Source organism: Bufo bufo, chromosome 3, assembly GCF_905171765.1.
Source record: "Bufo bufo chromosome 3, aBufBuf1.1, whole genome shotgun sequence".
NCBI classification, from domain to species: Eukaryota; Metazoa; Chordata; class Amphibia; order Anura; family Bufonidae; genus Bufo; species Bufo bufo.
This window is the reverse complement of record NC_053391.1, coordinates 310673503-310737621: the sequence shown is the minus strand read 5'-3', so window position 1 is coordinate 310737621 and position 64119 is coordinate 310673503. Positions and strand designations below refer to the sequence as shown.

At 45.4% G+C, this 64119-nt stretch overlaps 1 protein-coding gene across 1 annotated transcript; it reads left to right on the top strand.

Annotated features, from left to right (window-relative positions):
• The first annotated feature begins 45456 nt into the window (after positions 1-45456).
• Positions 45457-63545, top strand: GPN2 (GPN-loop GTPase 2). Its single transcript, XM_040424256.1, has 5 exons — positions 45457-45924; positions 53760-53916; positions 54074-54234; positions 55977-56104; positions 62879-63545. Exons 1-5 carry the CDS (start codon positions 45502-45504, stop codon positions 62949-62951), a joined length of 942 nt encoding a protein of 313 aa, XP_040280190.1. The 5' UTR covers positions 45457-45501; the 3' UTR covers positions 62952-63545.
• The last annotated feature ends 574 nt before the right edge of the window (positions 63546-64119 follow it).

Below are 64119 nucleotides of genomic sequence, written 5' to 3'. Positions count from 1 at the left end.
ACTAACACACAATCCAGAGAGCACCGGGAATTCTCTATACACCTGTATATGCGGAGTATGTGTTCATTCCACTACACACTACACACTATCCAGAGAGGACCGGGAATTCTCTATACACCTGTATATGTGGAGTATGTGTTCATTCCACTATACACTACACACTATCCAGAGAGAACCGGGAATTCTCTATACACCTGTATATGCCGAGTATGTGTTCATTCCACTACACCCTATCCAGAGAGCACCGGGAATTCTCTATACACCTGTATATGCGGAGTATGTGTTCATTCCACTATACACTACACACTATCCAGAGAGCACCGGGAATTCACTATACACCTGTATATGCGGAGTATGTGTTCATTCTACTATACACTACACCCTATCCAGAGAGGACCGGGAATTCTCTATACACCTGTATATGCGGAGTATGTGTTCATTCCACTATACACTACACACTATCCAGAGAGCACCGGGAATTCACTATACACCTGTATATGCCGAGTATGTGTTCATTCCACTATAAACTACACCCTATCCAGAGAGCACGGGAATTCTCTATAGACCTGTATATGCAGAGTATGTGTTCATTCCACTATACACTACACACTATCCAGAGAGCAACGGGAATTCTCTATACACCTGTATATATGGAGTATGTGTTCATTCCACTACACACTATCCAGAGAGCAACGGGAATTCTCTATACACCTGTATATATGGAGTATGTGTTCATTCCACTATACACTATCCAGAGAGCACAGGGAATTCTCTATACACCTGTATATGCGGAGTATGTGTTCATTCCACTATACACTACACACTATCCAGAGAGCACCGGGAATTCTCTATACACCTGTATATGCGGAGTATGTGTTCATTCCACTATACACTACACACTATCCAGAGAGAACAGGGAATTCTCTATACACCTGTATATGTGGAGTATGTGTTCATTCTACTATATACTACACACTATCCAGAGAGGACCAGGAATTCTCTATACACCTGTATATGCGGAGTATGTGTTCATTCCACTACACACTATCCAGAGAGCACCGGGAATTCTCTATACACCTGTATATGCCGAGTATGTGTTCATTCCACTATACACTACACACTATCCAGAGAGCACCGGGAATTCACTATACACCTGTATATGCGGAGTATGTGTTCATTCCACTATACACTACACACTATCCAGAGAGCACCGGGAATTCTCTATACACCTGTATATGTCGAGTATGTGTTCATTCCACTATACACTACACACTATCCAGAGAGGACCGGTAATTCACTATACATCTGTATATGCGGAGTATGTGTTCATTCCACTATACACTACACACTATCCAGAGAGGACCGGGAATTCTCTATACACCTGTATATGCGGAGTATGTGTTCATTCCACTATACACTACACACTACCCAGAGAGTACAGGGAATTCTCTATACACCTGTATATGCGGAGTATGTGTTCATTCCACTATACACTACCCAGAGAGCATCGGGAATTCTCTATAGACCTGTATATGCAGAGTATGTGTTCATTCTACTATACACTACACCCTATCCAGAGAGGACCGGGAATTCTCTATACACCTGTATATGAGGAGTATGTGTTCATTCCACTATACACTACACACTATCCAGAGAGCACGGGGAATTCACTATACAACTGTATATGCGGAGTATGTGTTTATTCTACTATACACTACACCCTATCCAGAGAGCACGGGAATTCTCTATAGACCTGTATATGCGGAGTATGTGTTCATTCCACTATACACTACACACTATCCAGAGAGCACCGGGAATTCTCTATAAACCTGTATATGCGGAGTATGTGTTCATTCCACTACACACTATCCAGAGAGCACCGGGAATTCACTATACACCTGTATATGCGGAGTATGTGTTCATTCCACTATACACTACACACTATCCAGAGAGCACCGGGAATTCTCTATACACCTGTATATGCGGAGTATGTGTTCTTTCCACTATAAACTACACACTATCCAGAGAGCACCAGGAATTCTCTATACACCTGTATATGCGTAGTATGTGTTCTTTCCACTATAAACTACACACTATCCAGAGAGCACCGGGAATTCACTATACACCTGTATATGCAGAGTATGTGTTCATTCCACTATACACTACACACTATCCAGAGAGCACCGGGAATTCTCTAAACACCTGTATATGCGGAGTATGTGTTCATTCCACTATAAATTATCCAGAGAGCACCGGGAATTCTCTATACACCTGTATATGCGGAATATGTCTTCATTCCACTATACACTACACACTATTCAGAGAGCACCGGGAATTCTTTATACACCTGTATATGCGGAGTATGTGTTCATTCCACTATACACTACACACTATCCAGAGAGAACAGGGAATTCTCTATACACCTGTATATGTGGAGTATGTGTTCATTCTACTATACACTACACACTATCCAGAGAGGACCGGGAATTCTCTATACACCTGTATATGAGGAGTATGTGTTCATTCCCCTATACACTACACACTATCCAGAGAGCACCGGGAATTCTCTATACACCTGTATATGCCGAGTATGTGTTCATTCCACTATACACTACACACTATCCAGAGAGCACCGGGAATTCACTATACACCTGTATATGCGGAGTATGTGTTCATTCCACTATACACTACACACTATCCAGAGAGAACAGGGAATTCTCTATACACCTGTATATGCAGAGTATGTGTTCATTCCACTATACACTACACACTATCCAGAGAGCACCGGGAATTCACTATACACCTGTATATGCGGAGTATGTGTTCATTCTACTATACACTACACCCTATCCAGAGAGGACCGGGAATTCTCTATACACCTGTATATGCGGAGTATGTGTTCATTCCACTATACACTACCCACTATCCAGAGAGCACCGGGAATTCACTATACACCTGTATATGCCGAGTATGTGTTCATTCCACTATAAACTACACCCTATCCAGAGAGCACGGGAATTCTCTATAGACCTGTATATGCAGAGTATGTGTTCATTCCACTATACACTACACACTATCCAGAGAGCAACGGGAATTCTCTATACACCTGTATATGCAGAGTATGTGTTCATTCCACTACACACTATCCAGAGAGCAACGGGAATTCTCTATACACCTGTATATATGGAGTATGTGTTCATTCCACTATACACTATCCAGAGAGCAACGGGAATTCTCTATACACCTGTATATGCGGAGTATGTGTTCATTCCACTATACACTACACACTATCCAGAGAGCACCGGGAATTCTCTATACACCTGTATATGCGGAGTATGTGTTCATTCCACTATACACTACACACTATCCAGAGAGAACAGGGAATTCTCTATACACCTGTATATGTGGAGTATGTGTTCATTCTACTATATACTACACACTATCCAGAGAGGACCAGGAATTCTCTATACACCTGTATATGAGGAGTATGTGTTCATTCCACTATACACTACACACTATCCAGAGAGCACCGGGAATTCTCTATACACCTGTATATGCCGAGTATGTGTTCATTCCACTATACACTACACACTATCCAGAGAGCACCGGGAATTCACTATACACCTGTATATGCGGAGTATGTGTTCATTCCACTATACACTACACACTATCCAGAGAGGACCGGGAATTCTCTATACACCTGTATATGTCGAGTATGTGTTCATTCCACTATACACTACACACTATCCAGAGAGGACCGGGAATTCACTATACATCTGTATATGCGGAGTATGTGTTCATTCCACTATACACTACACACTATCCAGAGAGGACCGGGAATTCTCTATACACCTGTATATGCGGAGTATGTGTTCATTCCACTATACACTACACACTACCCAGAGAGTACAGGGAATTCTCTATACACCTGTATATGCGGAGTATGTGTTCATTCCACTATACACTACCCAGAGAGCATCGGGAATTCTCTATAGACCTGTATATGCAGAGTATGTGTTCATTCTACTATACACTACACCCTATCCAGAGAGGACCGGGAATTCTCTATACACCTGTATATGAGGAGTATGTGTTCATTCCACTATACACTACACACTATCCAGAGAGCACGGGGAATTCACTATACAACTGTATATGCGGAGTATGTGTTTATTCTACTATACACTACACCCTATCCAGAGAGCACGGGAATTCTCTATAGACCTGTATATGCGGAGTATGTGTTCATTCCACTATACACTACACACTATCCAGAGAGCAACGGGAATTCTCTATACACCTGTATATGTGGAGTATGTGTTCATTCCACTACACACTATCCAGAGAGCACCGGGAATTCTCTATACACCTGTATATGAGGAGTATGTGTTCATTCCACTATACACTACACACTATCCAGATAGCACCGGGAATTCACTATACACCTGTATATGCCGAGTATGTGTTCATTCCACTATAAACTACACCCTATCCAGAGAGCACGGGAATTCTCTATAGACCTGTATATGCGGAGTATGTGTTCATTCCACTATACACTACACACTATCCAGAGAGCACCGGGAATTCTCTATAAACCTGTATATGCGGAGTATGTGTTCATTCCACTACACACTATCCAGAGAGCACCGGGAATTCACTATACACCTGTATATGCGGAGTATGTGTTCATTCCACTATACACTACACACTATCCAGAGAGCACCGGGAATTCTCTATACACCTGTATATGCGGAGTATGTGTTCTTTCCACTATAAACTACACACTATCCAGAGAGCACCAGGAATTCTCTATACACCTGTATATGCGTAGTATGTGTTCTTTCCACTATAAACTACACACTATCCAGAGAGCACCGGGAATTCACTATACACCTGTATATGCGGAGTATGTGTTCATTCCACTATACACTACACACTATCCAGAGAGCACCGGGAATTCTCTAAACACCTGTATATGCGGAGTATGTGTTCATTCCACTATAAATTATCCAGAGAGCACCGGGAATTCTCTATACACCTGTATATGCGGAATATGTCTTCATTCCACTATACACTACACACTATTCAGAGAGCACCGGGAATTCTTTATACACCTGTATATGCGGAGTATGTGTTCATTCCACTATACACTACACACTATCCAGAGAGAACAGGGAATTCTCTATACACCTGTATATGTGGAGTATGTGTTCATTCTACTATACACTACACACTATCCAGAGAGGACCGGGAATTCTCTATACACCTGTATATGAGGAGTATGTGTTCATTCCCCTATACACTACACACTATCCAGAGAGCACCGGGAATTCTCTATACACCTGTATATGCGGAGTATGTGTTCATTCCACTATACACTACACACTATCCAGAGAGCACCGGGAATTCACTATACACCTGTATATGCGGAGTATGTGTTCATTCCACTATACACTACACACTATCCAGAGAGCACCAGGAATTCTCTATACACCTGTATATGTCGAGTATGTGTTCATTCCACTATACACTACACACTATCCAGAGAGCACTGGGAATTCTCTATACACCTGTATATGCGGAGTATGTGTTCATTCCACTACACACTATCCAGAGAGCACCGGGAATTCTCTATACACCTGTATATGCGGAGTATGTGTTCTTTCCACTATAAACTACACACTATCTAGAGAGCACCGTGAATTCACTATACACCTGTATATGCGGAGTATGTGTTCATTCCACTATACACTACACACTATCCAGAGAGCACCGGGAATTCTCTATACACCTGTATATGCGGAGTATGTGTTCATTCCACTATAAACTATCCAGAGAGCATCGGGAATTCTCTATACACCTGTATATGCGGAGTATGTGTTCATTCCACTACACACTACACACTATCCAGAGAGGACCGGGAATTCACTATACACCTGTATATGCAGAGTATGTGTTCATTCCACTATACACTACACACTATCCAGAGAGAACAGGGAATTCACTATACACCTGTATATGCCGAGTATGTGTTCCTTCCACTACACCCTATCCAGAGAGCACCGGGAATTCTCTATACACCTGCATATGCGGAGTATGTGTTCATTCCACTATACACTACACACTATCCAGAGAGCACCGGGAATTCTCTATACACCTGTATATGCAGAGTATGTGTTCATTCCACTATACACTACACACTATCCAGAGAGGACCGGGAATTCTCTATACACCTGTATATGCGGAGTATGTGTTCATTCTACTATACACTACACCCTATCCAGAGAGGACCGGGAATTCTCTATACACCTGTATATGAGGAGTATGTGTTCATTCCACTATACACTACACACTATCCAGAGAGCACCGGGAATTCACTATACACCTGTATATGCCGAGTATGTGTTCATTTCACTATACACTACCCAGAGAGCATCGGGAATTCTCTATAGACCTGTATATGCCGAGTATGTGTTCATTCTATTATACAATACACACTATCCAGAGAGCACCGGGAATTCACTATACACCTGTATATGCGGAGTATGTGTTCATTCCACTATACACTATCCAGAGAGCACCGGGAATTCTCTATACACCTGTATATGCGGAGTATGTGTTCATTCCACTATACACTACACACTACCCAGAGAGTACAGGGAATTCTCTATACACCTGTTTCCCTTACGTCCTAACCAGCAGCACATGTGGGGTTTATCCGCCCCAGTGAAACTGGTAGGACAGACGGAATATTTAATGAAGTAAAGTAATCAAATGAATCCACGCCCCCACTACCTCACTATAAGAGGCCAAACCCCCCATACATCAGTGTGTTTTTTTCTGTCCTTGGGACTGCAGGACAGGCGGGGGCAGCCATTTGGCTGCCGTACTCTTAGATTACAGGCTAACCTTGTGTTTTTCTTTCAGGGTTGCAGCTTATCTGATGGAAGCTGGTTCTGCCGTGCGGCGTGGTGGAGGCAGGCAAGCTCCTGTCCTAGGCACGGAGCTCCTGTATTCAGCTTCCTGTTTGGCTTCCTCTCATCACCTGCGGTAGCTTGTGTGCCAGCGCCCTCTGGTGGTCTGTCGGTGAACAGCAATGATTAAAGTTTGTTCAAACCTGGCGTCTGACGTCACTTTGGGCGCCAAATTTGAATATATAAAGCCTCCAGTCCTTCCAGGCTGTGCTGTTTGCAGCCTTGGGTTGGTTACTGAGGCAAACTACTTTAGTTACCAGCTTTCCTGTTCCTGGTAGGTTTGCTGCTTCTTTGTTTATCTAATGAATAGACCTTGTTCATTCATTATAACTTTTTCTCTGCAGATAATGTCCTCTGCCGGTGATGGGGATCGGTCTGGGCGCAAGACGTCATCCAAGCGCAAGCATTTGGCATGTAGGGATTGTGACACCCCTCTAGCAGACTCCTATGAGTTTAATAGGTGTCCCTCTTGCCGTCCTCCTCCTCTGCCTCCTGATACGGAGCCTACCATACGGGACGTAGTAGTCTGGGTAAAGGACTTTGTGGAGTCCTCAATGAACACCCTAAGGGATTCCGTGTCATCCAGAAGACCCAGTGTCCGATCTCCTCTGAGACCCACTCCTATTCAGGAGGAAGCCTACCATACCGTGGACGAAGTCCATTCCTCTGAGTCTAGCGGGGAGGAAGAAGAGGCTGTAAGGTACTTCTTTCCTGTAGAGAAGACCCAGAGGTTACTTAGATCCATCCGGTCGGGGGACCAGGATGTTGATCCCGGGGAAGCTTCAGAGTCCACCTCTAGGGGGCCAAGGGCCTTCAAAGTGGACGAGACTCTGTCTCGGTTAATGAAGCTAGAATGGAAGCATCCTGAGAAAGCGCCGGTCATCTCAAAGCGCTTCAAATCCATGTACCCGATTGTGACATCCCAATTAGACCAGTGGGGCACTGTGCCCAAAGTTGATTTGGCAATTGCAAAATTGTCTAAGAGGACTCTGGTCCCGGCTGATGACGGCTCCAACTTACAGGACCCGATGGACAGGCGGGTAGAATGCACCTTGAGAAGGTCTTACTCCACCGCTGCTGCTGCTGCATCTGTGGCTATATCCTCTACGGAGGTAGCCGTCTTCCTCCAAAGACGCCTCCGACAGGTGCAGTCGGATATCGACTCTGGCATATCCCGTGATGACATCCTGGCGCGGTTTAAGTCCATTCTACTGGCCGTGGAATTTCTGTGTGACTCCGGCCCACAGCAGTTAAAATTAGCCTCTAAGGCTATGGCCCTCTCTTCAGCGGGTAGGAGACCACTATGGCTAAAACCTTGGGTGGCAGATAATGCCTCCAAGTATAATTTATGCAGCCTCCCTTACGAGCCAGGAAGGCTTTTTGGGGCTGAACTGGACCGCATTATGGAGGGTCTTGCAGATAAAAAAGGTAAATGCCTCCCTCAAACCCCTAGGGGTAGGGGTAGGCAGGGTAGAGGGTCCAGACCCTTTCAGGGCCAATCCAGGCCTCAGCGAGGCCGTGGGTCCAGAAGGGGAGGATCATATCGTTCCGGTGGGAACAAAAACAATAAAGCCGACCAGTGACGGCCCTCCCCTTCCGTCAGATCCAGTCATAAATTTGACTCCTATTCTTTCAGACCTCCCAGTCGGAGGCCGTCTAACTTTTTTTCTAAATACCTGGACAGAGTTTGTTCCAGATCCCTGGGTCCTGAATATAATAAGGACAGGGTACAGGATAGAATTTTTATCTGTTCCCCCAGAAAAATTTGTTTTGACAAGATTACTTCCGCGCGAGAAGCAAGCGGTGTTGGAGGAGTCTATACTGGAATACAGGCGGAAAGGGGCCTTGGAGGAGGTTCCTCCAGAAGAGATTGGATCCGGCGTTTATTCGCCAGTTTTCCTTGTTCCCAAAGCCACAGGAGGTTGGCGCATGATCATAGATCTCCGCTACCTCAACCGATTCATAAAGGAAAGGCGGTTCCGGATGGAAACCATCAAATCGGTAATCAGCATCCTGAACCCAGGGGACCTGATGGTTACACTGGATCTAAGGGATGCCTATCTCCATATCCCTGTGTGCCAGGCCCACAGGAAGTATCTACGAGTGGCAGTGAGTCTCAGGGGGACGGTGAAACATTTTCAGTTTGCCGCGCTTCCCTTCGGCATCACAACCGCGCCCTACATCTTCACCAAAGTGGTAATAGCTGTAGTAGCTCCCCTCAGATTGAGAGGCCTGGAGATCATTCCATATCTGGACGATTGGCTTCTAAAAGCCCACTCGGTAGAGACGCTTCATCTTCATCTGCTGCAGGCTCAGTCCTTCCTCCAGCGCTTGGGCTGGATTATCAATTGGCAGAAGTCAGAGATTTCTCCCTCCACCACCAGGAGGTTTCTAGGGTTCATAATAGATTCTGCCAACATGACGCTCTACCTTTCTCCGGAAAGGAAGTTACGCATTTCCAAGACTGCAGATCAACTCATGGTTCCCCGCCGGGTAACTATCAGAGTATTGATGAGGATGTTAGGCCTAATGTCAGCAGCCGTGGATGCGGTTCCTTGGGCCTTGTGGCATATTCGCCCTCTTCAAGCGGAAGTTCTGAGTCTATGGGATCGAACTCCCAGAGGGCTAGAGACAAAGTGCTCCCTGTCATCTCAAGCTCGCCGCTCACTGAAGTGGTGGAAACAGGTCAAAGATGGGAGGTCCTTGATCCAACCTTGTTGGATCCTGTTGACGACAGATGCATCCCTTCTAGGCTGGGGTGCCCATCTAGAGGAACTTCAAGTTCAAGGATCCTGGAGCCCTCAAGAGCGTTTGATGTCATCCAATCTGAGAGAACTCAGAGCAATCCGGATGGCTCTCTTTCATTTTTCCCCCCTTATCAGAAACAAAGCTGTAAGGGTTCGCTCGGACAATTCTACTGCGGTATCCTACATCAACAAACAGGGAGGCACGAGGTCTCAGAGTCTACTCTCAGAAGTAGGTCTAATTCTGTCTTGGGCAGAGCAGAATCTTTCCCACCTTTCAGCAGTCCACATTCGGGGGTCCCTGAATGTGGTTGCGGACCAGCTCAGCAGAGGAGTCCCAGCTCTGGGAGAAATGTCTCTGAACCAGGAGATCTTTTATCAGATCACTCTCCGGTGGGGTCGCCCAGACATAGATCTCATGGCGACAAGATTAAATGCCAAAGTGGAAACGTTCTGTTCCCTGTATCGGGAGGACAATCCCTTGGCAGTAGATGCTCTGTCAATTCCATGGGAGTTCAGGCTGGCCTACATCTTTCCTCCCATCGCCATGATACCCAGGGTATTGATGAAGATTCGGCAGGACCAAGCCTCAGTAATAGCCGTGATTCCATTCTGGCCTAGGAGGTCTTGGTTTACCCTGCTCATGCAGATGAGCCGAGGGCAATATTGGAAGCTTCCCCCAATGCAGAACCTGGTGTCCCGGGGCACTCAGCTCTGCCTGGATCCATCCAGACTCAATCTGACAGCCTGGAGATTGATGAGTCCCTTCTAGAGCCTGAAGGGCTATCAGCAGCGGTCTTAAGAACGATGTCTCATTCCAGAGCTCCTGCGACTATCAAGGCCTACGCCAGGGTAAAGCGCATTTTTCTTCTATGGTGTGCATCTCATCAAGTACCATCTCAGGATCCTCCAGTATCTGCTATTCTCCAGTTCATGCAGGATGGACTAGATAAGGGCCTCAGCCCTTCTACACTTAAGGTACAGATCTCTGCTCTGTCAGCCGCCTTTGGCAGATCTTTACATCAAGACCCTCTGATTAAGAGGTTCCTTAAAGGAGCCGTACGTCTTAAGCCTAGCATTTCAAGACCTATACCGCAGTGGGATCTCTCAGTGGTGCTTAAAGGGTTGAGTGGTCCCCCCTTTGAACCCTTGGAGGAAGTGGACTTTAAGTTTTTATCCTGGAAGGTAACCTTTTTGTTGGCCGTAACTTCAGCCAAACGCATTTCAGAGCTTCAGGCTTTTTCGGCGTATGAGCCATACACTTTATTTTTACCGGACAAAGTCCTCTTACGTTTTTTACCCACCTTTTTGCCTAAGGTGCCCTCTGTGCACAACATTAATCAAGTTGTGTCTTTGCCTGTGTTATGTTCCTCTTCTTCCTCTGCAGAAGAAAGTTCCCTCCATACTCTGGATGTGGCCAGATGTTTGAGAATCTACATTGAGAGATCCCAGGAGTTCAGAAGGTCAGAGAATCTTCTTATCCTGTTCTTTGGCAGGAATAAAGGGAAGAAGGCCTCTAAGCCTACTCTAAGTAGATGGATCAGAGAGGCCATCAGAGAATCTTTCGCTTCCCAGAATAGACCTCCTCCTGCCTTTGTCACTGCTCACTCCACCCGAGCAGTCTCTACTAATTGGGCCGAAAGGTCTCTTATTCCACTGGAACAGATTTGTTCCGCGGCCTCCTGGAGCTCACATTCTACCTTTGTGAGCCATTATAGACTCAACCTCAGGGGTTCAGAAGACACTGCCTTTGGGCGGTCTGTTTTGAGTTCCATTCAGCATTGAAGTCCCTACCCTTTAGGCTAACTTCTTGCTAAGTCCCCACATGTGCTGCTGGTTAGGACGTAAGGGAAGCGTTAATTTCTTAACGTTAATTTGTTTTCCCTTAGTCCTAACAGCAGCACACAAATATCCCTCCCTTTGTTTTTTGAGAGTTTCTTGTTATGACACACTGATGTATGGGGGGTTTGGCCTCTTATAGTGAGGTAGTGGGGGCGTGGATTCATTTGATTACTTTACTTCATTAAATATTCCGTCTGTCCTACCAGTTTCACTGGGGCGGATAAACCCCACATGTGCTGCTGTTAGGACTAAGGGAAAACAAATTAACGTTAAGAAATTAACGCATATGCAGAGTATGTGTTCATTCCACTATACACTACCCAGAGAGCATCGGGAATTCTCTATAGACCTGTATATGCCGAGTATGTGTTCATTCTATTATACACTACACACTATCCAGAGAGCACCGGGAATTCACTATACACCTGTATATGCGGAGTATGTGTTCATTCCACTATACACTACACACTATCCAGAGAGAACAGGGAATTCTCTATACACCTGTATATGCAGAGTATGTGTTCATTCTATTATACACTACACACTATCCAGAGAGCACCGGGAATTCTCTATACACCTGTATATGCGGAGTATGTGTTCATTCCACTATACACTACACACTATCCAGAGAGCACCGGGAATTCTCTATACACCTGTATATGCGGAGTATGTGTTCATTCCACTATACACTACAAACTATCCAGAGAGCACCGGGAATTCTCTATACACCTGTATATGCGGAGTATGTGTTCATTCCACTATATAGTACACACTATCCAGAGAGCACCGGGAATTCTCTATACACCTGTATATGCGGAGTATGTGTTCATTCCACTACACACTATCCAGAGAGCACCGGGAATTCTCTATACACCTGTATATGCGGAGTATGTGTTTATTCCACTATACACTACACACTATCCAGAGAGCACCGGGAATTCTCTATACACCTGTATATGCAGAGTATGTGTTCATTCCACTACACACTATCCAGAGAGCACCGGGAATTCTCTATACAACTGTATATGCGGAGTACGTGTTCATTCCACTATAAACTACACTCTATCCAGAGAGCACTGGGAATTCTCTATACACCTGTATATGCGGAGTATGTGTTCATTCCACTACACACTATCCAGAGAGCACCGGGAATTCTCTATACACCTGTATATGCGGAGTATGTGTTCATTCCACTATACACTACACACTATCCAGAGAGCACCGGGAATTCTCTATACACCTGTATATGCGGAGTATGTGTTCATTCCACTACACACTACACACTATCCAGAGAGGACCGGGAATTCTCTATACACCTGTATATGTGGAGTATGTGTTCATTCCACTATACACTACACACTATCCAGAGAGAACCGGGAATTCTCTATACACCTGTATATGCCGAGTATGTGTTCATTCCACTACACCCTATCCAGAGAGCACCGGGAATTCTCTATACACCTGTATATGCAGAGTATGTGTTCATTCCACTATACACTACACACTATCCAGAGAGCACCGGGAATTCACTATACACCTGTATATGCGGAGTATGTGTTCATTCTACTATACACTACACCCTATCCAGAGAGCACCGGGAATTCTCTATACACCTGTATATGCGGAGTATGTGTTCTTTCCACTTTAAACTACACACTATCCAGAGAGCACCAGGAATTCTCTATACACCTGTATATGCAGAGTATGTGTTCTTTCCACTATAAACTACACACTATCCAGAGAGCACCGGGAATTCTCTATACACCTGTATATGCGGAGTATGTGTTCATTCCACTATACACTACACACTATCCAGAGAGCACCGGGAATTCTCTATACACCTGTATATGCGGAGTATGTGTTCATTCCACTACACACTACACACTATCCAGAGAGGACCGGGAATTCTCTATACACCTGTATATGTGGAGTATGTGTTCATTCCACTATACACTACACACTATCCAGAGAGAACCGGGAATTCTCTATACACCTGTATATGCCGAGTATGTGTTCATTCCACTACACCCTATCCAGAGAGCACCAGGAATTCTCTATACACCTGTATATGCAGAGTATGTGTTCATTCCACTATACACTACACACTATCCAGAGAGCACCGGGAATTCACTATACACCTGTATATGCGGAGTATGTGTTCATTCTACTATACACTACACCCTATCCAGAGAGGACCGGGAATTCTCTATACACCTGTATATGCGGAGTATGTGTTCATTCCACTATACACTACCCACTATCCAGAGAGCACCGGGAATTCACTATACACCTGTATATGCCGAGTATGTGTTCATTCCACTATAAACTACACCCTATCCAGAGAGCACGGGAATTCTCTATAGACCTGTATATGCAGAGTATGTGTTCATTCCACTATACACTACACACTATCCAGAGAGCAACGGAAATTCTCTATACACCTGTATATGCCGAGTATGTGTTCATTCCACTACACACTATCCAGAGAGCAACGGGAATTCTCTATACACCTGTATATGTGGAGTATGTGTTCATTCCACTATACACTATCCAGAGAGCAACGGGAATTCTCTATACACCTGTATATGCGGAGTATGTGTTCATTCCACTATACACTACACACTATCCAGAGAGCACCGGGAATTCTCTATACACCTGTATATGCGGAGTATGTGTTCATTCCACTATACACTACACACTATCCAGAGAGAACAGGGAATTCTCTATACACCTGTATATGTGGAGTATGTGTTCATTCTACTATATACTACACACTATCCAGAGAGGACCAGGAATTCTCTATACACCTGTATATGAGGAGTATGTGTTCATTCCACTATACACTACACACTATCCAGAGAGCACCGGGAATTCTCTATACACCTGTATATGCCGAGTATGTGTTCATTCCACAATACACTACACACTATCCAGAGAGCACCGGGAATTCACTATACACCTGTATATGCGGAGTATGTGTTCATTCCACTATACACTACACACTATCCAGAGAGGACCGGGAATTCTCTATACACCTGTATATGTCGAGTATGTGTTCATTCCACTATACACTACACACTATCCAGAGAGGACCGGTAATTCACTATACATCTGTATATGCGGAGTATGTGTTCATTCCACTATACACTACACACTATCCAGAGAGGACCGGGAATTCTCTATACACCTGTATATGCGGAGTATGTGTTCATTCCACTATACACTACACACTACCCAGAGAGTACAGGGAATTCTCTATACACCTGTATATGCGGAGTATGTGTTCATTCCACTATACACTACCCAGAGAGCATCGGGAATTCTCTATAGACCTGTATATGCAGAGTATGTGTTCATTCTACTATACACTACACCCTATCCAGAGAGGACCGGGAATTCTCTATACACCTGTATATGAGGAGTATGTGTTCATTCCACTATACACTACACACTATCCAGAGAGCACGGGGAATTCACTATACAACTGTATATGCGGAGTATGTGTTTATTCTACTATACACTACACCCTATCCAGAGAGCACGGGAATTCTCTATAGACCTGTATATGCGGAGTATGTGATCATTCCACTATACACTACACACAATCCAGAGAGCAACGGGAATTCTCTATACACCTGTATATGTGGAGTATGTGTTCATTCCACTACACACTATCCAGAGAGCACCGGGAATTCTCTATACACCTGTATATGAGGAGTATGTGTTCATTCCACTATACACTACACACTATCCAGATAGCACCGGGAATTCACTATACACCTGTATATGCCGAGTATGTGTTCATTCCACTATAAACTACACCCTATCCAGAGAGCACGGGAATTCTCTATAGACCTGTATATGCGGAGTATGTGTTCATTCCACTATACACTACACACTATCCAGAGAGCACCGGGAATTCTCTATAAACCTGTATATGCGGAGTATGTGTTCATTCCACTACACACTATCCAGAGAGCATCGGGAATTCACTATACACCTGTATATGCGGAGTATGTGTTCATTCCACTATACACTACACACTATCCAGAGAGCACCGGGAATTCTCTATACATCTGTATATGCGGAGTATGTGTTCATTCAACTATACACTACACACTATCCAGAGAGAACAGGGAATTCTCTATACACCTGTATATGTGGAGTATGTGTTCATTCTACTATACACTACACACTATCCAGAGAGGACCGGGAATTCTCTATACACCTGTATATGAGAAGTATGTGTTCATTCCACTATACACTACACACTATCCAGAGAGCACCGGGAATTCTCTATACACCTGTATATGCCGAGTATGTGTTCATTCCACTATACACTACACACTATCCAGAGAGCACCGGGAATTCACTATACACCTGTATATGCGGAGTATGTGTTCATTCCACTATACACTACACACTATCCAGAGAGGACCGGGAATTCTCTATACACCTGTATATGTCGAGTATGTGTTCATTCCACTATACACTACACACTATCCAGAGAGGACTGGGAATTCTCTATACACCTGTATATGCGGAGTATGTGTTCATTCCACTACACACTTTCCAGAGAGCACCGGGAATTCTCTATACACCTGTATATGCGGAGTATGTGTTCTTTCCACTATAAACTACACACTATCCAGAGAGCACCAGGAATTCTCTATACACCTGTATATGCGTAGTATGTGTTCTTTCCACTATAAACTACACACTATCCAGAGAGCACCGGGAATTCACTATACACCTGTATATGCGGAGTATGTGTTCATTCCACTATACACTACACACTATCCAGAGAGCACCGGGAATTCTCTAAACACCTGTATATGCGGAGTATGTGTTCATTCCACTATAAATTATCCAGAGAGCACCGGGAATTCTCTATACACCTGTATATGCGGAATATGTCTTCATTCCACTATACACTACACACTATTCAGAGAGCACCGGGAATTCTTTATACACCTGTATATGCGGAGTATGTGTTCATTCCACTATACACTACACACTATCCAGAGAGAACAGGGAATTCTCTATACACCTGTATATGTGGAGTATGTGTTCATTCTACTATACACTACACACTATCCAGAGAGGACCGGGAATTCTCTATGCACCTGTATATGAGGAGTATGTGTTCATTCCCCTATACACTACACACTATCCAGAGAGCACCGGGAATTCTCTATACACCTGTATATGCCGAGTATGTGTTCATTCCACTATACACTACACACTATCCAGAGAGCACCGGGAATTCACTATACACCTGTATATGCGGAGTATGTGTTCATTCCACTATACACTACACACTATCCAGAGAGGACCGGGAATTCTCTATACACCTGTATATGTCGAGTATGTGTTCATTCCACTATACACTACACACTATCCAGAGAGCACTGGGAATTCTCTATACACCTGTATATGCGGAGTATGTGTTCATTCCACTACACACTATCCAGAGAGCACCGGGAATTCTCTATACACCTGTATATGCGGAGTATGTGTTCTTTCCACTATAAACTACACACTATCTAGAGAGCACCGTGAATTCACTATACACCTGTATATGCGGAGTATGTGTTCATTCCACTATACACTACACACTATCCAGAGAGCACGGGAATTCTCTATACACCTGTATATGCGGAGTATGTGTTCATTCCACTATAAACTATCCAGAGAGCATCGGGAATTCTCTATACACCTGTATATGCGGAGTATGTGTTCATTCCACTACACACTACACACTATCCAGAGAGGACCGGGAATTCACTATACACCTGTATATGCAGAGTATGTGTTCATTCCACTATACACTACACACTATCCAGAGAGAACAGGGAATTCACTATACACCTGTATATGCCGAGTATGTGTTCCTTCCACTACACCCTATCCAGAGAGCACCGGGAATTCTCTATACACCTGCATATGCGGAGTATGTGTTCATTCCACTATACACTACACACTATCCAGAGAGCACCGGGAATTCTCTATACACCTGTATATGCAGAGTATGTGTTCATTCCACTATACACTACACACTATCCAGAGAGGACCGGGAATTCTCTATACACCTGTATATGCGGAGTATGTGTTCATTCTACTATACACTACACCCTATCCAGAGAGGACCGGGAATTCTCTATACACCTGTATATGAGGAGTATGTGTTCATTCCACTATACACTACACACTATCCAGAGAGCACCGGGAATTCACTATACACCTGTATATGCCGAGTATGTGTTCATTTCACTATACACTACCCAGAGAGCATCGGGAATTCTCTATAGACCTGTATATGCCGAGTATGTGTTCATTCTATTATACAATACACACTATCCAGAGAGCACCGGGAATTCACTATACACCTGTATATGCGGAGTATGTGTTCATTCCACTATACACTATCCAGAGAGCACCGGGAATTCTCTATACACCTGTATATGCGGAGTATGTGTTCATTCCACTATACACTACACACTACCCAGAGAGTACAGGGAATTCTCTATACACCTGTATATGCAGAGTATGTGTTCATTCCACTATACACTACCCAGAGAGCATCGGGAATTCTCTATAGACCTGTATATGCCGAGTATGTGTTCATTCTATTATACACTACACACTATCCAGAGAGCACCGGGAATTCACTATACACCTGTATATGCGGAGTATGTGTTCATTCCACTATACACTACACACTATCCAGAGAGAACATGGAATTCTCTATACACCTGTATATGCAGAGTATGTGTTCATTCTATTATACACTACACACTATCCAGAGAGCACCGGGAATTCTCTATACACCTGTATATGCGGAGTATGTGTTCATTCCACTATACACTACACACTATCCAGAGAGCACCGGGAATTCTCTATACACCTGTATATGCGGAGTATGTGTTCATTCCACTATACACTACAAACTATCCAGAGAGCACCGGGAATTCTCTATACACCTGTATATGCGGAGTATGTGTTCATTCCACTATATAGTACACACTATCCAGAGAGCACCGGGAATTCTCTATACACCTGTATATGCGGAGTATGTGTTCATTCCACTACACACTATCCAGAGAGCACCGGGAATTCTCTATACACCTGTATATGCGGAGTATGTGTTCATTCCACTATACACTACACACTATCCAGAGAGCACCGGGAATTCTCTATAAACCTGTATATGCGGAGTATGTGTTCATTCCACTACACACTATCCAGAGAGCATCGGGAATTCACTATACACCTGTATATGCGGAGTATGTGTTCATTCCACTATACACTACACACTATCCAGAGAGCACCGGGAATTCTCTATACATCTGTATATGCGGAGTATGTGTTCATTCAACTATACACTACACACTATCCAGAGAGAACAGGGAATTCTCTATACACCTGTATATGTGGAGTATGTGTTCATTCTACTATACACTACACACTATCCAGAGAGGACCGGGAATTCTCTATACACCTGTATATGAGAAGTATGTGTTCATTCCACTATACACTACACACTATCCAGAGAGCACCGGGAATTCTCTATACACCTGTATATGCCGAGTATGTGTTCATTCCACTATACACTACACACTATCCAGAGAGCACCGGGAATTCACTATACACCTGTATATGCGGAGTATGTGTTCATTCCACTATACACTACACACTATCCAGAGAGGACCGGGAATTCTCTATACACCTGTATATGTCGAGTATGTGTTCATTCCACTATACACTACACACTATCCAGAGAGGACTGGGAATTCTCTATACACCTGTATATGCGGAGTATGTGTTCTTTCCACTATAAACTACACACTATCCAGAGAGCACCAGGAATTCTCTATACACCTGTATATGCGTAGTATGTGTTCTTTCCACTATAAACTACACACTATCCAGAGAGCACCGGGAATTCTCTAAACACCTGTATATGCGGAGTATGTGTTCATTCCACTATAAATTATCCAGAGAGCACCGGGAATTCTCTATACACCTGTATATGCGGAATATGTCTTCATTCCACTATACACTACACACTATTCAGAGAGCACCGGGAATTCATTATACACCTGTATATGCGGAGTATGTGTTCATTCCACTATACACTACACACTATCCAGAGAGAACAGGGAATTCTCTATACACCTGTATATGTGGAGTATGTGTTCATTCTACTATACACTACACACTATCCAGAGAGGACCGGGAATTCTCTATACACCTGTATATGAGGAGTATGTGTTCATTCCCCTATACACTACACACTATCCAGAGAGCACCGGGAATTCTCTATACACCTGTATATGCCGAGTATGTGTTCATTCCACTATACACTACACACTATCCAGAGAGCACCGGGAATTCACTATACACCTGTATATGCGGAGTATGTGTTCATTCCACTATACACTACACACTATCCAGAGAGGACCGGGAATTCTCTATACACCTGTATATGTCGAGTATGTGTTCATTCCACTATACACTACACACTATCCAGAGAGCACTGGGAATTCTCTATACACCTGTATATGCGGAGTATGTGTTCATTCCACTACACACTATCCAGAGAGCACCGGGAATTCTCTATACACCTGTATATGCGGAGTATGTGTTCTTTCCACTATAAACTACACACTATCTAGAGAGCACCGTGAATTCACTATACACCTGTATATGCGGAGTATGTGTTCATTCCACTATACACTACACACTATCCAGAGAGCACCGGGAATTCTCTATACACCTGTATATGCGGAGTATGTGTTCATTCCACTATAAACTATCCAGAGAGCATCGGGAATTCTCTATACACCTGTATATGCGGAGTATGTGTTCATTCCACTACACACTACACACTATCCAGAGAGGACCGGGAATTCACTATACACCTGTATATGCAGAGTATGTGTTCATTCCACTATACACTACACACTATCCAGAGAGAACAGGGAATTCTCTATACACCTGTATATGCCGAGTATGTGTTCCTTCCACTACACCCTATCCAGAGAGCACCGGGAATTCTCTATACACCTGCATATGCGGAGTATGTGTTCATTCCACTATACACTACACACTATCCAGAGAGCACCGGGAATTCTCTATACACCTGTATATGCAGAGTATGTGTTCATTCCACTATACACTACACACTATCCAGAGAGGACCGGGAATTCTCTATACACCTGTATATGCGGAGTATGTGTTCATTCTACTATACACTACACCCTATCCAGAGAGGACCGGGAATTCTCTATACACCTGTATATGAGGAGTATGTGTTCATTCCACTATACACTACACACTATCCAGAGAGCACCGGGAATTCACTATACACCTGTATATGCCGAGTATGTGTTCATTTCACTATACCCTACCCAGAGAGCATCGGGAATTCTCTATAGACCTGTATATGCCGAGTATGTGTTCATTCTATTATACAATACACACTATCCAGAGAGCACCGGGAATTCACTATACACCTGTATATGCGGAGTATGTGTTCATTCCACTATACACTATCCAGAGAGCACCGGGAATTCTCTATACACCTGTATATGCGGAGTATGTGTTCATTCCACTATACACTACACACTACCCAGAGAGTACAGGGAATTCTCTATACACCTGTATATGCAGAGTATGTGTTCATTCCACTATACACTACCCAGAGAGCATCGGGAATTCTCTATAGACCTGTATATGCCGAGTATGTGTTCATTCTATTATACACTACACACTATCCAGAGAGCACCGGGAATTCACTATACACCTGTATATGCGGAGTATGTGTTCATTCCACTATACACTACACACTATCCAGAGAGAACAGGGAATTCTCTATACACCTGTATATGCAGAGTATGTGTTCATTCTATTATACACTACACACTATCCAGAGAGCACCGGGAATTCTCTATACACCTGTATATGCGGAGTATGTGTTCATTCCACTATACACTACACACTATCCAGAGAGCACCGGGAATTCTCTATACACCTGTATATGCGGAGTATGTGTTCATTCCACTATACACTACAAACTATCCAGAGAGCACCGGGAATTCTCTATACACCTGTATATGCGGAGTATGTGTTCATTCCACTATATAGTACACACTATCCAGAGAGCACCGGGAATTCTCTATACACCTGTATATGCGGAGTATGTGTTCATTCCACTACACACTATCCAGAGAGCACCGGGAATTCTCTATACACCTGTATATGCGGAGTATGTGTTTATTCCACTATACACTACACACTATCCAGAGAGCACCGGGAATTCTCTATACACCTGTATATGCGGAGTATGTGTTCATTCCACTACACACTATCCAGAGAGCACCGGGAATTCTCTATACACCTGTATATGCGGAGTATGTGTTCATTCCACTACACACTATCCAGAGAGCACCGGGAATTCTCTATACACCTGTATATGCGGAGTATGTGTTCATTCCACTACACACTATCCAGAGAGCACCGGGAATTCTCTATACACCTGTATATGCGGAGTATGTGTTCTTTCCACTTTAAACTACACACTATCCAGAGAGCACCAGGAATTCTCTATACACCTGTATATGCAGAGTATGTGTTCTTTCCACTATAAACTACACACTATCCAGAGAGCACCGGGAATTCTCTATACACCTGTATATGCGGAGTATGTGTTCATTCCACTATACACTACACACTATCCAGAGAGCACCGGGAATTCTCTATACACCTGTATATGCTGAGTATGTGTTCATTCCACTACACACTACACACTATCCAGAGAGGACCGGGAATTCTCTATACACCTGTATATGTGGAGTATGTGTTCATTCCACTATACACTACACACTATCCAGAGAGAACCGGGAATTCTCTATACACCTGTATATGCCGAGTATGTGTTCATTCCACTACACCCTATCCAGAGAGCACCGGGAATTCTCTATACACCTGTATATGCAGAGTATGTGTTCATTCCACTATACACTACACACTATCCAGAGAGCACCGGGAATTCACTATACACCTGTATATGCGGAGTATGTGTTCATTCTACTATACACTACACCCTATCCAGAGAGCACCGGGAATTCTCTATACACCTGTATATGCGGAGTATGTGTTCTTTCCACTTTAAACTACACACTATCCAGAGAGCACCAGGAATTCTCTATACACCTGTATATGCAGAGTATGTGTTCTTTCCACTATAAACTACACACTATCCAGAGAGCACCGGGAATTCTCTATACACCTGTATATGCGGAGTATGTGTTCATTCCACTATACACTACACACTATCCAGAGAGCACCGGGAATTCTCTATACACCTGTATATGCGGAGTATGTGTTCATTCCACTACACACTACACACTATCCAGAGAGGACCGGGAATTCTCTATACACCTGTATATGTGGAGTATGTGTTCATTCCACTATACACTACACACTATCCAGAGAGAACCGGGAATTCTCTATACACCTGTATATGCCGAGTATGTGTTCATTCCACTACACCCTATCCAGAGAGCACCGGGAATTCTCTATACACCTGTATATGCGGAGTATGTGTTCATTCCACTATACACTACACACTATCCAGAGAGCACCGGGAATTCACTATACACCTGTATATGCGGAGTATGTGTTCATTCTACTATACACTACACCCTATCCAGAGAGGACCGGGAATTCTCTATACACCTGTATATGCGGAGTATGTGTTCATTCCACTATACACTACACACTATCCAGAGAGCACCGGGAATTCACTATACACCTGTATATGCCGAGTATGTGTTCATTCCACTATAAACTACACCCTATCCAGAGAGCACGGGAATTCTCTATAGACCTGTATATGCAGAGTATGTGTTCATTCCACTATACACTACACACTATCCAGAGAGCAACGGAAATTCTCTATACACCTGTATATGCCGAGTATGTGTTCATTCCACTACACACTATCCAGAGAGCAACGGGAATTCTCTATACACCTGTATATGTGGAGTATGTGTTCATTCCACTATACACTATCCAGAGAGCAACGGGAATTCTCTATACACCTGTATATGCGGAGTATGTGTTCATTCCACTATACACTACACACTATCCAGAGAGCACCGGGAATTCTCTATACACCTGTATATGCGGAGTATGTGTTCATTCCACTATACACTACACACTATCCAGAGAGAACAGGGAATTCTCTATACACCTGTATATGTGGAGTATGTGTTCATTCTACTATATACTACACACTATCCAGAGAGGACCAGGAATTCTCTATACACCTGTATATGAGGAGTATGTGTTCATTCCACTACACACTATCCAGAGAGCAACGGGAATTCTCTATACACCTGTATATGTGGAGTATGTGTTCATTCCACTATACACTATCCAGAGAGCAACGGGAATTCTCTATACACCTGTATATGCGGAGTATGTGTTCATTCCACTATACACTACACACTATCCAGAGAGCACCGGGAATTCTCTATACACCTGTATATGCGGAGTATGTGTTCATTCCACTATACACTACACACTATCCAGAGAGAACAGGGAATTCTCTATACACCTGTATATGTGGAGTATGTGTTCATTCTACTATATACTACACACTATCCAGAGAGGACCAGGAATTCTCTATACACCTGTATATGAGGAGTATGTGTTCATTCCACTATACACTACACACTATCCAGAGAGCACCGGGAATTCTCTATACACCTGTATATGCCGAGTATGTGTTCATTCCACTATACACTACACACTATCCAGAGAGCACCGGGAATTCACTATACACCTGTATATGCGGAGTATGTGTTCATTCCACTATACACTACACACTATCCAGAGAGGACCGGGAATTCTCTATACACCTGTATTTGTCGAGTATGTGTTCATTCCACTATACACTACACACTATCCAGAGAGGACCGGTAATTCACTATACATCTGTATATGCGGAGTATGTGTTCATTCCACTATACACTACACACTATCCAGAGAGCACCGGGAATTCTCTATACACCTGTATATGCGGAGTATGTGTTCATTCCACTATACACTACACACTACCCAGAGAGTACAGGGAATTCTCTATACACCTGTATATGCGGAGTATGTGTTCATTCCACTATACACTACCCAGAGAGCATCGGGAATTCTCTATAGACCTGTATATGCCGAGTATGTGTTCATTCTATTATACACTACACACTATCCAGAGAGCACCGGGAATTCACTATACACCTGTATATGCGGAATATGTGTTCATTCCACTATACACTATCCAGAGAGCACCGGGAATTCTCTATACACCTGTATATGCGGAGTATGTGTTCATTCCACTATACCAGCGGTTCTCAACCTGGGGGTCGCGACCCCTTTGGGGGTCGATCGTCCCTTCCCTGGGGGTCGCCTGAGGCTTCCTATTATGCCCCCGTTCCCGCCCCCTAAGTGAGCCGCCGCCGCCGCAGTCAAGCACAGGGAGATGAGCGCTTCCATTGCGCTCATCTCCCTTGTAATCTGACTGTGCTGCGGCGGTGCAGGGGAGGGAGGGGTGTGTCCCCTTCCCTTCCTCTGATAGGCTGCCGGCGCACTAGGCCGGCAGCCTATCAGAGGCCGGCGCAGGCGGCGCGTGACGTCATCACGCCGCCTGACCCTTACAGCGCTGGACACAGGCCAGAAGAGGCCTGCATCGCATCACTGACACTGAGGTAAGTATGTGTTTTTTTTATTTTATTACAATACTGGCACATGATGATGATGATGGGGGGGACTTAATACTGGCTGGCACATGATGATAATGGGGGGGGGGGCACTTAATACTGGCTGGCACATGATGATGATGATGGGGGGGACTTAATACTGGCTGGCACATGATGATAATGGGGGGGGGGCACTTAATACTGGCTGGCACATGATGATAATGGGGGGGGGGCACTTAATACTGGCTGGCACATGATGATAATGGGGGGGGACTTAATACTGGCTGGCACATGATGATAATGGGGGGGGAACTTAATACTGGCTGGCACATGATGATAATGGGGGGCACTTAATACTGGCTGGCACATGATGGTAATGGGGGGGGACTTAATACTGGCTGGCACATGATGATAATGGGGGGGGACACTTAATACTGGCTGGCACATGATGATGATGGGGGGGGACTTAATACTGGCTGGCACATGATGATAATGGGGGGGGACTTAATACTGGCTGGCACATGATGATAATGGGGGGGGACTTAATACTGGCTGGCACATGATGATAATGGGGGGGGGACTTAATACTGGCTGGCACATGATGATAATGGGGGGCACTTAATACTGGCTGGCACATGATGGTAATGGGGGGGGGGGGCTTAATACTGGCTGGCACATGATGATAATGGGGGGGACACTTAATACTGGCTGGCACATGATGATGATGGGGGGGGACTTAATACTGGCTGGCACATGATGATAATGGGGGGGGGGGGGACTTAATACTGGCTGGCACATGATGATAATGGGGGGGCACTTAATACTGGCTGGCACATGATGAAAATGGGGGGGGGCACTAATTACTGGCTGGCACATGATGATGATGATGGGGGGGGACTTAATACTGGCTGGCACATGATGATGATGGGGGGGGCACTTAATACTGGCTGGCACATGATGATGATGTGGGGGGACTTAATACTGGCTGGCACATGATGATTATGGGGGGGGACTTAATACTGGCTGGCACATGATGATAATGGGGGGGGACACTTAATACTGGCTGGCACATGATGATAATGGGGGGGCACTTAATACTGGCTGGCACATGATGATGGGGGGGGGGACTTAATACTGGCTGGCACATGATGATAATGGGGGGGGACGTAATACTGGCTGGCACATGATGATAATGGGGGGGCACTTAATACTGGCTGGCACATGATGATGGGGGGGGACTTAATACTGGCTGGCACATGATGATGATGGGGGGGACTTAATACTGGCACATGATGATGATTGGGGGGGCGACTTTATACTGGCACATGATTGGGGGGGCGACTTAATACTGGCACATGATGATGATGGGGGGGGACTTAATACTGGCACATGATGGGGGGCTTATTACTGGCACGTGATGGGGGGCTCTTGTTACTGGCAGTGGCACGTTATTGAGGGCACTTATTACTGGCACATTATTGGTGGGCACTATAGGGGCATCTACTGAGGCCACAAAGAAGGGGTGTTTTATATGGGGGGCTCTGTACAGTAGCATTTTATACTGGGACACATTATGGTGGGTACTATGGGGAAGGGGGGAGAGGAGTACTATGGAGTCATCTACGGGGGCAATAAGAAGGGGTATTTTATACTTGCAAATTATGGGGGACACTGAGGGCATCTACTGGGGCACGATATATGGGGCATTTTATACTGGTACATTATGGGGGGGGCACTAGCAGGAAGGGGGGAGAGGAGCACTATGGAGGCATTCACTAGGGGCACTATATAGGGGTATTTTATACTGGCACATTATGGGGGACATTAGCTCAACTGGGGGCATAAGGGGGTATTTTTTGCACTGTCACATTATAAGGAGAATTATTTCTACTGGGGGGCATTATGGTGGGCTCTATTACTCCCCCATGGTATGACCCCCTAGTAGCAGCACCAGCCTCTCCCTGCTCTGCTATCCCTCTGCCCCTTCTCCAAATCCTTATTATGAAATCTTTCTCATTAGGATAAAACACAACATCAGCTCCGCCGAGCCCCCGGCCAAGTGTTGAAGTGGCGTCCGAGATCCCCAAGGGCCAAGCCAAGTAACTGTAAGTGTTCATGTGAAATATGTTTGTTATATATGTACACTCCTGTCAGAGGCGGGGAGGGAGATCTGTGGATGACACTGTTATAGGGAGGGAGATCTGTGGATGACACTGTTATAGGGAGGGAGATCTGTGGATGACACTGTTATGGAGGGAGAAATGGGGATGACACTGTCATGGGGTGGATCTGTGGATGACACATATAGCATAAGATGCTATATACGGTATGTGGCATCCACAGATCCCCCCATAGCAGTGTCATCCACAGATCCCCCTCTCTATAAAAGTGTCATCCACAGACAGCTGGACTTTTCTTCCCTGTTGCGGTTTTAGGTATTGGGTAAAGTATCGCAGCATTTCTAAGCGTACTTGTGTAAATGTATCGTTGTTATAGCTGCCCCCCTACTTTTGTCCTGGCCCCCAGTGTGCCCCCCCAAAATTTGAAAGCTAGAGACGCCACTGCTCGTGAGATTTCCCTACCTCCTGACTTCCTGTCGCACTGCTAATGACGTGAGGAGGCGTTCCTGAGTTTTGACGATCTGCGCATGCGCAGACCGACAGTTTATGGAAAATTTCAGCGGAGTTCAGCTTCACGCCGGTCGGAGTTAGCCGCGCTTGCGCACTGGGCCGTAATATTTCCCTACTGAGGCTCTCCTGCGCATGCGCAGTGTCCCGGTGTAAAGCTGAACTCCGCTGATTTTCCATAAACTGTCGGTCTGCGCATGCGTAGATCGTCAAAACTCAAGACCGCCTCCTCACGTCATTAGCAGTGCGACAGGAAGTCAGGAGGTAGCGAAATCTCACAAGGTAGGGTAGTATAACGCTACACCCGCACAACGGCAGCGGCCCCTTATCCTCGCGCACAGGAAGTGATGTCCTATCACTGCCTGTGCTTGAAGGAGCCTGACGTCTGGACGGGTAAGTCGGGCCGCCTGTCTGCTGAGGTCCGAGTTTTTTTCGTTAATGACACCACCGCTGGGCACCACTGCCACCAATGATTTAATTGAGCCCGGCTAATTTTATTTTAATTATTTGGCTGAGCAAGGCTTAATTTATTTGGGAGGACATGAATCACCGCTGATTTATATATTTGGGGGACCCTGAGCACCGCTGATTTATTTTTTAGGGGGTATTTGTTGTTTATTATTTATTTTAAAGTTATTTATTTGGTTTACAAATATTTTGTATTTATGCTAAAGTTCTGTGGTTATGAATGAATACTTGTGTATTTGAATTAACATTTGGTGTATTGGTGTCTGTGCGTGTTTTTGGTGGGTCATCAGACCCAATTCTCCACGTGGGCCACGGGAGTTCCAGCCGGACACTGGGGTTGGCGCCACTGTATTTATGCAAACTGGTCACACATCTGCAGAGAGCAGGTATTGTACAAAGAAGCTGCTGTGTTAAAGGCATTTGAGGTAAGACAGGGCAACACTTGAATTATTGTTCATCAGCTATTGTCATATATTATTTTCATTTAGATAACAAACCATCCCATGACAATGGATCGTGTAGAGAAGAACCCTAAAATAAGAAAATATAGTGAGGATTTTTTACAGTATGGTTTTACCTCAATAATTACAGTAGGGATTGAGAAACCACAATGTGTTATTTGTTGTGAAGTTCTATCAGCTGAATCTATGAAGCCAAACAAACTAAAACGCCATTTTGATAGCAAGCATCCGAGCTTTGCCGGCAGGGATACCAACTATTTTAGAAGCAAAGCTGATGCACTCAAAAAAGCCAGACTTGACACTGGTGGCAGGTATTACAAACAAAACGTAGCAGCCGTTGAAGCTTCATATTTGGTGGCACGTAGAATTGCCAGAGCTATGAAACCTCACACCATTGGTGAGGATTTACTGTTGCCAGCGGCCAAAGACATTGTTCGAGTTATGATCGGAGACGAATATGTTACGAAATTGAATGCAATTTCCTTATCTAACGATACTGTTCGCAGACGATTAGATGACATGTCGGCTGATATTCTTAGTCAGGTAGTACAGGAAATTAAATCTGCTCCACTTCCAATATTTAGTATCCAGCTTGATGAATCTACAGACGTGGCAAACTGTTCCCAGTTACTGGTTTTTGTGAGGTATATTAATGATGGCGACTTTAAAGATGAGTTTCTTTTTTGCAAACCTCTGGAAACGACAACTACTGCACGTGATGTATTTGAGAAAGTTGGATCATTTCTGAAAGAGCATCAGATCTCTTGGGAAAAGGTTTGTGGTGTTTGTACTGATGGTGCTCCAGCTATGCTAGGATGTGGATCTGGATTTCAACGTTTGGTACTGAATGAGTCCCCAAAAGTCATTGGAACTCACTGTATGATTCATAGGCAAATATTAGCAACGAAGACGCTGCCACAAAATTTACAGGAAGTTATGAAAAGCGTCATAAGTTGTGTCAATTTTGTAAAGGCGAGCAGTTTAAACAGTCGACTGTTTTCGCAACTGTGCAACGAGTTGGATGCGACACACAATGCTTTGTTATTTCATACTGAAGTGAGATGGTTATCAAGAGGAAAAGTTTTAAAACGTGTTTTTGATCTTCGTGATGAACTCAGAATGTTTTTTAATCAGAAGGCAAAACCACAGTTTGAGGCACTTTTCAGCGATAAAAGTGAACTGCAGAAAATAGCTTACTTGGTTGACATCTTTGTCATCTTGAATGAGTTAAATTTATCACTGCAAGGACCAAATGCAACGTGCCTTGATTTGTCTGAAAAGGTTCGATCATTCCAAATGAAACTTCAGCTTTGGCAAAAAAAATTGGATAACAATAATATTTACATGTTGCCTACCTTAGCTGCTTTCTTTGAGGAACATGGCATTGAACCAGACAAAAGAATTACAATGATAATTTCTGTGAAAGAACACTTGCATATGCTTGAAGATGAAATTTCATTGTACTTTCCAAATCTACCGGACACCCCATTTGCTCTGGCCAGAAGCCCATTCACAGTCAAAGTTGAAGATGTTCCTGAGACAGCACAAGAGGAGTTCATTGAACTTATTAACAACGATGCAGCGAGAACTGATTTCTCTACAATGCCAGTTACAAAATTCTGGATCAAGCATTTGCAGTCATATCCTGTTCTGTCTGAGACTGTGTTGCGCCTTCTTCTTCCATTTCCAACAACTTATCTATGTGAAACAGGGTTTTCCAGCTTGTTGGTTATCAAGTCTAAATGCAGAAGTAGACTTGTTGTGGAAGATGATCTTCGGTGTGCTCTTGCAAAGACTGCCCCAAGAATTTCTGATCTGGTGAGAAGGAAGCAATCTCAACCTTCCCACTAATGTTGGATGTTTTATGCATACTGTTGCAAAATGTAGCGATGTTGTTTACTGTTGTTATATTAAGTATGTTACCCATGCTACACCATGCTTCAATACAAAATTTCATTTATTTGTAATTAGAAATAAATATTTGACAATATATAACATTTTGTCTTTGTGATTAATTACTCTGCTTTAATTATGTTCAATTTGTAGCAATAAAAATACATCCTGCATATCAGATATTTACATTACAATTCATAACAGTAGCAAAATTAGTTATGACGTAGCAAGGAAAAAAATGTAATGGTTGGGGGTCACCACAACATGAGGAACTGCTTTAGAAAGGTTGAGAACCACTGCACTATACACTACACACTACCCAGAGAGTACAGGGAATTCTCTATACACCTGTATATGCAGAGTATGTGTTCATTCCACTATACACTACCCAGAGAGCATCGGGAATTCTCTATAGACCTGTATATGCCGAGTATGTGTTCATTCTATTATACACTACACGCTATCCAGAGAGCACCGGGAATTCTCTATACACCTGTATATGCCGAGTATGTGTTCATTCTATTATACACTACACACTATCCAGAGAGCACCGGGAATTCACTATACACCTGTATATGTGGAGTATGTGTTCATTCCACTATACACTACACACTATCCAGAGAGAACAGGGAATTCACTATACCCCTGTATATGCGGAGTATGTGTTCATTCTACTATACACTACACACTATCCAGAGAGCACCGGGAATTCTCTATACACCTGTATATGCGGAGTATGTGTTCATTCCACTATACACTACACACTATCCAGAGAGCACCGGGAATTCTCTATACACCTGTATATGCGGAGTATGTGTTCATTCCACTATACACTACACACTATCCAGAGAGCACTGGGAATTCTCTATACACCTGTATATGCGGAGTATGTGTTCATTCCACTACACACTATCCAGAGAGCACCGGGAATTCTCTATACACCTGTATATGCGGAGTATGTGTTCATTCCACTATACACTATCCAGAGAGCAACGGGAATTCTCTATACACCTGTATATGCGGAGTATGTGTTCATTCCACTACACACTATCCAGAGAGCACCGGGAATTCTCTATACAGCTGTATATGCGGAGTATGTGTTCTTTCCACTATAAACTACACACTATCCAGAGAGCACCAGGAATTCTCTATACACCTGTATATGCGGAGTATGTGTTCTTTCGACTTTAAACTACACACTATCCAGAGAGCACCGGGAATTTACTATACACCTGTATATGCGGAGTATGTGTTCATTCCACTATACACTACACACTATCCAGAGAGCACCGGGAATTCTCTATACACCTGTATATGCGGAGTATGTGTTCATTCCACTACACACTACACACTACCCAGAGAGGACCGGGAATTCTCTATACACCTGTATATGTGGAGTATGTGTTCATTCCACTATACACTACACACTATCCAGAGAGAACAGGGAATTCTCTATACACCTGTATATGCCGAGTATGTGTTCATTCCACTACACCCTATCCAGAGAGCACCGGGAATTCTCTAAACACCTGTATATGCAGAGTTTGTGTTCATTCCACTACACACTATCCAGAGAGCACCGGGAATTCACTATACACCTGTATATGCAGAGTATGTGTTCATTCCACTATACACTACACACTATCCAGAGAGCACCGGGAATTCTCTATACACCTGTATATGCGGAGTATGTGTTCATTCCACTATAAACTACACCCTATCCAGAGAGCACCGGGAATTCTCTATACACCTGTATATGCAGAGTTTGTGTTCATTCCACTACACACTATCCAGAGAGCACCGGGAATTCACTATACACCTGTATATGCAGAGTATGTGTTCATTCCACTATACACTACACACTATCCAGAGAGCACCGGGAATTCACTATACACCTGTATATGCGGAGTATGTGTTCATTCTACTATACACTACACCCTATCCAGAGAGGACCGGGAATTCTCTATACACCTGTATATGAGGAGTATGTGTTCATTCCACTATACACTATCCAGAGAGCACCAGGAATTCTCTATACACCTGTATATGCGGAGTATGTTTTCATTCCACTATACACTACACACTATCCAGAGAGCACCGGGAATTCTCTATACACCTGTATATGAGGAGTATGTGTTCATTCCACTATACACTACACACTATCCAGAGAGCACCGGGAATTCACTATACATCTGTATATGCGGAGTATGTGTTCATTCCACTATACACTACACACTATCCAGAGAGCACCGGGAATTCACTATACACCTGTATATGCCGAGTATGTGTTCATTCCACTATACACTACACACTATCCAGAGAGCACGGGAATTCTCTATAGACCTGTATATGCCGAGTATGTGTTCATTCCACTATACACTACACACTATCCAGAGAGCACCGGGAATTCTCTATACACCTGTATATGCGGAGTATGTGTTCATTCCACTACACACTATCCAGAGAGCACCGGGAATTCTCTATACACCTGTATATGCCGAGTATGTGTTCATTCCACTATACACTACACACTATCCAGAGAGCACGGGAATTCTCTATAGACCTGTATATGCCGAGTATGTGTTCATTCCACTATACACTACACACTATCCAGAGAGCACCGGGAATTCTCTATACACCTGTATATGCGGAGTATGTGTTCATTCCACTACACACTATCCAGAGAGCACCGGGAATTCTCTATACACCTGTATATGTGGAGTATGTGTTCATTCCACTACACACTATCCAGAGAGCACCGGGAATTCTCTATACACCTGTATATGCGGAGTATGTGTTCATTCCACTATACACTACACACTATCCAGAGAGAACAGGGAATTCTCTATACACCTGTATATGTGGAGTATGTGTTCATTCTACTATATACTACACACTATCCAGAGAGCACCGGGAATTCTCTATACACCTGTATATGCGGAGTATGTGTTCTTTCCACTATACACTACACACTATCCAGAGAGCACCAGGAATTCTCTATACACCTGTATATGCAGAGTATGTGTTCATTCCACTATACACTATCCAGAGAGCACCGGGAATTCTCTATACACCTGTATATGCGGAGTATGTGTTCATTCCACTATACACTACACACTATCCAGAGAGAACAGGGAATTCTCTATACACCTGTATATGTGGAGTATGTGTTCATTCTACTATATACTACACACTATCCAGAGAGGACCGGGAATTCTCTATACACCTGTATATGAGGAGTATGTGTTCATTCCACTATACACTACACACTATCCAGAGAGCACCGGGAATTCTCTATACACCTGTATATGCCGAGTATGTGTTCATTCCACTATACACTACACACTATCCAGAGAGCACCGGGAATTCACTATACACCTGTATATGCGGAGTATGTGTTAATTCCACTATACACTACACACTATCCAGAGAGGACCGGGAATTCACTATACACCTGTATATGTGGAGTATGTGTTCATTCCACTATACACTACACACTATCCAGAGAGCACCGGGAATTCTCTATACACCTGTATATGCGGAGTATGTGTTCATTCCACTATACACTACACACTACCCAGAGAGTACAGGGAATTCTCTATACACCTGTATATGCGGAGTATGTGTTCATTCCACTATACACTACCCAGAGAGCATCGGGAATTCACTATACACCTGTATATGCGGAGTATGTGTTCATTCCACTATACACTATCCAGAGAGCACCGGGAATTCTCTATAGACCTGTATATGCGGAGTATGTGTTCATTCCACTATACACTACACACTATCCAGAGAGCACCGGGAATTCTCTATACAACTGTATATGCGGAGTATGTGTTCATTCCACTATACACTATCCAGAGAGCACCGGGAATTCACTATACACCTGTATATGCAGAGTATGTGTTCAATCCACTATACACTATACACTATCCAGAGAGCACCGGGAATTCACTATACACCTGTATATGCGGAGTATGTGTTCATTCCACTATACACTATCCAGAGAGCACCGGGAATTCTCTATAGACCTGTATATGCGGAGTATGTGTTCATTCCACTATACACTACACACTATCCAGAGAGCACCGGGAATTCTCTATACAACTGTATATGCGGAGTATGTGTTCATTCCACTATACACTACCCAGAGAGCACCGGGAATTCACTATACACCTGTATATGCGGAGTATGTGTTCATTCCACTATACACTACACACTATCCAGAGAGAACAGGGAATTCTCTATACACCTGTATATGCGGAGTATGTGTTCATTCTTTTTTTTTTTAATAGCCTTTATTTATTTAAATTTTTTTAAAAACAGTTAATACAACAATCCCAAAGGGAAAAACAATCAGCATGACAATCATACACATAAGCAGGTGCAGATAAATCCGTCATTATCATATTGCGCAACAATAAAAAACAGCAATGTATCTTTATTACAGAATATTACTGTCATCACAAAAAGAATTCTGCACTCGCTCACACCTCATCCACACACACAATCACATGCTTGGGTAGTGCAGACCCAATCAGCAATGAATCTCAAACTGTGCCCTCCGCTTGTACCCATATTCCCCAGATTTTGTCAAATCGATCAGGCACCCCTCTAGCTTCGTATGTCAATTTGTACATCTGGAGGTCTTTATTAATGAGTTGCACCCACTGATCCACTGTGGGGCATTTAGGCGGTTTCCAGTTCAACAATATGTTCTTCCTACCATAAAACATTAGTAACCGTAGCAAGATTCTACTATACTTGGATGGGGTCACATCAGAAACCAGCCCCATAACGCATATTATTGGATCACAGATCCCAGGAAGCCCCAACTTAACACTAATAAAATTGCACACTCCCTTCCAGTATATCTGCATTGTAGGACACCTCCAAACCATGTGAAAGAAGGAACCTCTGTCCCCTCCACATCTGTCACATCCAGGGCTCAATAACTGCCGCATCTGGCACAAACGCACCGGGGTCAGATATACCCTATGTATCCACTTGACCTGAATGAGTTGGTCCCGAGCGCTTATAACAGACTTCCTCCACCCTAGACGCCATTCCTCCAAGTGAGAGTCTTTAAGTTCTGGGATATCCGCCGACCATCTAACGAATGATCGCTGGATTGGGGATTCTTGCATTTTAATAATTTCAACATAAAAGGAAGAAATTGGCTTGTGTGGTTGTACTCTCCTGGCTATAGATTCAAGAGGACCACACTTTAAGCTTAAAGTCAAAGATTGGAACTGCTTCTCACAGGCGTGTCTCAATTGGAGGAACCGGTGAAAACTCGTCCGAGGTAATAGGAACTCTGACTGTAGACTTCCAAAGGAGCGAAAGGCCCCATCTTGGAACAACTGCGTCAAATATTTAAGCCCTTTCTTAGGCCAAAATTCAAAATCTGATAGGTGTAAAAGCTCAGGGAGGTGCCTATTACGCCATAGTGGGATATACGGAGACCAGGTTTCTCCTACTTGGGTATCCATGTGTGTGTTCACAAATCTCGTCCAGGCCTCTATAACCGTCACCATGGCCTCCGTATATCTCCCACAAAGCAGAGTTCCGCCTCCCCTATAAACCAGGTTCGTTAGAGCCTCATATGACCCAACTAGCGCCGCCTCCAACACTACCGCTGGATTATTGGCATCCGCTCTAATCCACCAGGATGCATACATTAGGCGCGTCGCTATATAGTAAATATACATGTCTGGAAGTTGCAAACCCCCTTGTAAGTAGGAGGCTTTCAACGTCTTTCTTGCTATTTTTGGGGACTGATGACCCCATAGGAATCGAGACATGACTTTGTCTAAAACATCAAAATGGGACTTAGGAATCTTTACTGGAGCTGCTCTATACACGTATAATAACTTCGGCAACAACACCATTTTAATAATGTTAATTCTGCCTATTAAGGTCAATGGTAAATTTTCCCAGGCTTCCAGTTTACGTGTAACGTATTCCATAGTGGGCCTCAGATTCAAAAGACAGAATTGCCGAGGGTCTCTATGAATATGAATCCCTAAATAAATAAAGCTGTCCACCACTCTCAGGGGAGACACCGGAGAAATATCTACCCCTTCATCTACATCCACTATGCAAAGACTGGATTTAGCCCAGTTCACTCGCAGGCCAGAATATCTCCCATATCCATTTACCACGTCTAGCAGGGTTTCTAAGGAAGGGCCAGGGTCAGCTAAGTACACCAACAGGTCATCCGCATATAGCGACACCTTCTCTTGTATCCCGGCTATCGACCACCCCTCTATCAAGGAGCTATTATTGATTAATTGTGTAAGGGGTTCCATTATCAGGGCAAACAACAGCGGTGACATGGGACAGCCCTGCCTTGTGCCCCTATACAGTCTAAAAGATCGGGAAGTAAATCCATTTACTTTAATGCGCGCTGTGGGCGCCTGATACAGTAGTTGGACCCATTTAATAAAGGAGAGAGGGAAATGAAGACGGGACATTGTCTCCCAAATAAAATGCCATTCTACCGAGTCAAAGGCTTTCTCATTATCGAGGGACGCCAGGACCCTTGAGCCCGCATTATCATGCCTGACCTGCAAGTTTGTAAATAGCCTTCTAAGGTTAATATCCGTTGTCTTCCCAGGCATAAAACCAGATTGATCAGGATCAATGATAGATAAGATTACTCCACTAAGCCGCTTGGCCAAAACTTTGGCTAAAATTTTGGCGTCAGTATTCAGTAGGGAAATAGGCCTATACGACGCACAGTGGTCCGGAGACTTCCCAGCTTTATGAATAACCACAATGGTAGCCTCTCCAAAGGATAAAGGCAGCCCACCGGATTCATAGGCGTAGTTAAACAATTTTAGCAAACGTGCAGAATGTAACTCAGCATCTAATCTATACCATTCCACTGGGAAGCCATCCGGACCAGGTGATTTCCCCACTGCCATGTCTCCAATCGCAGCTTTAATCTCCCCTTCATCAATAGCTCCATCTAAATACTTACAGTCCGCCCTCGCTAATTTTGTAAGAGGAATGGCTTGAAGGAAAGATCGGATCTCTTCCGGGGTCAAGCTAATTTTAGAGCTATACAGGTCCGCGTAAAACTGGGCAAACTGCTCACATACATCTTCCGGCCGATATACCCTCGAACCATCCCCACATGTAATATGCGGGACCACCGTCTGAGGCGTCTCAGTCCTAGCCAGGAAGGCCAAAGCTCTCCCGTTCTTATCTCCGTCAGCAAATACTAAGCGCTTTTGATACAATAGTTTCTTCTGGGTATACTCAGTTAGGTGTAAACTAAGTTTCCTCTGTGCCCCATCCCATAGTCTACGACTCTCTGCATTTGGGTTTACAATAAAGGCCTGTTCTTTCTCTACCACTTCTCCTTCCAGCTTAGTCCTAGTAGCACTCAACTCTTTCCTGTGTGTAGCTATCGCCTGAATCAAAGTGCCACGTAATACCACTTTAAAGGCCTCCCACTCGACTGACGGGTTAGTTGAGCCCTCATAAAATTCCCAATAGTCCTTCATACCTTGTTGTGCAGACCAAGCTACAGGAAGGACCTCCAGCCATTTACTATTGAGTCTCCATATTCTTTCAGCCGGCGTAAGAGGTTGTTTCAGGATTACCAGCAGGGGGGCATGGTCAGAGATACCTCTTGGTAAGTAATCAGCTACCGTCAAAGAGGACAACAGGTCCCTACTAAGGAACACTAAGTCTATCCGGGAGAGAGCTGCGTGGGAGGCAGAATAACAGGAATATTGACGTCTCTCCGGATGCAAATACCTCCAACCCTCCGTCAAATCAAACACCTCGGCCCAGGAGCTTAACGCTTCATTATCGGTGTCACTGGGGCGAAGCCGATCGAGCGAACGGTCTAAGACCGCATTGTAGTCTCCAAGCACAATCAGAGGCACCGGGGCCAAGGATGCTACATGTCTCATAATCTCATCTAGAACTTCCCTCCGAAAGGAGGGGGGGAACATAAACACCTACCACAAGGTAGTCAATGCCTCTGATTGCAGCATGAAGAACCACAAACCGTCCCAACATGTCATTATGCACAGAATGCAACCGGAAGGGAAGGGATTTCGCCACCAAAATTGACACACCTCTAGCCCTAGAGTTATATGTAGCATGATATGCTGCGCCCACCCACAGCCTCCGTAGTGCCAAGAGTTTACGCCCTTGCAGATGTGTCTCCTGCAATATCAGCACGTCCGGGTTATGGTTACGTAAGAAATTAAAGACCAGAGATCGTTTAATTTTGTCATTAAGACCTCTGACATTCCAGGAGACCAACCGACAGACTGTCATCATGGCGGTTTGAAAGCACAATAATCCCAAAAGAACCTGCACCACCCAAGCCATACACTCACGCACTCATACCCACTCATCACATTCAAATCCAAAAACTTCCCAAAAGCCCAGAACATCTGGCCCCAACCCCCTCCCTGCCTAGATAACCCCAACACATCCAAGCCTAAATACCCACCCCCCATTCGTCTCTCAGAGGAAATAGGGACGAAGACCCTTAGTCAACCAACTAATCTAGGTAAACCACTAAACCTAACCTAGACAGCCAAGTATCTTCACCGTTACACATTCAGCTCCATCATATAGTGTAGTCATCTGAAAGAAAATAATGAGACCCCCGGCTCAGACGTCTCGTTATATTCAGCCCCTGCGGTCAAGCCAGTCCGAGGCCTCCTCAGGGTTAGTGAAGAATTTCACCAGATCACCGTCCTGGATTCTGAGCCGCGCTGGATACATCATGGCGTAGACAAGTCCCTTTTCCCGCAGCCGGGTCCTCACCGCTGTAAATTGTTTGCGTTGCTTCTGCACCTCTGTAGAGAAGTCCGGATAGAAGGAGATCCTAGTGTTGTCAAAACGTATGTCTTTTAGACGGCGGGCAGCCGCCAGCACAGCATCTCGATCCCTGTAGTTCAGGACTTTAAAAATAAAAGGACGGGGTGGGGCCCCCGGAGGCAGAGGCCGAGTGGGAATCCTGTGGGCCCGTTCAATTGCAAAAGTCCCTGAGAGATTTATTGGATTCAGGACTTGTTTAATGAGGTTCTCCACAAACTCCTCAGGTGCAGTGCCCTCCGCTCTTTCGGGTAGACCCATAATGCGGACATTGTTCCGTCTGTTACGGTTCTCCGCGTCTTCAACTTTCGCCATTAGGGTCTTGACTTGATTCTGGAGGGTGTGAATTTCAGAATCTTCACGTTGAGCTCTATCCTCCACGTCACTTATTCTCCTTTCAACCTCAGTCGTTCTTTCTCTTATCTTGTCAATATCGTGCCTGAGGAGAGTTAGATCCGCTTGTACATGGTCAATTTTAACTGTGAGCGCAGTCTGACAACCAGTGATGGCCGCCATAACTTTCGCCAAATCACCCTCCGGCTGTGCAGAAAGGGCCCCAACCATTCTATCTTCCGTTTGACTCATATTGTCCAGCATTAATTTAGGCGGGATAGCCTGCCCTGAGGTGCCTGTTTTCCGGCCCATAAGGCAGCCACGCTTTTGCTAGTGACAGTAACAGCGGACCACCAGCCTTCACCTCCCCCAGGAACAAACGCACTTCAGCTGCGTCACTAAGTTGAAAGAGTCCCCTCTGCAGCACAAGGGATCACCTCACCACCTCCAGCACATCAATCTTCTCCTCCAGGTATGTACCTCTTATATTGCAGGCTCCGAATGGTAGAAAGTCAGGAGGATCCACAGCACCGCCAGGCCAGAAGTGGAAAGAGTAGGCCCCGAACCACAGATTCGCGGTCAAGATGGCACCCGTCACCTTAGACACGTGGGGGAAACTTTTAACTTCAGCCGGCCAGCCAGCAGAGAGCCCGGGGGTCAACTCTGACCTGCAACACCAGGCTCCGCTCACTCACCGGCACCAGCCGGCACAATGTCCGCACGTCCCACCCCTCCTGCTCTCACCAGGAGGTCCACTGCCCAGGGCGTCTTGCTGCGTGCAGGCCGCACACAAGGGGGGATCAGCCAGGCGGCTACGGAGACAGCCGCAGGATAGATGATCGGGTCTCTGGTAAGCAGACCGGTTGTTGGTCCTCACCAAGGGTCTTTACTGAAAAAAATTAGGATCTGTGCAGTCAGAAAGACAGAATAATGCCAGGATGATAACGGAGCCGAAGGAACTTGCGTCCTCACACCATAGCAGTCAGGCCACGCCCCCCATGTGTTCATTCTACTATACACTACACACTATCCAGAGAGCACCGGGAATTCTCTATACACCTGTATATGCGGAGTATGTGTTCATTCCACTATACACTACACACTATCCAGAGAGGACCGTGAATTCTCTATACACCTGTATATGCGGAGTATGTGTTCATTCCACTATACACTACACACGATCCAGAGAGCACTGGGAATTCACTATACACCTGTATATGCGGAGTATGTGTTCATTCCACTATACACTATCCAGAGAGCACAGGAATTCTCTATACACCTGTATATGTGGAGTATGTGTTCATTCCACTACACACTATCCAGAGAGAACAGGGAATTCTCTATACACCTGTATATGCGGAGTATGTGTTCACTCCACTATACACTACACACTATCCAGAGAGCACCGGGAATTCTCTATACACCTGTATATGCGGAGTATGTGTTCATTCCACTATACACTACACACTATCCAGAGAGCACCGGGAATTCTCTATACACCTGTATATGTGGAGTATGTGTTCATTCCACTATACACTACACACTATCCAGGGAGGACCAGGAATTCTCTATACACCTGTATATGCGGAGTATGTGTTCATTCCACTACACACTACACACTATCCAGAGAGCACGGGAATTCTCTATACACCTGTAAATGCCGAGTATGTGTTCATTCCACTATAAACTATCCAGAGAGCACCGGGAATTCTCTATACACCTGTATATGCGGAGTATGTGTTCATTCCACCATACACTATCCAGAGAGAACAGGGAATTCACTATACACCTGTATATGCGGAGTATGTGTTCATTCCACTATAAACTATCCAGAGAGCACCGGGAATTCTCTATACACCTGTATATGCGGAGTATGTGTTCATTCCACTACACACTATCCAGAGAGAACAGGGAATTCTCTATACACCTGTATATGCAGAGTATGTGTTCATTCCACTACACACTATCCAGAGAGAACAGGGAATTCTCTATACACCTGTATATGCGGAGTATGTGTTCATTCCACTATACACTACACACTATCCAGAGAGGACCGTGAATTCTCTATACACCTGTATATGCGGAGTATGTGTTCATTCCACTATACACTACACACTATCCAGAGAGCACTGGGAATTCACTATACACCTGTATATGCGGAGTATGTGTTCATTCCACTATACACTATCCAGAGAGCACAGGAATTCTCTATACACCTGTATATGTGGAGTATGTGTTCATTCCACTACACACTATCCAGAGAGAACAGGGAATTCTCTATACACCTGTATATGCGGAGTATGTGTTCACTCCACTATACACTACACACTATCCAGAGAGCACCGGGAATTCTCTATACACCTGTATATGCGGAGTATGTGTTCATTCCACTATACACTACACACTTTCCAGAGAGCACCGGGAATTCTCTATACACCTGTATATGTGGAGTATGTGTTCATTCCACTATACACTACACACTATCCAGGGAGGACCAGGAATTCTCTATACACCTGTATATGAGGAGTATGTGTTCATTCCACTACACACTACACACTATCCAGAGAGCACAGGAATTCTCTATACACCTGTAAATGCCGAGTATGTGTTCATTCCACTATAAACTATCCAGAGAGCACCGGGAATTCTCTATACACCTGTATATGCGGAGTATGTGTTCATTCCACCATACACTATCCAGAGAGAACAGGGAATTCACTATACACCTGTATATGCGGAGTATGTGTTCATTCCACTATAAACTATCCAGAGAGCATCGGGAATTCTCTATACACCTGTATATGCGGAGTATGTGTTCATTCCACTACACACTATCCAGAGAGAACAGGGAATTCTCTATACACCTGTATATGCAGAGTATGTGTTCATTCCACTACACACTATCCAGAGAGAACAGGGAATTCTCTATACACCTGTATATGCGGAGTATGTGTTCATTCCACTATACACTACACACTATCCAGAGAGCACCGGGAATTCACTATACACCTGTATTTGAGGAGTATGTGTTCATTCTATTATACACTACACGCTATCCAGAGAGCACCGGGAATTCTCTATACACCTGTATATGCCGAGTATGTGTTCATTCTACTATACACTACACCCTATCCAGAGAGGATCGGGAATTCTCTATACACCTGTATATGCGGAGTATGTGTTCCTTCCACTATACACTACACACTATCCAGAGAGCACCGGGAATTCTCTATACACCTGTATATGCGGAGTATGTGTTCATTCCACTATACACTACACACTATCCAGAGAGCACCGGGAATTCTCTATACACCTGTATATGCGGAGTATGTGTTCATTCTATTATACACTACACACTATCCAGAGAGCACCGGGAATTCTCTATACACCTGTATATGCGGAGTATGTGTTCATTCTATTATACACTACACACTATCCAGAGAGCACCGGGAATTCTCTATACACCTGTATATGCGGAGTATGTGTTCATTCCACTATACACTACACACTATCCAGAGAGCACCGGGAATTCTCTATACACCTGTATATGCGGAGTATGTGTTCATTCCACTACACCCTATCCAGAGAGCACCGGGAATTCTCTATACACCTGTATATGTGGAGTATGTGTTCATTCCACTATACACTACACCCTATCCAGAGAGCACCGGGAATTCTCTATACACCTGTATATGCGGAGTATGTGTTCATTCTATTATACACTACACACTATCCAGAGAGCACCGGGAATTCTCTATACACCTGTATATGCGGAGTATGTGTTCATTCTATTATACACTACCCACTATCCAGAGAGGACCAGGAATTCTCTATACACCTGTATATGCAGAGTATGTGTTCATTCCACTATACACTACACACTATCCAGAGAGCACCGGGAATTCTCTATACACCTGTATATGCGGAGTATGTGTTCATTCCACTATACACTACACACTATCCAGAGAGCACCGGGAATTCTCTATACACCTGTATATGCGGAGTATGTGTTCATTCCACTACACACTACACCATATCCAGAGAGGACCGGGAATTCTCTATACACCTGTATATGTGGAGTATGTGTTCATTCCACTATACACTACACACTATCCAGAGAACATCGGGAATTTTCTATAGACCTGTATATGCCGAGTATGTGTTCATTCCACTATACACTACATCCTATCCAGAGAGCACCGGGAATTCTCTATACACCTGTATATGCGGAGTATGTGTTCATTCCACTATATAGTACACACTATCCAGAGAGCACTAGGAATTCTCTATACACCTGTATATGCGGAGTATGTGTTCATTCCACTACACACTATCCAGAGAGCACCGGGAATTCTCTATACACCTGTATATGCCGAGTATGTGTTCATTCTATTATACACTACACACTATCCAGAGAGCACCGGGAATTCTCTATACACCTGTATATGCCGAGTATGTGTTCATTCTATTATACACTACACACTATCCAGGGAGCACCGGGAATTCTCTAAACACCTGTATATGCGGAGTATGTGTTCATTCCACTATACACTACACACTATCCAGAGAGCACCGGGAATTCACTATACACCTGTATATGTGGAGTATGTGTTCATTCCACTATACACTACACACTATCCAGAGAGCACCGGGAATTCTCTATACACCTGTATATGCGGAGTATGTGTTCATTCCACTATACACTACACCATATCCAGAGAGGACCGGGAATTCTCTATACACCTGTATATGCGGAGTATGTGTTCATTCGACTATACACTACACACTATCCAGAGAGCACCGGGAATTCTCTATACACCTGTATATGCGGAGTATGTGTTCTTTCCACTATACACTACACACTATCCAGAGAGCACCGGGAATTCTCTATACCCCTGTATATGCGGAGTATGTGTTCTTTCCACTATACACTACACCCTATCCAGAGAGCACCGGGAATTCTCTATACACCTGTATATGCGGAGTATGTGTTCTTTCCACTATACACTACACACTATCCAGAGAGAACAGGGAATTCTCTATACACCTGTATATGCCGAGTATGTGTTCATTCCACTATACACTACACACTATCCAGAGAGCACTGGGAATTCTCTATACACCTGTATATGCGGAGTATGTGTTCATTCCACTATAAACTACACACTATCCAGAGAGCACCGGGAATTCTCTATACACCTGTATATGCGGAGTATGTGTTCTTTCCACTACACACTATCCAGAGAGCACCGGGAATTCTCTATACACCTGTATATGCGGAGTATGTGTTCATTCCACTATACATTATCCAGAGAGCACGGGAATTCTCTATACACCTGGAGATGTGTTCGTTCCATCTGTAACCAGTATAGCCATTGGTCACTCTCTTAGTATGGGCCACAACCTCTATGCAGCACATGTATCTACAATAAGCAGCTTTTCATTTTCCCGCTGCCAGGACATCCAAGCCCGGCGTCATTAGTCGCTGCCCCGCGTGACGTCATCAATGGCCGCCTGGCAGGAAGTAGTCTCCACAAGCCGACAACATGGAGGTTGCGAGCGGTGGAAACAAGCAGCCGCTTCTCGGCTTTGGGCAGGCGGTGATTGGGCCCCCCGGCTCCGGAAAGACCACCTATGTTCGCGCTATGCATGCTCTCCTCACCAGCATGGGCCGCCGGGCCGCTATCATTAATCTGGACCCTGCCGGGGAAGACGAGCCCGGGGCAGCGGTCACCCTGCAGGACCTGCTGGCTCTGACAGAGGTGATGTCCGAGCTGCACTTGGGTCCTAATGGCGCCCTGCTCTACTGTATGGAGTACTTACAAGGGAACCTGGACTGGCTGCGGGACCGGCTGCTGAGTCTCCGCGGGACCTACCTGCTGATTGACTGCCCAGGACAGGTGGAGCTCTACACCCACCACCCCGCTCTGCCCCACATCCTGCGGCAGCTGCAGAGCTGGGGGCTGAGGGTGAGCTCATTAGGGACCCCTGCTCAGGATTACAAGATGCAAAAAATGGGTTTTCTGTCACTAAATCATGGGCTGAGGTTTGCTTTAGGCGGAATACACACAGGCATTTTATGGCTTTTTTTTTTTTACAGTTAAAGTCTGTGGAAAATATAAACTGCAAGACACGTGTTTTTTTTGTTTTGTTTTTGCATGTGTTTTTTTTTGTTTTGTTTTTGCCTTGGTGTTTTCTCTGGCATTTTTTATTTTTCAAGACACAGAATGTTCAAGCTTTTGTAATTTTTGTTTTCTGGTATTTTTCCTTCTCTCTATAAGAAATTACATGCTAAAAAAAAAATCAAGATGAAAGTCTGTTTTAGGCTACTTTCACACTAGCGTCTTTACTGGACCAGGCAGGGCTCAGCAAAAATGCTTCCGTTACTGATCATTCAACCATCTGCATCCGTTATGAACGGATTCGGTTGTATTAAAAGTCAATGGGGGACGGCTCCGTTTTCTATTGTCAGAGAAACGGATCCGTCCTCATTGACTTGCATTCGCGGTCATGACGGATCCGTCTTGCTCTGCATCTCCTGACGGAAAGAAAACCGCAGCATGTTGCAGTTTGCTCTCCGGTCTGGGAACGAAACTAAACGGAACAGATTTAATTTTGGAGCTCTCCGTTCTGTTCAGTTACGTTTTGTCCTCATTGACAATGAATGGGGACAAAACTGAAGCGTTTTTTTTCCGCTATTGAGACCCTATGACGGATCTCAATACCGGAAAAAGTAAACGCTAGTGTGAAAGTAGCCTTAGGCTACTTTCACACTCTCGTTTGGTGCGGATCCGTCATGGATCTGCACAAACGCATCCGTTCAGATAATACAACCGCATGCATCCGTTGAGAACGGATCTGTTTGTATTATCTTTAACATAGCCAAAACGGATCCGTCTTGAACACCATTTAAAGTCAGTGGGGGATGGATCCGTTTTCTATTGTGTCATAGAAAACGGACTTACATTGTGTGCCCGGACGGATCCGTTTGGTGTCCGCCTCCAGAGCGGAATAGTGACTGTTCAGAGGCAAACTGATGAATTCTGAGCGGATCCTTATCCATTGAGAATGCATTAGGGGCAAAACTGATCCGCTTCGGACCGCTTGTGAGAGCCCTGAAGGGATCTCGCAAACGGAAACCAAAACGCCAGTGTGAAAGTAGCCTTGCAAAAGACGCCAGTGAGAAATCTGCATAAAAATGACATGTGATATGGAAAAATAATGCAAGCGGTGTGTGCCATTTTTCAGTGATAAAAAAAATGCGAGATTAAGTTTGTGGGTCCCGAGGGTAGATTCACACAGGTTTTTATTGGAGTTTTTAAAAACTCTTGCGTTTTTGTGGCTTTTTAATGAGAAGTGTAGGACTTTTTATTTTTGTCAGTTTGGTAGCATTTTTGTGTCTGGCTTATTTTAATATTTTTTTCATAGGGAAAAGTGTCATCCATGTGTTTGTTTTGGAAAAAAAATGCCATAAACACAAGCTGTTTCTATGGCTTTTTTTTATAGTGGTCACAAAAATGCCAGAGAATAATTTGTGTGCATGTTGCCTTAGGGCTCATGCACATGTGTGTGTGCCCTGTACCCGTACTGCGCACCACAAACAGTGGTTCTGTAGTATACGGGCACCGGCCGTGTGCACTCCGTATCATGGATGTGGACCCGTTGACTTGAATTCGTCCACAATCCTCAAGATACGGAGCAGAGATTTGTTTCCATGCTTACGCACAGGAAAAAAAAATAGAATGTCCTATTTTTTTGCAGTGCGGATCACGGACCCGTTCAAGTCAATGGGTCCGCAATCCACAAACTGTGTGCACACGGATGGTGACAGCGCATTGCGGACCACTATTTGCAGTCTGCAGTACAGGCCACACACACACACAATCATGTACATGAACACTTAGGCCTCTTTCACACGGGCGAGTATTCCGCGGGGGTGCAATGCGTGAGGTGAACGCACTGAATCTGGACCCATTCATTTCTATGGGGCTGTGCACATGAGCAGTGATTTTTACGCATCACTTTTGCGTTACGTGAAAATCGCAGCATGTTCTATATTGTGCGTTTTTCACGCAACGTAGGCCCCATAGAAGTGAATGGGGCTGCGTGAAAATCGCAAGCAAGTGCGGATGCGGTGCGATTTTCACGCACGGTTGCTAGGAGATGATCAGGATGGGGACCCGATCTTTATTATTTTCCCTTTTATAACATCGTTATAAGGGAAAATATTAGCATTCTGAATACAGAATGCATAGTACAATAGGGCTGGAGAGGTTATAAAAAAAATTAAAAATAATTTACCTTGCCTTAATCCACTTGTTCGCGCAGCCAGCATCTCTTCTGTCTTCTTCTTTGAGGGATAGGACCTTTGATGACGTCACTGCGCTCATCACATGGTCCGTCACATGATCCATCACCATGGTAAAAGATCATGTGATGGACCATGTGATGAGCGCAGTGAAGTCATCAAAGGTCCTATTCCTCAAAGAAGAAGACAGAAGAGATGCCGGCTGCGCGAACAAGTGGATTAAAGAGGACCTTTCACCCATTATGACAATGTGAACTAAGTATACAGACATGGAGAGTGGCGCCTGGGGATCTCACTGCACTTACTATTATCCCTGGGCGCCGCTCCGTTCTCCCGCTATGCCCTCCGGTATCTTCAGTCACTAAGTTATGGTAGGCGGAGATCTCAGTCTCTAAGTTATGGTAGGCGGAGTCAGCCCTTGTTCTGCTGTAGCGCTGGCCAATCGCAGCGCAGAGCTCACAGCCTGGGAGGTTCTTTTCTCCCAGGCTGTGAGCTCTGCAATGCGATTGGCCAGCGCTAAAGCAGAACAAGGGCAGACTCCACCTACCATAACTTTGTGAACGAAGATACCGGAGGACATAGCGGGAGAACGGAGCGGCGCCCAGTGATAATAGTAAGTGCAGGGAGATCCCTGGGCACCGCTCTCCATGTCTGTATACTTAGTTCACATTGTCATAATGGGTGAAAGGTCCTCTTTAAGGTGAGTTAAATTATTTTATTTTTTTAACCCCTCCAGCCCTATTGTACTTGGCATTCTGTATTCAGAATGCTATTATTTTCCCTTATAACCATGTTATAAGGGGAAATAATACAATCTACACAACCTTGAACCCAAACCTGAACTTCTGTGAAGAAGTTCGGGTCTGGATACCACATTCAGTTTTTTATCACGCGCGTGCAAAACGCATTGCACCCGCGCGATAAAAACTGAACAACGGAACGCAATCTCAGTCAAAACTGACTGCAATTGGGTACCTACTCGCGCGGGTTTGCCGCAACGCATCCGGACCTTATCCGCACACGCCTAAGGCCTCTTTCACACGGGTGAGTTTTCCGCGCGGGTGCATACATTAAGGAAAAAGGGTACTAAAAATTCCATAAAAAACACAAAGTGCAAAAAAAAAACGCTTGCGTATTAATTGGCACTTTTACCGCTAGAAAGCAAATGGATGCATGAAAGGGACCTAGGACAAATCTCATTTATATAGGCCTTAAATCTCATCATAGACAATGGGGGCATATCGCTAGGATATGCCCCCATTGTCTTATAGGTGCGGGTCCCACTGCTGGGACCCATACCTATATCGGAAACGGAGCCACGCAAGGTGGTGGCTGGAGGACCCCGGTCCGGCCACTAGGGTTGTTGCGGGTATTGAAATTTCGATACCCAATCGATACTTTTGTCCCGGTATTAAAGGGATTCTGTCCCAAGGTTTTACCCCTGTCAGCTAAACATATGCTGATGTTCAGGGCCTCATCAGGATTCCTAATGTGGGCTTCTAAATGTGATCCGTAGCCTTATTTTGCTAAAAAACAGGTTTTACTAATCTGTCACTCAAAGAAATAAGGTGCCCAAGGGGATGTCAAGGGATGCAAGGTGCCCGCCGCACCCACCGCCGCCTTTCCAGACTTCTGCACCGCCTCCTAATCCTCTGTGCCGCCTCTCGCTCTCCCTCCTCCTGCTGTAAGATATCGCGCGTGCGCACAGGGCTCTGAGAGGCTGGCGCCAGAGTGCAGGTCATACCTGGGTTAAGCGAAGTGCTGGCGCATGCGCACTTCGCTTCAAGAAGCCAAATGGAGAAGTCTGCACGGGCGCATCAGGCAGAGCCCTGTGCGCACGCGCAAGATCTTACAGAGGGGGGATGGAGGGAGAGCGAGAGGTGGCACAGAGGATTAGGAGGCAGTGCAGAAGTCTGTAAAGGCGGCGCTGGGCACGAACGGCGGCGGGCACCTTGCATCCCTTGACATCCCCTTGGGCACCTTATTTCTTTGAGTGACAGGTTAGTAAAACCTGTTTTTTTAGCAAAATAAGGCTACGGATCACATTTAGAAGTCCACATTAGGAATCCTGATGAGGCCCTGAACATCAGCATATGTTTAGCTGACAGGGGTGAAACCTGGTGACAGAATCCCTTTAATACGATACTGGGATTTCCATTTTTTTCGATACTGGGCTGCACTGCTGCGCAGTCTAGTATCACAGAACATGTGCGCGCTGCTGTCGGCGCACTCATGTTCTCTCAGCAGCACAGGGGAGAAGGAAGCAGTCTCTCTCTCTCCCCTGTGCTGCTGCCACCACTAATGATAGTACTTTTCCTGGGTCCAGACTTTAAGCAGGCTACACAGAGCGGCGCCCAGAGATGTCCCAGCACTTACTATTATTCCTGGGCGCCACTCCGTTCGCCCGCTGTGCCCCATTACTATCGGAGCATTGGGGAGGAGACATCAGCTTCTCTAGTGGGCGTTCCTTCTCCCTGGCTGTAGCGAACGCCCACTAGAGAAGCTGATTTCTCCTCCCCATTGCTCCGATAGTAATTAGCATATGGAGCAGGAGAGGAGACAGTAATGGTGCACAGCGGGCGAACGGAGCGACACCCAGGAATAATAGTAAGTGCTGGGACATCTCTGGGCGCCGCTCTGTGTAGCCTGCTACTTAACTAAGTCCGGACCCATATTGTCACGGCCACGGTTTTGGCCGTGACTCCTTGGGAGCCGCATACAGTTGCCCGCGGTTTGGGTTGTTGTTTCAACCGCAGCTTGAGGCTTGATGTTGTATGCCTCAAGTGCGGTTGCCGCGGACAACAGGTATGTGTGCGGTCCCTTTGGAGTTTGTGTGTATGTATGCACTGTTGTTAGTCTGTGTGCACTCTGTGTATTGTGTGGTGTGCACAGACACCTTTCCTGCATTGTGGTTGCCCGTGGCAACGTTTGTCGTTGTGTACATGTGGTGGCAGTGTCCCGGCCTTGGGCTGACTCCCAGGACACGGTTGCCACCCATGTCGTTGCCTGCGGCAACAACCACAGTGTGTTTGTTGTGTTGGACACTGTTCCTTTAAGTTGGTGTTTTCCCTTTCCTGTGGTGCTAGAAGGGTTAACTCCCTTCCCAGTGTGTGTGATGTCACTGGGTGTGTCTGACCGTTGGGTGTGGCCTCTTAGGCCTATAAAGCCTCTCACTTTGGCATGGCTCAGTAGGTTGCTTCAGTCATGCTTTGCTGTAGCAGCCTCCTGTGATTTCCATCTTCTTGTAAGGGCCACCCTTCCAGTCATAAGTTCTTATACCGTGATGTGTTGTTGATGTCTTGTGTCTTTGGTTTTTGTGCAGCTATGGATGTCCTGGTCCCTGTGTGTCTTCATGTGTGTGCTGTTTACCTTTGTCTGTGTGGACAGCCTTTTCCTTAGCACAGGTTCCAGTCAGCAAGGCTAAGACAGGTTTGTGTGGAACTGTTTGGTTCACCTGTCTTATCCATAGTCCTGTTTATGTACCCCCTTCTTCATGCTGCTTGGCCAGTGAGACTCCTGCTCCTCCGTGCCTGGGAGGAGTGGGTTGTCTTACCCTGCTCCTTACCCTCCGACCAGTCCCTGGGCTAAGTCAGGGATCCGAGGTTCCTGCGCATGGGTCCTCCTACCATCAAGGTCGGCCCATGCAGGTAGGAGACAGGGTCAGCGTTAGGGACGCAACAGGAGGTGACCTGCGCCCTGATTCGGTGTTCCTGGCGAGTAGCGACTGGACATCTTCCCTCATCGCACGGCTGAGGATTTCCCCCATCCTCAGCCGTGACACATATAAGGTAGTCTTTAACACATAATACAGGAGGCAGGTGCCGGCAGCAGAATCGCATAGCCGTCACCCTGCCTCTGACAGGGAGCTGCGATCAGCGGCAGTTAACCCCTCAGGTGCGGCATGTATTAAGGGTTAATTATCATTGGTGGCGCCTCCCCTCCTCAACTCCCCACCCCACTAAAATCATTGGTGGCACAGTGTGCCCGCCCCTCTTAACCCCCCAGTATTAAAATCATTGGTGGCAGTGGCCACAAGGTCCCCTCCTCTTCATTGGTGGCAGTGGCAGCTTCTGATCGGAGCCCCAGCAGTGTAATCCTGGAGCTCCGATCAGTTACCATGGCAGCCAGGACACTACTGAAACCCTGGCTGCCATAGTCGGCTCCCTGCTGTGTGTGCACTATGCGCAAGGCAGCAGGGAGAGTGTGAAGTCCTATTCACCCTAATAGAGCTCTATCAGGGTGAATAGGACAAGGGATTAAAAGATCCAGGTTCTAGCCCTTAAGGGGGGAAATAGTTATAAAAAAAAGTGTAAAAAAAAAATATATATATATAAGTATAAATCACCCCCTTTCCCAATTTCACATATAAAATATATAAACCATAAATAAATAAACATATCGCCACGTCAGAAAAGTCCAAACTATTAAAATATTTAAAAAAATCTATGCGGTGAACGCCGGAACAGAAAAAAAATAAAAATAAAAATGAAGTCATTCACCATTTTTTTAAATGCGGAATGCATGTGGCTTTTTTGGTTAATTTTTTCCGCGTGGTATCGAGTATCGCAATACTTTTTTATGATATCGAATCAAAAATTTGGTATCGCAACAACTCTACAGGCCACCACCAAGCCAGCTCCCCATTGAAGTGAATGGGAGCGCACTGTGCATGACTGTCCACCGCTCCCATTCACTACTATGGGCTCGACAGATGGCTATTTTCACCGGCCCCATAGGAAATGAATAGAGGGCGGCTGCACATGCGCAGTGCACCCTCCTTCAATTTCTGGGCTCTGTTCTCTATATAGGTGCGGGTCCCAGCTGTGGGACCAACACCTCTAAGACAATGGGGGCATATTCTAGTGCAGTGATCAGCAACCTCCAGCACTCCAGCTGTTCTGAAACTACAACTACCAGATTCCTCCTTTCACTTCTAGGGGAGTTACAAGAATAGCTGAGTAAGTGTGCATGCTGGAAGTTGTAGTTTCAGCCGAAGGCTGCTGATCCCTGTCCTAGTGATATGCCCCCATTGTCTATGATGAAACAACCCCTTTAACGGCTTTTGAATTCTAAGGCCTGTTTCACTCTGGTGTTACTCATTCCGGCAGGGGAACAGCCTGGTGGATCCGTAACTACCGTGTGCTGCCTTGTTGTCCACCTAGCTCTGTTAACTATAATGGGGACCTGCGGAGATCCTGCCGCAGCACAGCAAATATGCTGAGAGGCGGCCGGACAAAAAACACTGCATGCATTATAGTGAATGGGGCCGGGTGCACTTCAGGCAGCACACAGCTGTACACGGACGGTAGTTACGAATCCGCCATGCAGTGTCCCTGCCGGAACGAGTAACGTCAGTGTGAAACAGGCCTAACTGTTATCAAAAACCTGAATGTGGAAATCCAACCTTTCATGGCAGCTAGGTTATTGTCGGCACCACCTCTTTTCATAAGTGCCCATGGGCTGGATTATGAGATCTTTATCTTTCCATCTTTTTAGCTATGTGCCGTGCACCTTGTGGATTCCCATTATTGCACAGACCCTGCCAAGTTCATCTCTGTCCTGTGTACATCACTGAGCACCATGCTTCACATAGAGCTGCCTCACATCAACCTCCTCTCCAAGGTGGACCTAATAGAGCAGTATGGGAGACTGGGTGAGGATGGAGCTTCTTATTACAGTATTATTGATTGAGCCTGTATTACTTAGTGCCTGTTGAGCACCCCCTGTTATTGTGACCATCATGCTGAACAGTATGGTGGACACTTCTGATCTGGTTAGTATTAAACTTTAGTTGTCCTTTTCTATCACAGCTTTTAACATTGACTACTACACTGAGGTTATGGACCTTTCTTATTTGGTGGAACATTTGACTTCTGATCCGTTTTTTCGGCGCCACCGAAGTCTTCATGAGAAACTGGCAGAAGTTATTCAGGATTATGGGCTGGTGTCATTCATGCCACTTAGTGTCAAGGTAGGTATTTGTGTAGTAAATCACTGCATTGAAGTACAAACATCCTACATCTAGCACCACCAACCATCTGGTGTTTCTGGTCGCCATTGGCTTTGGACACTTTAGTGGACAGAAGGCTCTGTCCACTGTGTAGTTTCCAGGGCACCACAGCTCAGCCCCCTTTCACTTGAATAGGAGCTGAGCTGCAGTACCCTGGCATGGCCACTACATCAGTGGATGGAACTACTGTGTAGTTTCCAGCAGCGATGGCTACCTGAAACAGCTGAAAGGCGGGGATGCCTGGTGTAGGTCCCTCCCGATCTGATATTGATGACCACCTAGCCTGAGGAGATTTCGTCAGTATCTAAGTCCTGGCAAACCACTTTAATATACAAAAGGTACTTTAGTGTACAAACATGTGAGCAGCATTTTGTGATAACTTTTAAGGTACATCCACATGGGATGCAGTAAATCCAGAGAGCATTACAGTATCAGGAAAGTGGATGAGCAATTGTCATTTGCACATTGCTGAAATAATCTGCAGCACAAATTAACCTGTGGTTTGGATGTTAAATCTGCAGCATGGCAATTTCCACCGTTTATTTCACCACTTGCAATGCATAGGGTGAAATCTGTGGCAATTCCTCACATACATATAGATTATGCTGTGGATCTTTCTGTGTGATAAGACAGCCCATGTGAACATAGCTTGTGGCCATGTAGCATCTGTGGTTTGCTGCCTTTTTTTTTTTTTTTTTTGGGGAACAGTATCTCCTGTTCCAAACTTGACATTGGGGATCATCAATATTACGCTGAACCCCATATTTGTTAAGCCCCTTGACACGTTTTTCAACATCTGACATTTTTGGATTTGATGGGGAAAAAGGGAAACATTTTTTTTCTTTTGTCACGGCTCTTACATTGGGCAACATATTTAGGTGAGAGGTCAAGAGTACTGATTTATACGTTCACGGTGATATACGAATTAGGTATATCTGTAAAGAATAAATCAAGGCAACTGGACTTACTGTAGATTTCTTGTAAAACGTTTCACTCGTTCTTCCAACGAGCTTTCTCAATTCTGAGTGACTGTACAAGAATTCTCTGGGAATAAATATGTAACTGAATCAACATCTGGTAATTATACCCAGCATGGGGTCAGAGGTCATTATACCCAGCATGGGGTCAAAGGTGTTGATTCCATTATCCTAATTGGAGTCAGTAGGTGATAATGACCTCTGACCCCATGCTGGGTATAATTACCAGATGTAGATTCAGTTACATATTTATTCCCAAAGAATTTTTGTACAGTCACTCAGAATTGAGAAAGCTCGTTGGAAGAACGAGTGAAACGTTTTCAAGAAATCTACAGTAAGTCCAGTTGCCTTGATTTATTCTTTACAGATATACTATGTATGACCTGGATAAGTGAGAACCTTCACAGATATACGAATTAGGACTGCAGCTATCAATTATTTTAGTAATCTATCTATTAATCTAACGATTAATCGAGTACTCTAATAATAAAAAACTAATAAAAACGTTTTCCTTTATAAAAATGTTATCAGACCCCCCGTGCCATCACTCCTCTGTGCCATCAGCTCCCCCCAGTGCCATTAGTCCTTTGTGCCAACTGCCATCACCCCCTTCCCTTCCCCCCCCATGCCATCAGCTCAAACTAGGTGCAGTTAATTTCTCTAAACTCTGATATACCAAACTGCAGTTTACTCCAGAATCTAACTACTTGCTTTGTGTTTGCTTAGGATGGAGAAAGTCTGAAGAGAGTCTTGGCAGCCGTGGACAAAGCCAGTGGCTTCTGCTTTGGGGAGGACACTAGATCACTTGGAAATCTTATGTCTGTTGCAGTGGGAGCAGATTTCCATTTCACCTCGTATCCTTTTCTCGCAACGAAAAGGTATAATATTTCAATTATTATCACAGGAAAGGGAAGACTCAAAAGCCTGTGTTCTGCCATAGTTTTTCTGGCCTGAAGCATATATAGTTTTTCTCATCCGTATCATTGGGGGACACAGGCTTGACCATGGGTATAGCTGCTGCCACTAGGGGGGGCACCAAGCACAAAAGTGTGAGCTACTCCCTTCAGCTATACCCTTTCTACAGGGACTAAGCTAAAACCGTTTTAGCTTAGTGTCTGTAGGAGGCAGACCTCCCTGCTTTGCATGTCTGCTTATTTGTTTTTCACTTTTGGATTTTTTCTCTTCTTTTTCTTCTAGCGGGGTTACAGGCAGTCCTAACTGCCTGCATTCCCACCCAGGAGATGGGAGACATGGGGCCCTTCTCTCCCTTATTGCGGCGTTCCGGTCCTGTCCTCTGCCAGGGCCGCTTGTAATTGAGGCCCCGGCTTCTCTGCGGCCTACTTCCATTCCGGCTCCCCGCGAGTGCTTCACACCCGGCCGGCATACCTGTTCGGCTGGGGCTTCTAGCGGCAGCACCGCTATCCTAGAAGGGGGGAGGATACCTTTTACGGGAGTCATGTGGCTTGGTCCAGCCCTTCCCCTCATTAGCGCCGGGAACCAACTCCATTAGTGGCGGTGGGGCATGAAGTTTTCCCTGCTCTCCCCCCCCCCCCCCCCCCTTTCATCTGGCATCCTGGCGCGAATTCTTGGCGCTTTTTTCAGCGCTCCGCCCACCTTCTGCTTCAGGAGATCCTCTGCGGGATTCTGGCACAAGGCATCTCCGGACAAGCTGCAGTAAGGGACACAGGCTGGGTAAGCTCGGTCTCCCCTTCCTACAGGGTCTAACTACTCCCCTCATCTTCTTACCTGTCACTACAGGGTGCTTACTATGTCTGAGCCCAGACCCCAAAGCAGGTGGTCACTTCAGTGCAACATTTTGCCTGTCAGTTGGACCCCCTCTGTTCCTCGTGCTCTCCTCCACCGCCAAGTGGCTCTGACCCTGACCCAGTCACCCCTCCTGCACAGACCATGGTACAACCGGAGTGGGTGCACTCCCTGGCTAAGATGGTGCAGGATGTTTCTCATTCCAACAAGGCTATTGTGGAAATACTGGGTCGTTTGGCCACCCTCTGACCAGTCAGACTCTGGGGACCCCTCTGCTAATCCCCATCGCGGCCGTCATGCAAAACAGGCCAGACCACCTTCTCCTCGAAGGGCGCCTGCTTCCTCCGTTTCCTCAGTCTCTGCCACCTCTCAGGGAGTCTCGCTCCAACGTGTCCTCAGTAGAAGAGGAGTGTTCTGAGGAAAGGTTGTCAGATGCTGACTGTCTCGCCTGAGGAACAGTGTTCCCAACTGTCCGCTATGGTAGACAATCTCATTGCAGCGGTTATTGAAACCTTACAGATTGAGGACCCTACGCCCTCATTTGCTGGCTCGTTTTTCCTTCAGGCGATCCCGTCGCTTGCCAAAATTTTTCCACAACCACCCAGAGTTTGATTCCTCCCTTTCCAAGGAGTGGAACTTTCCAGACAGGCGTTTTTCTTAATCGAAACGCTTAGACGTCTTATATCTCTTTCCAGAGGATTTAACGAAAAAGTGGTCGTCCTCTCCTATTGTTGATCCTCCGATATCCCGCCTGGCTAAGCATACTACCTTGACTATGGCGGATGGGGCTTCCTTTTCAGACCCCAGGGATAAAATTTTTTAATCTTTTGCCAAATCTTCCTTTGAGGCAGTTGGCACTGTGCTGCGCTCAGTTTTTGCCTCCACATGGGTTAGCAAGGCTGTGACCGAGTGGGCAAACGAGCTACGTCTGAGACCCCTCGGAGGAACTTTTGGATATTGCATTGCAGCTTTCCCATGCCAGTTCTTACATTTGCGAGGCCTCTCTGGACATGGCCAGGCTTATGGCCCGCTCTTCAGCCCTTTTGGTGGCTATTCGCCGCACCCTTTGGCTATCTTGCTGGGCGGCGGATAATGCTTCAAAACGGGCCTTAACGTCCCTCCCCTTTACCGGTAGCAGACTTTTCGGCAAGCGTCTGGATGAGATTATCTCTGATGCTACGGGGAGTAAAAGCACCCATTTGCCGCAGAACAGAGCACGCTTCAGCAGGTCAAAAAAGTGCAGACCTCTTTTTCGGCCCTTTCGAAGTTCTTCCAGCCGCAAGCAGCCAGCCGACAAGTCTGCCCCAGATCAGATGCGCAAGCCATCTTTCAAGCCTCGCCAGCAGGGCTCCAAGTCCTCCTCTGCATGACGTGTGGTCTCCGGCGCCCCCCAGACGAGTGGGAGGTTGTATTCATCTGTTCCGGCATGTCTGGCTGGCTGGCTCATGTCTCGGATGCCTGGGTGCGAGAAGTCATCTCGAAGGGTTACTAACTGGAATTCCGGTCCCCACCTCCGCCCTGGATTTTTCGCTCTTCTCCCCCGATCTCTCCCTCCGGTGCCCATTCCTTTTTTCAGGCAATTCTCAACCTTCTGCGGCAGGCAGTGATTGTTCCGGTTCCAGCTTAAGACAGCTTTCGCGGATTCTACTCCAATCTCTTTGTGGTTCCTAGACCTCAAAACCCTCAACCGCTTTCTTCGGCTCCGCCTCCGGATGGAGTCCCTGAGACTGGTCATTGCATCCATGGACCCGGGCGAGTACCTGTCCTCGATGGACATCAAGGACACCTACCTCCATGCTCCCATCTGCATCAGAAATATCTTTTGTTTCACAGTGGGACCTTTTTATTACCAGTTTGTGGCCCTCCCGTTCGGTCTTGCCACAGCTCCTAGAGTCTTTACCAAGATTCTGCCCTCGGTAATGGCTCTGCTTCATGCCAGGGTGATAGTGGCGATTCCTTACTTGGACGATATCCTGATCAAGGGTCCGTTATTCCAGGCAACAGCAGACAGCCTACGCATCATCCTGGACAACCTGGAACACTTCGGGTGGATTCTGAACCTATCAAAGTCCTGTCTTCACCCATCTCCGCAGCTGACGTTTCTGGGCATGTTGGTCGACACCGATCGGGCCAAGATATTCTTGCCCCGGACAAACACTCCACTCTTCGTCAGACCTCCCCTTGTTGCGGCCCCAGCCTCTTCCCATTCGTCAGTGCATGAGGGCTCTGGGGCACATGGTCTCTTCCTTCGAAGCGGTGCCCTATGCTCAGTTCCATACCAGGGCTCTTCAGCAGCACATTCTGACCATTTGGGTGCGTTTTCTCACCTGGGCGGAGAGCCATGTCCCACCCAGCTCTATCAGCAGTTCACATCCCCCGGCGTCGACAACTGGATCACGGACTTTCTCAGCCGGGAGAGACTCGATCCCGGCGAATGGAATCTGCATCCACAGGTCTTTCTCGCAATCTGAGCGGTGGGGTCGGCCGGATGTGGATCTCATGGCCTCCCGCTTCAAGCACAAGGTAGTGAACTTCATCACGAGATCCAAGGATCCTCTGGCTCGGGCGTCAGACGCCTTAGTGATCCCGTAGAGTCAGTTCACGTTTCCTTACGTGTTTCCTCTTCTTCCGCTCATTCCGCATCTTCTCCGGAAAATCAGGTCCGAAGGTCTGCCCGTCATTTTCGTGGCCACGCAGAGTATGGCACGCATCCCTAGTCTCCTTCCTTGCCAACGAACCCTGGCGTCTTCCCCTTCGGGGGGACCTCTTGTCACACGGACCGATCTTCCACCCGAATTTAAGGTCTCTACATTTAACAGCATGGCTGTTGAAGCCACCGTACTAAGGGCTCGGGGTTTCTCGGATGCTGTTGTCCAGACCATGATTCGTGCTAGAAAGCCGCCGTCCTCCCGGATCTATTACCGGACCTGGAAATCCTATTTTAATTAGTGCGAACGCCACCAGTGGTCTCCCATTCAGTTCTCGTTGCCGCAACTCTGGTCTTTCCTGCAGTTGGGCATGGACTTGGGGCTGGCTCTCAGTTCCCTCAAAGGGCAAGTTTTGTCCCTTTCCATTCTTTTTCAGCAGAACTTTGCTTCGCTTTCTGCAGTTCGGACCTTTGTGCAGGAGATTACGCATGCTGCGCTCCCTTACCGTCCTCCGTTGAATCCTTGGGACCTTAATCTGGTGATCAGCACTCTCCCGTTCTCACCTTTTGAGCCTTTGCAGCAGGTGTCCCTTCCCTTACTATCCTACAAGGTGGCCTTTTTGATGGCAATAACTTCCATACGTAGGGTGTTGGAACTAGCGGCTCTTTCCTGTTGGAGCCCTTCCTATTCCTCCATCAGGACAAAGTAGTCCTTCGCCGTGTCCAGTCCTTCCTTCCGAAAGTCGTGTTGGCATTCCATCTCAATGAAGAGATCATTCTCCTTTCCTTTTGTCCTGCCCTATCTCATCCTCGTGAGCAGTCGCTCCACACTCTGGATTTAGTTTGGCCTGTTTGCATTTATCTGTCTCAAATGTCATCTTTCCGACGGACATATTCCCTTTTCGTCATTCCAGAGAGGCAGAGATGAGGGCTGGCTGCGTCTAAAGCTTCCATCTCCCGATGGATTTGTGTGGCCATTGTGGAAGCGTACTGCATCAGTGACTGGGCTCCACCCTTCTGGGTTACTGCTCATTCTGCTCGGGCAGTAGGAGCCTCTTGGGCTGTGCATCATGGGGCTTTGGTCCTTCAGGTATGCAAGGCAGCTACGTGGACGTCTTTGCACACCTTTTCCAAATTTTACAGAGTACACACCTTTGCGTCTTCTGACGCTTCTCTGAGGCGTAGAGTTTTGCAGACAGCGGTTCTCTGATTGCCTGGATGGTTTCTGCGTTTGACTCCCCTTTGGGACTGCTCTGTAACATCCCATGGTCAAGCCTGTGTCCCCAATGATACAGATGAGAAAACTAGATTTTTGTACTTACAGTAAAATCTGTTTCTCTTCCGTTCATTGGGGGACACAACTCCCACTCATTCTTTCTCTTTACGGCCCTCTTTGTGGCCTGTGTGGTTCTGGGTTTGTTCATTGATTGGTTTTCCTGTTTTCTCTTGCTTCTCCTACTGCTTTTGCACAAACTGTTTTAGCTTAGTCCCTGTAGGAAGGGTATAGCTGAAGGGAGAAGCTCACACTTTTCTACGTAGTGTCCACCTGTGTCCCCCTATGAACGGAAGAGAAACAGAGATTTTACGGTAAGTCCAAAAATCAAGTTATTTGATGAAACCATCGACCATGGCTACCTGTGCACGGGCGCAGGTTTACAAGCAGAAAATCTGCCCAGATTTCTTGCCAATTTTTGTGCATTTCATGTGTTACTTGCCATTTTGTTATGGATTTGATGCGGTTTTGCTGCAGAATTCGCCCTTGCATTAAAAACGGTAAAATTTGCAAAATAATTGCACAAACGATTGACCTGCTGGGGATTTTAAAATCTGTATGGCAGGTCAATTTCCACATGGAAGAAAAGAGCAAAGTGTACATGGGATTTGTGGAATCTTAACCTTTTCTGGTACTGTTATGCTGCGGTTTTTGCATACGAGAATCTGCATGGAAAAAACACTCATCTGAATTGTGTGCAGTTGCCCTAAGGTGTTCTTGAGCATTGCATTTTCAGTAAGCTTTAGAAGGCTACTACTGGAGAAGTGGTCACTGACTCTACCAACCTGTGTTCTACAATTGGTGAATAAATTGTAATGAAGGCTGTAGACCTGCTGTTCTAAATGGACTTGTCTAACCCATTCTTCTATTCAAGTTGACATAGTCACTTGCTGAGACTCACAATTCTATTTTATAATCTTTTTGATATGCCCCCATTGTTGTATAGTTGCGTGTCCCACCAATGGGCACCGCACCTATATTGAGAACGGAGCCCCGAAAGTGAAGGAGGGCGCACTGCATTTTCTATGGGGCAGGCGAAAATAGTCGAGCACTGGCTCAGCTATTTCCGTTTGGCCCATAGAAGTGAGTGGGAGCGGTAGCCGGTCATGTGCGTTCCGTCCTAATTACTTCTATGGGGAACCAGTTTGGTGGTGGTTGGACCGGAGTCCTCCAGCCACCACCTTGCAGGGCTCCGTTCTTGATATAAGTGTGGGACCCACATCTATAAGACAATGGGGGCATATCCTAGCAGTATGCCCCCATTGTCTATGATGAGACAACCCCTTTAAGTATTTCCAGCAGATCATGCTCTTTTATGGGATGTCATCAAATCATAACTTGTGGGCTTTCTTATGGACTGGGGATAAGAAACACTGGTTGAAAATTCTGATATTGCTTGTTCAGTGCCTTCACATATTTTGCCTATGTATAGAACAAATCCTTGGCACTCGGCAATCAATGTAAATAACACAGAATTATGGAATAATAGTTTAATGCAAGAAATTGTACAGAATATTATGTTTCATTGAGGAACCTTTCACCGGTATCACAAGTCCAGCCACAGCTGAAGTGACATTTTATAGGTACTTCTCAGACCGAAGAGGATTCCCACGAGTAAGGTCCAGGATGTACTGAAACGTCATGTAAAATTTCATGGCATTTCGCTACCAGTTATAACACAAGGCTGAATATTACTTGCATCAGTTTCTTGATGCAAAAAAGTTTATAATTTTTCCAGCTTTTTACTACTGTAGTTCCAGACTGACTGCTCCTGTTTGTCGATCAGAATAGCTGGCATTTATGTAGGTATTTGTACAAGCCCCAAGTTGTAAGGAGCCATAATACAGAGCCCATACACTTCTATGGGATTATACTGTACTGACTCTGGTCCATGACACCAAAGTATCAGTATTTTTCTTTGTTAACCCTTAACCCACACTGCAGAACACTGGCATTTCAGGAGAAGTATGTGGAAGAAGAAAAAAGAACAGTGGAAGAAGAAGCTTCAGCCTTGTGATTACCAAAGACTGGTATCTCACCAAAGTTTATATATTCTATATTCGTCCCTAGAAATATAATGGCAATGGAACGAAAGTGTGAGAGCTTGCTATGCTGTCTTCGCGACGCTATGAGAGCTGTACATTTAGCATCTGCCCTGACTGGACACAGTTCTCACACAGCCGCAGTACTGTAGTGTTACTAAAACTGTAGTTAAATATTGCAGCACAAGCCGAGGTGATGTCCTTCACGTGTGAATACTGCCTTCTCAGCAGCTTGTAGATTTCAGTATCCCAGCAAGCCATGTGTAAGATAAGGGTTTTGGATGGCTGTGTCTGCAATAAGGGTACAACCAAATGGTGCGGTTGTGTCGCAGTTGCAATGCGGCCGTTCTGTGGTTGTATGGGCCACAGCTGCCTCTAATTCAAATGAGACCTCTCTGTTCAATGGGTCTGTATTGTTAATGGCCGTGCGATATAGAAGGAGCCATTAACAATACTGACCCACTGAACAATGCTGTCTCATTAACATAGTAACATAGTACATAAGGCCGATAAAGACATCTGTCCATCCAGTTCAGCCTGTTATCCTGCAAGTTGATCCAGAGGAAGGCCAAAAAAAAACTGTGAGGTAGAAGCCAATTTTCCCCACTTTAGGGGAATAAAAAGTGCCCGATTGGAGTCGGGAAGGAAATCAGAATAACTCCCTGGATCAACAACCTCTCTAGTAGCTATAGCCTGTAATATTATTACACTCCAGAAATACATCTACAGGCAGCTGCAGCACATTCAACTGCGGCAACCACAGCATGGCCGCATTGCAACCGTGACCGCACAGCATCTTTTGGTGGGGGTCGGAGATTCTTGTATATTGTACATTCTGTTTTGAATGCTCTGTGACAAAATTCTCTGAAGTGTTGAGGATCAATATTTGTTGTAAATTATTATTTTTTTTGTATAAAGAGATTTCTTAAAAAAATAAAATAAAAAATGTGCTGTGTTTTTGCTCCATTACACAAAATGTGGACCTTAAAGGGGTTAAGCAGTGGTATGATATTGATAACCTACCCTCATGATAGGTCATCAGTATCAAATCGGCGGGGGTTCACTTACTGCTGTAATTACACTGCACCAAAACTGAAAAGGAGACATGCAGGTAAATTTTTAAGGGGTTCCGGCATTCAGGCC

What these genes read in the sequence shown, in the direction of transcription:
- GPN2 (XM_040424256.1), top strand. Translation starts at nt 45,502, where the DNA reads ATGGAGGTTGCGAGCGGTGGAAACAAGCAGCCGCTTCTCGGCTTTGGG. An exon ending in TGCAGAGCTGGGGGCTGAGG is followed by an intron (nt 45,925 to 53,759) that starts GTGAGCTCATTA and finishes CCATCTTTTTAG; the next exon opens with CTATGTGCCGTGCACCTTGT. An exon ending in AGAGCAGTATGGGAGACTGG is followed by an intron (nt 53,917 to 54,073) that starts GTGAGGATGGAG and finishes TTTCTATCACAG; the next exon opens with CTTTTAACATTGACTACTAC.